The sequence below is a fragment of the Taudactylus pleione genome, unplaced genomic scaffold, assembly GCF_031769625.1.
Source record: "Taudactylus pleione unplaced genomic scaffold, aTauple2 ptg000886l, whole genome shotgun sequence".
In the NCBI taxonomy this organism is placed as follows: domain Eukaryota; kingdom Metazoa; phylum Chordata; class Amphibia; order Anura; family Myobatrachidae; genus Taudactylus; species Taudactylus pleione.
Window position 1 is genome coordinate 1 of NW_028285287.1, and position 57,530 is coordinate 57,530.

The 57,530-nt window shown below is 45.3% G+C and overlaps 1 protein-coding gene and 1 pseudogene across 1 annotated transcript; both read left to right on the plus strand.

Annotated features, from left to right (window-relative positions):
- The first annotated feature begins 4,432 nt into the window (after positions 1 to 4,432).
- BLTP2 (bridge-like lipid transfer protein family member 2) lies at positions 4,433 to 52,284 on the plus strand. The gene is made up of 11 exons (XM_088459011.1): positions 4,433 to 4,550; positions 6,079 to 6,234; positions 7,417 to 7,538; positions 20,701 to 20,881; positions 21,294 to 21,380; positions 21,586 to 21,696; positions 42,245 to 42,380; positions 42,763 to 42,893; positions 50,291 to 50,392; positions 50,624 to 50,758; positions 50,928 to 52,284. The coding sequence occupies exons 1-11, from the start codon at positions 4,497 to 4,499 to the stop codon at positions 51,102 to 51,104; spliced, it is 1,392 nt and encodes a 463-aa protein (XP_088315137.1). The 5' UTR covers positions 4,433 to 4,496; the 3' UTR covers positions 51,105 to 52,284.
- LOC148474154 (U6 spliceosomal RNA) lies at positions 12,663 to 12,763 on the plus strand (annotated as a pseudogene).
- Positions 52,285 to 57,530: the final 5,246 nt, after the last annotated feature.

The following is a 57,530-nucleotide window of genomic DNA, read 5'->3' on the forward strand; positions in this document are numbered from 1 at the left end:
CTAGTAACGCCCTCTATAACATTCTAACAGTTTATTCATGAAATAAAACATTTTGTTGCTTGTAGGTTCTGCGATCCATAACTTGAGTTTGGCATGATGCGATCTCTCCACCGATAACACCGGAAATGCTGTAAAAAAGGGTACGCATCAGAACAAAATCAAAACACAACTTGCTTATCATGTATAATACCTTAGTTATCAAAATACCTTTATTTCTCAGCATTTAAACTAACTAAACCAACCTAAATCATACATTTTGATGCTTATTGAACCTTATGTGTGAATATGAAATGTGTGAGTATTCGGGGTTTGAATATAAAGAACATATTCATGTGTGTATGAAGATGGGTGCATTTGATTCTAACATTTTAGCAGCGTGACATGCTGGGGCCCAGATAGTTTCTACATGTCTTTCTGGACAGCAGGCCCCCCCCCCCCCAGCTTTCCTGTGTTCAAAGGATTCCTCCCGGTCTCTTGTGTGAAAAATGCAAATGTATTTACCACCTCAAGCTGTGGAGTTTGGCGCCATCCTGTCCTAGGATTCAGGACAAATCCAATTGTGTAGATCAATGCCTGGATTTATATTACAATTTGCCACAACTATAACTTTATCTGCATCCAGGGATTCCCCAATTTGTATGTAAAAAATACCAATTGTCTATTCTTCTTTACTTTTTACTCAGAAAGCTTGTTTTTTCCAGTTGTCCTTGGTAGATTAACAAAAAAACCATTGCCATCTGTTCTTAGCTCCTGAGTTATAACTTGAATTGGACGCTGGCCACAAAAATGGCGTCTTGCGATCTCATTTTCCAAAATGGAGTCTTGCGGCCACTCGCAAGATGGCGTCGCCGCGATTACATTTTTAAACTGAAACTAGTCCTCAGCCAATTATTCAGCTTCAACATGGTTTTTGGGAGATTATTAGTTTTTTGAGCCACATAGTGGCTTTTATTTGTACCCCTTGTTTTGTCTGTATTTTCTGCAGGCTTAGGATTCTTAGGGTGGAGATTGGGCATTTATTGTAATCGCAATCAGGCATTTAGCTAGCGTTCCACTCCCAAGTACACCACAAAAATCTAAGGATCGATTTAGCAGTATACCACTTTGTAAATCGAAGCTTTATGGACTAATAAACAAATACTCACATTAGTTCAGCAGTTTTATACTTTAAAAAACAGGAGTTAATTGTAAGTGCATACATTCCGCCTCTTTGAGACTTCCCATGGCCTGTTGTTCTATTGCAGATTGGCAATTGTTAAAAACACAATTTCTCTTTTGACCGTGGGTGACACTGGGTATAGTTAATGCTGCAGGAGTCTGGGCACTAAATAATTAAAGATTGACAGCACATGCCCCCTCTCCCCCATACTCCACCCCCTGCCCTGAACTGCCAGTTTCTTTAAGTGCCATAAGGTGCTGAGCACCTTTTTTTTTAGCTGCTACTGCAGCTGTGATTTTTATTTTAAACATTTTTCTGGGGGGCTGGCGGTGCCACTGCGGACTCAGTGCTTGCGCCAGCAGTCCCATACGGCAGAACTCTAGCGCAGCAATCAAGTTGCTCCAGCCGATCCCCAGAGCACACAGGAAGACAGATGCCGCGGCCGGAGAAGGGGCTCAGGCAAATGGGCCACCAGTACTGTGGGGGAGCCATTTTATTTTCAGCCACCGAGGAACGATCCGCCAAGGGGATGGGGGTGGGCCACTGACATCCCAGTCCGCCACTCCTTCACTGGACCACCATCAGAGTTAATGGGACTCTGTAAGAACGGTGGGAGTACCTGGAGGTCGGCCTGGGGAAAGGAGCTTTCTTCCGTTCTCTCCTTTTTCCCCTTTGGTGCACCCCCTTATAAAGGCAGTCCACTAAAGGCCCCCTCGCTTTCTTGTCACAGATGCCGGGCAGTCATCTTCAGCAATGCTCTGCTAAGCTGGCAATTTGAGAGAGTGCATCTCTTCCTCTCTACTGTATGTGTCAGATTATAGTTTCTGGGTCCTTTACCTCACCTAGCTAGGTGTTGCTGTAGTTTGGTACAGACCATTCCATTTTTTTCTGTGCACTCCTGAACTTTCTGAGCTTCTTGGCTTGATTTAGAGGTAGACAGATTTAGAACATCAGACGCAATCTACTTATTTTTTTGAATCTGCACATGCATTTCGATAGTTACAGGCCCATATTGGAATAGCATGGAAATGCATGCAGTTTCGGCAGGCATTTCTGGGTGGTGACTTGGAGGGTGGCTTTCGTCTGCGGGCGTGCAGGTATCGGACACTGCACACACGGCCATGTATCAAAGACATTCTGTCCAACCATAGGGTTGCTCTAATGTCCAATGGGTCAGTCGATGTCCGCTCGATTATGTGACTTTCAACAAAACCACAGCGGATTAAAGCGTCACTCCCTACTGAGGTGGCTACAGACCTCCCACTAGGAGGGCATCCCCATGGCCGTAGAGAGCCGACCAGGGCCCAATTACTATTGGGGGCTTGGCCTACTCAAAGGAGGGTTGGGCACACTGCCTTAAAAAAAACACTGTTTGTGCCGGGGAGGGGGGGCGCTGTTAGCCCTTTTGCCCAGCACAAAAGGGCTAACTGGGGGGGGGGGGGGTTGGGTGGTGCGCGATCAGCGTGTGCCTGTCACAGCAATGTAAGCACAGCATGCTGGGACGCAGTAAACATATGCACTATCTTCTGACCCTCTCTGCAATGTTACCGCCATCTCTGTCTGTGCCTGTCACCAATACATTACTGTGCCTGTCACAGCACCGTAAGCGCAGCGGAGCTCTGATTTTACCCATCAGACCCTGCCTTCTCTGTTCAAATTAGCCCCAGTAATACCAACTGAGGATCTTTGCTTAAATGCCACAGCCTACATGAGTTTTGTTGCGGACCATCGGCCTTATTCAGAGATGTACGATATTGCACAGCTGCAGTTAAATGGCTGTACAATATCGTACTACTAATTTACTAATGCGGCAGGAGGCATCTGGTGTAAATAGATGTATCATAACAGCATTGCAGATCCGAGTGCTGTGTCCTAAGATGCAGCATCGGATCCTCTGCGAGACCATCGGCAATCTGAGTAACCCTGAGTTTACTCAGATTGCCCCTCACAGCTCCGCAGCCAAAGCCAGGGAGTCTGCGTCGGAAGGCGCAGACCCTAGCCTGGGCACTCCCACAAAATTTGGTCTACATGCCTGTTTTCTGTAACAGAATCTGACCCGCCCCCAAACGGTCTCAGCCTATCACTTAGGCTGTGGCTTTGGGGAACTGCAAGAATTTTTTGCAGTAGAAGATCAGCACATGTGCAGTACAGATCCTGTGCATGTGCTGATCTTCTGACATCGGAGTAGTATGCAAACCATCGGGTTTGCGTACTGGTCTCAATCAGGCCCCATGTGCTACATTCCTTTATGGCCACAGACTCCTCATAGCTAGTTAAAGCAAAATGATGCACTAGGTAATAAAGCATCCTCAGCTCAAGATGACGTGAAAATGAATTCAGTGTACTCCAATTGCCTTGTTAGTCGCCAGTTCTCAGTTCTATAGAACATCTTTGGGGCTTGGTTGACTAGGAGATTTGAAACCTGAATATGCACTCGACAAATTTCAACATGGACTGTATTACCCAGTACTAGAAAAATGCAAACACAGTACAATAAGGTGCTTTTGGTCTTGCTAATTTGCTAGGGGAAAGTAGTTCAAATGGCATTCCATGCATTGAAGGGAATAGGAGGATTTTGTCAGGGCCGGCAATGTACATTTTCCAAGGAGATTACCAAATTCTAGAATTTCAAAACAGATTTCCGGTTGCACCAGACACCATGTATGCCCTAATATTTCGTTAGGATAAAGCCCACAAATATCATTCTCTCTCAACTTGGGAAAGTGGGGGTGCTACCACGGACACATTATTCTATCAAATACTGATAGAGGAAGGAAGAAATATCCATAGTGGTGCACTAGACAAGTCATAAAACATAACTTTTAATACATTTATACACATAATATCAAGAGACTAAAAAGCGAAAATATATTTAAAAAGAATTCGGTGTAGTGTATATGACTATTTAAAATTTGCATACGCTCCTAATCCACTAAGTGTCCTATTATAGATATTAAATATAGGTCAGCATATGTCTGTGTTTGTCAATATAGACAATATCACCATTTACATATTAATCTCACATACAGATAATGCACTAGGTGCTACGGTTAGTGTATGTATAATATGTCATAACATATTACTTGTGCACCACTATGGATATTTCTTCCTTCCTCTATCAGTATTTGATTACCAAATTCTGCCTGCCATCACTGTGCCAGCTGTACTACGGATATGTGACTAATAGAAGTGAGGAGTCTGTATGAATTGTGTGCATATGCTGTTGTAGGTGCATCATGAGGAATCTAAATGTTTCTTTTCTGTTGTAGCTGCTGCCGATACCTTTACTCTAAAACACCAACACCTGGAGATTTCTACCAACCCAGCACAATATGCAATGATCTTGGATATAGTCAACAACTTGCTGCTTCACGTGGAGCCAAAGCGCAAGGTTTGTGACCTTTTCTGTATATAGACCTTTTCTAAATTGTAAATCGACTGAGATCTTGACAAATATCCACTGGAACATTTAAGCATGGTCCTAGTCCTAATATTACATATTTGATAAACTATTAGGGTGCCCAGATGGTGCTTTTATAGTGGAGGCATTTAATGCACAGAGGAGAGGAGGGTAGCTTCGGCATGCATATTGTAGTTCCACTCCACCCTTAAATGGACAGCCATATAAAGTTCTTGGGTTAGATTTACTAAAGTGGTGATGTTGCCCATAGCAACCAATCAAATTCTGTCTATCATTTTCAAAAATGCAATGAAGAAATGATAGCTACAATCTGATTGGTTGCTATGGGCAACATCACCTCTTTTCTGTTTTAGAGGCTTTAGTAAATTACGCCCTGGAGCGAACCATTGAGGGGTATGTACGAAGACCAATAAGGATGCAGCAGTGAAAAAGTACCACTATTATTATTTTTTTATGTTTTGCTATAATGAAATACAAATTTTAAATAGCCTATAGTCATTTAACCTGGATGTGGGCCTTTTTCATGTTATATGCCAGCACTAATGTCATTTTGACATTTCAGGGGACACCTACCAGAACAATCTGTCTCGCTAGTAATTCTCCTAGGATTTATTTTTGCAGCCCTACATGTACCTGAATAGGCCAAGTGTGTACAGTAAGTGGCAGCTCAAGTATAAAATGGTAACGAGTGTGGTCAACAACCGGCAAATATCAGGGCATGCTCTGTGCGCCTAGTAGAATGCCAAGAGTGACAGACCTGATGGCTTGCCTGTGACACATGCTTTTAATGCCTCCTTTAACTCTTCCTTTCTAGCAAAAGATCTGAATGTGTAAAGTTCTGAGATGTGGAAGCATACTTCACACAATCATTATAAATGATTATTTCTAATATAATATTTTATGATCATTTAAATTATGGGGAAATAAGAATGAGGGCCCTGCTCAAAGGAGCTTACAGTGGGATAGGGAAGGTGAGGGTAACTATATGCTAGTGTGCAGATAGTGATGGTAATTGTATTCATTATTACAGCTGGAATTATTATTTGGTGGCATGAGGAAAAACGATCCAACAAGGGTGTAGCAGAGTCCTGCTAATGGGAGGAAGAAAAAAGGGGTCCGGGAGAAGAGCAAAGGTTAATGTTTGAAGAGTACTTACAGATGAGGGGTGGGGTTCTTATTTAGGGGGCTTTTTGGTTAGTACTGATCGTCAGGCGATGTAGGTATTATCAAATAAGTTTAGCTTTTATAATAGATTGGAGTGGAACTAATCAGAACAGTGGACAGCCACAGATGAGGTATTTGCAGTAGTCCAAGTAGCTATGAATAAAGCATACAGATATATTTCAGTTGTCTCAGGTGAGGAGTTGGCTATGATTGCACTTGCAGGAAGAACATGACATTGTGTTAATAGGCATAACAGATGGGCACAGAGATCTACTTTCAGGATAGACTATTGATGGACACTGTTTTCATGAACACATAATTTCATCATCCTTAGGAACACTGTGAGAAAAAACAGAGAGTGCGTTTCCAGTTGGAGATCTCCAGTAACCCTGAGGAGCAGCGAAGCAGCATCCTGCATCTCCAAGAAGCTGTCCGGCAACATGTCCTGCAGATACGACAGCTGGAGAAACAGATGTACTCTATCATGAAGGTATATTAATCATTTAAAAATGTAAAACTTTATTTTTAAAGTTGGGAACAAGACATTAATTTTCCTGTTATTAAGGAGAATTTGCAGTTTCTTTATTTACTTTTATACATTACATAGTACCTTCTACATTTTGCATATATTTATCAAAAATAAAAAAATGTTCTGCTGTGGTTTTGTTTCCATGAGACTGCTAGAAAAACTGTTCTAATTGGTTTGTGAGACCAGCTACATATTAAGCTATCCTCTCTTGTGAGTCCACGTAAAATATGAAATATGGCGCCTGGCTTGCAATCTAAGACCAGATGTTTTATAGGCCCTCTCCTGGCGGACAGGGCCACACAGTACTATGTGACTTAGAAACAAAATGCTTGTGCAGTGGAAGTTATGCAGGAGAAATAACCAGTATGATTAAAAATTTTATTTGGTCCTGAACTGATGTGGACATGGCTGGTTCTCACTTAACTTACTACCAACCATTTCAACTTTATATATACAATATATACATACACACTCTAGTGTTACAAGGGGACATTTATCAAATCTTGGAGATAATGTATCAACCAATCAGCTTCTGTCATTTTTTTTCAAACACAGCCTGTGAAATGACCGTTAGAAGGTGATTGGTTGGTACTTTAGCTCTCTCCACTGTATCTAGCTCAAGACTTTACATCTCCCACAAAATGATTTATATATGCTCTACTAGCATCCCAGATATCTGCAAGCCATGGAATGTAGTTAGCAAAAGCCTGACAACTGACTTAAGATAGGCTTTGAAATACCGACGTCTATCTTAATCCCGACGCCGGAACACAGAAGGACGGCTGCCCGAACTAGGTAAGTCCGGGGCATCCTTAGTGTTAGCCCTGGGGGGGGGGGGTTAGGTTACATAGCGGGGTTAGCGTTAGGTTGGGGGGGGGGGTAGGGTTAGGCACTGAGGGGGGAGGGTTAGGTTTAGGCACATGGGGGTGTTAGGTTTAGGCACTAATGGGGAGGGTCAGGCTACAAGAAGGGAGGGTTAGGGGAGAAGGGTGAGGATAAGTATATCGGGATACCAACCATTGGGATGCCACTGTCTGTATTGTGACAGGAGGCATCAGACAGCTGGCATTACATACCGATTCCCAAGCCATACCCATGCGATCCATCTTACATGAATGACATGTAGCAAACTTATTGTTTCAGCTGCTTCATGATGAGAGTAAGAACGAATCTTTGCATGAGCAACACATGAAACTTCAGGGACAGCTCTATCAGGAGAAGATGGATTTACAGCATAAAAGTGAAGAACTGAACATCCTCATTAGGTAATCTCTTGGAGCAGGGCACCATAAAACACTACCTCTGATACAGTGAACATATCATCTGACATGAAGTTAAATGGATTTATGTTGCATATTTAGAACAAAGTGCATAGAATATAAAAGTGTTGTAACATTAAAAGGGCTCCAAACACATTTAAATATGCTGGACCCTGACTGAATGCTTAAACATACAATTTTTACTTCGAAAACACCCATGTTTATTCCATTTTCATATTGGGGACACTAAAACCATGGATACAGAGAGCTCAGGCAGGAGTATAGCCACTGTAACAAGTTTGACGCTTTCCCCCTTCTATATCCCATAGCCGCCTTGGAATCTATTTTCTCCTTCATCCACTAGGGGACACTGGAGTTCAAGACAGTGGGGTATAGACGGTGGTAGAGCAGAGCCTGGCACTTTAAATAATTTAGAAGTGTGACAGGCTCCTCCCCCTCTATGCCCCATCAGCCCCAGTTTTTAGAATGTGCCCGAGAGAGCCGGTCGCACATCAGGCTGTCTCCAGCCTTTCTTATTTAGTTTTAGTTTTTATTAACAAGCATTGAGGACAGGCAGGCTGCTTACTGTGGCAGTCTGCCTGCTACTTGGGAGCCGCCGGGAAAGGCACCACACGGCTACTGCAGCCTGTGTCCGGTGACCTAGAGGAGGGGGCACACACCTGGAGTCATCGGACTCTGCGAGGACCCGCCACTGCTGACACCGGCATGTGTCCGGGTTCCTCGCCGCCCCCTCAGCCCAGCATCCCGGCCGCAGCAGTTGTAAGTATAACCACTGCTCCTGATAGCAGGAGCAGTGGATGCATAGCTGGGCTCAGTGACATAATGTCACTGTTAGGAGACCCGACCATCCCCCCCGCACGCACCTGAGTCCCTTATCGGGTAACAGAAGGTGCTAAGTGGGCCCGAAGAACGCGCTGCAGGGCTGTCGCGACTTAATGGCTCCTTCCAGCACCCGCCGCTGCTCTCAGCAGGCAGTGTCCGGGTCTAGGGCTTATCCATAGTCGGCCAGTTACTAATGTAACGCTGACAGGACATCGCGGTCCCGGCTAGCGGGGGTGGAGCTTATTACCAGCGGCCATAGCATCAGCCGCCTATTCCGAATGGCGCGACCTGCTTATCTAGCGGCGCCATTTGTAGTCGGGCTCTCCCTCCTGCCATATTAAGACCTCGCTACAGAAGGTACATGTGTAGCGCTGGGGTAGGCGCGCTGAACGCCTGCCACATGCGGACGCCTACCATTTCCTCTATCAGGCTGCCTGTCCTGTGCAGCCGGCCAGTCCTGGACAAGGAGTTTATTAAGAGAGACCCACCACGGCTTACAGTTGTCAGTGTCCGGGTCTCTGATTATAGGGAGTGGCGCGATGGCAGCGTTTAGATCCCCGTTGCACCGCTCACCCTCCCACCCTGTGCACCCGCTATGCAAGGCTTCTGGATTTACTCTCCGGTTAAGTGCACTCCAACTGGGCTGTGTGCACTATAACAGGCGGGCTAGGGTATCTCCAGCTTAGGAGGTAGGCAGGCACAAGTGTGTCCCATCAGGGAGAGATTACACACAGCAAGGTGTCCCTATGCTACAGCTTGTTTTGCAGCACATGGAAGCATCCACAGTAGAAGAACTACAGGTACCAGCATAGCATGTACGCCGCAAGGGAGGAAGCACAAGCACTGCCTTGGCTATTTAGCAGCTCTCCTCAGAGCAGGCTTCCCTGTTATCCCTAGTCTATAGTAACAGGCTAATAGTACCAGCGCAAGGCTCGGATCCTGCCGCTGCCCTTTCTGTGTGGAGTTTGTATGTTCTCCCTGTGCTGTCAGCACTGCCTTAGCTATCAGCATCTCTCCTCATCTAAATATCAGGAGGAGACGCCGCGTCCCGCAGCTCCTGGCTGGGCTGAGCAGGCTTCCCTGTTAGCTACTGCATAGCATAGAGCTAATAGCCTTACGTTATACAATGCAGCGCTGTATGACGTCACGCTGCTACCACAGCAGCACAACTTCAGTGCTCCCGTGAGTTAGCCCCTCTCCTGTCTTGCAGGAGAAACGTTGGTTTATGCGCAGTGTTGCGTCAGGAGCCTTGATGGCTCCCCGTATTCCCGGCACTGACCGGACCTTCAACTACTCCGCTTATACGATTAAGGGGGCTAGCAGCACTGAGAAGTGTAGCAGTTTGCGCACACACAGCGTGGTATTCATGATCAAACAGCGTTCCCTGCTTCCCTTTTAAGGACAGTAGTTATTACTGCACACAAGCAGTATAGCTCAGGCACTACCTGCAGCAGGAAGTGCTTTAGCGCGGGTCCCTTATGCCTACCACACTGCGAGTGCTTCAGCAAGGGTTGCCTGTCCTTGTATGACAGGAGTTTAGTACTAGCTACAGTGGATAGCTGGTTGCTAGCGGTAGACTAGCCCTATCCTGCTTTTCCACTATGACACCGTGTTAAGCGGTTCTGAAAGGGGCCAGTTGTTCAGCCTATGTATCACGGCTAGAAGCGATGTGCCGACATTACTTCCAGGACCGGTGCACAAACGCAGTCCTGCCAATTGCAGCGCCGCTTGGTTTACCCAGTCAGGCTCCCCTTCGTTCTGTAACATAGGGCGCCTAGATTAATCTAAGGGCCTGTTATGTATCATAGCCTCATGGTGTATTAGCTCCACTGTTATGGTGCTGCTGCCAGAACTTATGGTCATAGCATACCCTTCACCCAAGGTTAGCACATTTTTGCGTCCCATCCCCAGGCTTATGCCTCACATTGGCTTCCCATGCATATGTGGATACCATTTTAGGCTGGTCTTAAAACCTTTCTCCCCAGTTTTCTGTGCTTACCTTATAAAAAGATGCACCTATGCATACCTTCTATCATGTGTTCCCTTTGGCAGCACATACAGGAAGAGGTTAGTGACGCGCAGCTGGTGTGGTTGTTGGCGTTGCTGCCTCACAGCGCTGGGGTCTTCCTGTTGATTCCCACTTCAAAAATTGGTTCATCTGGTGTTAAGATGGCTCATCTGAAAAAGCGAGTACGCCAGTAACAGAAGGGTCCCAGGATCGAAACCAGTCTGGGACAGCACACTGCTAAAATATCCTGCCCCTACGCCGTAGCAGAATGACGGCCACCCGCGGCACATGAGCAGTCTATGTATGTATATTGTATTTTATACTAGCCCTGCTGTATAACACACATGCTGGAGTGATTTTGTCCTTGGGCTCAATTCCTTCCATGGCTTCAATTATTGCTCATGTTCTAATTTTAAAATGTTACGTCACCTACTAAATTTGTATGTAGGTAAGCGTATCCATTTGTGGATATCGCTTCTTTCCTTACCGTAGGAGCAGCGGTAGGATCTGTTCTTATCAATTTATGTCTAATACCTAGCATATTGATAGAAGGAGGCTGCGATTGGAGGCTGGACTCTCCTGATGCGGTAGTTTGTATAATGACTACGCTTTACACTATCTCTCCCTGGGGATTGGGTTGTGTGTGCATATACATATATATATTTCTCCTTCATCCACTAGGGGACACTGGAGTTCAAGACAGTGGGGTATAGACGGTGGTAGAGTAGAGCCTTGGCACTTTAAATAATTTAGAAGTGTGACTGGCTCCTCCCCCTCTATGCCCCATCAGCCCCAGTTTAGAAAATGTGCCCGAGAGAGCCAGTAGCACATCAGGCTGTCTCCAGCCTTTTCATATATTTTGTATCTTTAATTTTTTATACACACGAGGACAGGCAGATTGCTAGCTGTGGCAGTCTGCCTGCTACGGGGGAGCCGCCGGGAAGGCACCGCCACGGCTACTGCAGCCTGTGTCCGGTGACCCTATGGAGGGGGCACACATCATGGAGTCATCGGACCCTGCAAGGACCCGCCACAGCTGACACCGGCTCGTGTCCGGGTTTCCTTGCTGCCCCCTCAGCCCAGCATCCCGGCCGCAGCAGCCTGTAAGTATACCACTGCTCCTGGTTAAGCAGGAGCAGTGGAGACATAGCTGGGCTCAGTGACCTGCCACGGCTGTCACTGTTAGGAGAGACCCGACATCCTCCCCCCGCATCCCCCGCTCCTCCTTTCACCGAGTCCCTTCTCGTGGTACTGGGAACTCAGTAGCGGTGTTAAGGGGGCAGACAGCGGGGGCGGTGCTCATAATCGGCGGCCATAGCTCAGCCTGCCGCCCATAGCAGCTGGAGTTTGGCGCGTCCTGCACACCAGCGGCGACATCAGTATTCGGGCTCTCCGCGGGCTCTGAAGCGCGGCTCTCAGCTGTCAGTACACTCCATGCTGGCTTTTCCTCCTCCGGGAGTTGTATTATAAAAGCTACAACGCTGCTGGGGTACTTATATTATACAGTGTCACAGCAGCGGCTGCCTCACACACGCTTGGTTCCCTCCTCGATACTCTGAGAGAGAGAGAGACTGCTGCACCCCGCGCTCCCATAGCAGGGAATTGCAGAGCGTGCACAGCGCGGCTCCCCGCCCTCGTTTTTCTATTACAGTGGAAAGCCGCGTCCTTCTGCTCCTAGGAAGGCAGTGCAGTATGGGGAGCTTCAATGCTAGACGCTGTGCTAAAAGGAGGAGGGCTGCCACATATAGTCTAGAATGGCTTTCAGCCGGCGCGCACCGTCACGTCCCTGCGGGTCCTTCATTTAATTTTATGTTGGGTATGCATATGTCTATGCCTGCTCTCCTCACCACTCTGTTACAATTATAGCCACTACAGTGCTTCTCAAAGTACCATAGGAGCGCTCACATTTTGAGTATAGATACAGCTACACCACTGTGAACTGGAAGCTGACAGGGGAGATACAATAATCAGTAATATGGCAGCACATAGAATATTACAAATCTACCCTACTCGGGAATGAGACGGTGCTCACTGCAGCAACACGTGCTGTTTTTGTCTCCCAGTGTACATTAGTTAAGTATATGCACTAAAGCTTATGTTCTACAACCCGGTAGAATCCCGGTTGTGATAGCGCTACAGTAACATAGTTGGCGCTGTGGTTAGCCTTGCTAGCTCCATACTCTGTGGGATTGAACACCAACTTGTTTGCTATTTATATGTCGCAGGCTGGCATGGTGGAAAAACACGTGCCCTAATCCTGTGTATGGTGAAACCTCAAAGTGCTTGCTTCGGCAGCACATATACTAAAATTGGAACGATACAGATTACATGGTCCCTGCGCAAGGATGACATGCAAATTCGTGAAGTGTTCCATATTCAAACGTAGCAGAAAGATCCTGCCCCTATGCCGTAGCTGACAGCCGTCCACACGTGGCACATGGTGGTCTCCCTGCGTGGAGGTAAGCCGTGTGTGTGTGTATATATAACTGCTTTACAGAATTGTATGTTATATATGTCGGTGCATATATATTATATATAAATATATGTATAAAATAGGTATAGCTACAATGCCACAGTCTTTAGGTGTACCTATAATTCCAAAATTAATTATAACAGGCTAGCCATGGACCCGGTTAGTACCCAGAGGGGATGTCACCTGGGACCAGGAGTTATAGGATATATATTTATTCTTTGGTGCTCGCTTCGGCAGCACGCCAAAAAATAAATAAATAAATAAATAAATAAAAATAAATAAAATTATTTGGAAAGCTGGATTCTAAAGTCCAGTATACAAATTATTAGGTGACTCTATAGATTAGAGTCCTGTTATAACACTTAAAGTGTGACTTCTAGTTCGGGACCCTATATATATATGTCCTGTGGCCTTCTGACCACACATGTATAAAATAATAATTATTTATTTTATTAACAGTTTCTTATATAGCGCAGCATATTCCGTTGCGCTTTACAATTGTAAACATTAATAAAACAAAACTGGGTAATAACAGACAGATATATAGGTAGGAAGGTCCTGCTCGCAAGCTTACAATCTATAGGGGTACTTGCATTAATGTTCCTGGGGCATTAGGTGTCTAGGTTCAGCTAATGATGTTCTAGGGAGGCATTCTGTCTCGCCACAATATCTAAGGCACCCCTTTTCGGTGGGGGCATATTATTTATAACTACACTCCAGTGGCGCACTTGACAGCGCCCGGTAAGTACTTCAAGAACCGATGCACAAAATATAAGACATTAAGTATGCAATATGTTAAGTTCTATGTCAGTTCTTATCACCTGGTGCAGGAGTCTGACAAGTAAACTTAATCTGTTGGGACTAACTCTTCCTTTCAGAGAGATTGACTTCCCATGCAACTATGTTTATGCAGTGTGTATGTGGCTGTCTATACTAATATATTTCCATCCTTTGAATATTTCCTAATAAGTGGGAAACCTGTTTCCACCCTAACTGAGGTTATGACTACAGATATATCCCTTCTTTTATTGGGATAACATACACATTCTATGTACAGGTACCCTTCTCGGTATAAATTCCGGTATCACAGAGTGACCAAGCTATTTCAGTAAGATGAGTCTTTGAAGCAGTGGGCCCTAGGTATATTTCCTATCAGAACATAGGAAATCCAGGTTCTATTCCAACCTTGGGGCTTATTTGGTTAATTTCCAACAGACTGCAGTTACTGCTCCTATGCCTGAAGGTAGGAGGGCTGCCCACAGATATAGACACGGTCAGGCCTGGGTTGTATTCTCTTGGTGGGCATCAAGTAAATCCTTGACCCTGTGGTTCAGTTATGTTGTTTGTTTCAAAATATCCCTATCGTTGTGACTTATAATGTCAGGGGTCGCTGGTGGTGATCCATCATCACATATGATATTCTATGTGCACCTTGACCGGTACAGGGATTCTGTCTCTTTGGCTAATACTTGCTGGTCCATTATAAGTGTTAATGTAAGGATAATTACAATAGCAGACTGTTTTTTGGGGGGTATGTTTTCTATATAGGTACATATCCCTAATGGAACTAGCATGTGGTCTTGTAGGACCTTCATATCTCCACTAACACTCTGCTAGTATTTACAGTATTTTCTACTGCAACATCTCCAGACTGACGTCCACGCTGTAGAACATTGGTTCTTAGTCCACCGAAGCTATTCTCTATACCTGACGAGGCTGGTTGCGGTGAGATGGAAAAGGTCAGTGTAATTCTGCATAGAGTCCAGAGGGTTTCTGGTCGCTCACAGGTAAGCGGGCTTACTCCACTACAGCTTCGGAAGATGCTCCTATTAATGCAACCTGACGTTACATAGCCGTTATTCTCCCTTTCGCACCCAAGCTGCTGTCCTAGCAGCCATCTGCTCTTTTTTTGGTAACCTGTTCCTATCAGTTGACCCTACACTTTAGAGCTTTCCTGACGTGTGGTTTCATAGTTCCAACATAGAGATTAGTGACAATATTCTACTAAAATCTGTTGGGGTTCTGGACAGTGGTGCATCTATGGGCTAGTGCACACCCTTACATTAAGATGTGACAGTCATTATTCCATGCAGGAGACCTGGTTGTTTTCCTGTTCACTATCTATTGATACTTTAATTACACTTTCAGGTACTTACGGGTACCTTCAGGGTTGTCCTAGTGCTCTCGCCTTGCCTTTGGGAGGCTTCCCCATATTGGTAGCTCGCTCTACCTGTATGGCTGTTGCATCCGTGATTTTTTAACTGCTAGGCTATCCCGGTTGTTTTCCGACTATGTTCGTGCCAACAGCTGTACTGACTATGCACTTCCATCACGTTGGAAGTTGTTGTTTGGGGTTTGTTACTATGGTTTTCTTTTCAGCTGCAGGGTTCCAGTTGCTGTTTTATCCCTGTTTACAGAATGGGTTATACCGAGGTTTAAACCTCTGAAAGGAGTTGTATTCTCTCGACGCCACATCTGCCTCATGCCCAGTGGGATCTCCACCAGTTGGAGACTTTTATGATTTTACCCTTCCACTGGTTGACAACCCTGTAATTAGTGGGACCTTCAGAATGATCTGGATTGACTGTTCGGCCGTGGCTTTGCCTCAATGTATACTCTTGTTAGAGAAGTCTGTGGACAGCTCAGCTCTGTATCTGTAGATTAGTATCATTATACATATATCTATATGATTTTGCTTTTGTCCGGCACTGCGGAGATTCTGATGTCTGAGACTGTTGCATCCTTCTGTTTCAGACTCTGTTACGGGTTTCTCAAGTTTGTTCTCGTGTTACTGCCCTTCTCCTATTTTTGGGACTCTCTGCTACCAACGGCCCTGGTTGGTCTGTTTTCAGCTGAGATTACGGTGTTCTGTCTGCTGACAGATTCTTGTCTGCTGTTGTCCACTAGATTGCTGTTTTGTTCCATTCGACATACGTTGTATGTGGGGAAATTCTGTGGCTGTTTAGCGAGGAGTTTTGATTGTCTCCTCTGCTCTACGTCGCTTGTCCCCTCAGCCCTTACTTTTCACTTGGGCCTCCGGTTCTTGGCGGTCGCCGTTTCGGTTGCCCGCTGGGTCGGCATGTTCTCAGCGCTTCCCACCCGGGAGGTTGGCTTTGGGACGTCCCCACTGTCTTGAACTCCAGTGTCCCCTAGTGGATGAAGGAGAAAACAGGATTTTGGTACTTACCGATAAATCCCTTTCTCCGATTCCACAGGGGACACTGGACGCCCACCCAGCGCTGCGTTCCTGCCGTTTTGTTTGGTTTATTATATGGTTGTGTGACTGCATGGGTTACCTGCAGTGGGTTCCACTGTGCTCCTTCAGTCGGTCTTGTTACTTTCTGTGGATTCTCCTTCTCCTCGTTTCCTGTTGTCCTCTGTCTCCTCTCGGGCTCAGTTTCTTAAACTGGGGCTGATGGGGCATAGAGGGGGAGGAGCCAGTCACACTTCTAAATTATTTAAAGTGCCAAGGCTCTACTCTACCACCGTCTATACCCCACTGTCTTGAACTCCAGTGTCCCCTGTGGAATCGGAGAAAGGGATTTATCGGTAAGTACCAAAATCCTGTTTTGTGTATATGGGTAGAATGCCTATACTTCCACAATCATTAGGTTTACCTATAATCCACACAAGGGAAGCCGCCTGGGATTACCAGAAGCTGTAGGCTATATCCCTACATATTAATATTATAGGGTGGCTCTATAAACTAGTCATGTGCTGCAGCTTACATGGTGATAGTCACAATTCTCTAAGGCATTGCTTCTAGTATGGATCCTAGACATGTCACATGTATATAAAGTTATGTACTTCCACCCTCCTGGAGTTCTAGTTCCATTCCTGCCAGTTTATACGGCACCCCGTTTCGGGGGACCTATTATCATTACAGTGATGCACTGGGTAGTAAACTTGTAAGCCGCCCATTTCTTGTATGAATATTTCCTAATAATTGGGAAACAAAAACCTGTGTTTTGTTTAAACTACTGGGGTTATCACTATTGATATCTCCCTTCTTTACTTGGGATAACCAACTCGTTCTATGTCTAAGTACAGGTACTCTTCTCAGTATCTATTCCGGTACTACATATTATTGTAGCATATCTCAATAAAATGGGTCTAAAGTGCCCTTAGGTACAATTCATATCTGGAAGGCCTAGGGCCACTTGCCGATATAGGCAGGGTCAGACCTGAGTTATATTAGACTGGTGGGCATAAGACGCACTTCACCGATAGAAATATTTATGCAAGGATACTTAAACTAGCAGACCGTTTTTGGGGTTGTATGTATAATCTAACACGGCTATACAGATACACGTCTCTAATGGAACAGGCTCAGGTATAGAGTCCTGTTCTACGACCTTCTTGTCTCGACTAAAATTTTGCTAGTTTCCACAGTGTTTTCTACTGCACATCTCCAGACTGAAGTCTGTGCTGTAGAGCAATTGGTCTTAGCCCACTGAAGCTACTCTCTATACCTAATGTGGTGGGTTGCTGTGTGATGGTAAAGGTCAGTGACATTCTACATAGCGTCCAGAGGGATTCTGGTCGCTCAAAGGTAAGAGCTTACTAATGCCTCGGATGATGCTCCTAATTCATGCAACCTGACATACATAGCTTTATTCTCCCTTACGCACCCTAGCTGCTGTCCTAGCAGCCATCCGCTCTTTTAATCAGTTGGCTACACTTTAGAGTTTTCCTGGAGTGTGGGTGGTGCATAATTACAACACTGGATTGGCGACACTATTCTACTAGAACCTGTTAAGGTTCTGGACCGAAGCACACCTATAGGCTATTGCACATCTTTACATAAGTGTGATCCGCGCAGGGGACCTGGTTGGGTTCCTGTTCAGTATCTGTTGATATTTTTATCACACTCACATGGTTGCCCTAGTGCTCTGGCCTTGTTGTATGGGATGCTTCCCTATATTGATAGCTCTCCCTGGGTGGCTGTTGCATTCGTGCTGTTTTACTGTTAGATTCCTGGTTGTTTTCATACTATGTTCGGGCCAGCAGTTGGTACTGACTACGCACTTACATCATGTTGGAAGTTGTCTGTTATTTCCTTTTAACGGCAGCATTTCAGTTCCTGTTTTATCCCTGTTTTCAAAATGGGTTGTACTTCCGTCTGACCCTCTGAAAGGTATTGTAGTCTCAATCCTCTCTCTCTCTCTCTCTTTCGCCTCGGTCTCACGCCCAGTGGGATCTCCACTCGTTGGAGTCTTCTATGGTCTAGCCCTTCCACTGGTTAACAACTTTGTTGTAGTTGGACCTCAAGGATGGTTCGGGGCGACTGTTCAGTCTTGTCTTTTGCCTCCCTGCATACTCTTGTTGGGAGTCTGTGGACAGGATCAGCTCTATCTGTAGTTTGGTATTGTTATACTTTTATATATACGATTATGTCCAGCAGTGCTGGGATTCTGCTGTCTGCGGCTGCTGCAGCTGCCTGTTTAGACTCTAGTAAGGTTCTCGAGTTTGTGCTCGTTTACTGCCCTTCTCCTATAGATTCTTGTTGGGGCTCTCTGCCACCAACAGTCCGGTTTGGTCTATTTCAGCTGAGATTACAGATTCTGACGTTTCCCACCTGTGTTTGTTCTCTCAACAGCTGTTCTGTTCCTTTTGACTTGCACTGTAAGTTGTGGAATTTTCTGTGACTGTTTAGTGAGGAGTAGTGTTTGTCTCCTGTGCTACGACACTTGTTCCTCAGCTTCCGCTGGGCCTCAGGTTCTTGGCGGTCCCTGTTTCGGTTTGGCCAAGGGATCAGCAAGTTCTCCGCGCTCCCACCCGGGAGGTTGGCTTTGGGACGTCCCCACTGTCTTGAACTCCAGTGTCCACTAGTGGATGAAGGAGAAAACAGGATTTTGGTACTTACCGATAAATCCCTTTCTCCGATTCCACAGGGGACACTGGACGCCCGCCCAGCGCTGCGTACCTGCCGTTTTGTTTGGTTTCTATAGTTGTGTGACTGCAGGGTTCCCTGCAGTGGGTTCCTCTGTTCTACTTCAGTCGGTCTTGTTCCGTTCTGTGGTCTTCTCCTTTTCCTCTTTTTTTTTTTTTCCTGTTGTCCTCCGTCTCCTCTCGGGCTCAGTTCTTAAACTGGGGCTGATGGGGCATAGAGGGGGAGGAGCCTGTCACACTTCTAAATTATTTAAAGTGCCAGGCTCTGCTCTACCACCGTCTATACCCCACTGTCTTGAACTCCAGTGTCCCCTGTGGAATCGGAGAAAGGGATTTATCGGTAAGTACCAAAATCCTGTTTTTTTCTATTTATCCATTGAGCACACAGCAGAGAATCTAGCACCATTACATTAATGAGGGATGGAAATAGCCACCCGCAGAGGCTCAAAAACCTCAAAAGGTGATGGTACCGCATCAGCACTCCTGAAAACTAAATCCATGAACATTTTGGACCATCCCAACAAAAATGAAACGACCCTGGCTGAGATGGCATCTCTACAACCAGCATTACAGCACCAATGAGTGATAGGCGTGAGGCCTTACAATAAGTCGGCAAAACGTGCCCACTCCTGAGAGGCACAAAAGTAAAACTGATCCTCTGATTGGAGCGCTCCTACTTCTCTTCTGGTGTCAGTTGTTCATTCCCAATTCTGATGCCTGGATGAGAGGAATCCTAGATTGGTGCTGCATCTTAGATATCCTGATGTGCCTACCCAGATGGTTTTTCCCACAGACATTACAATACAACTGGCTCTAAGGAAGACCAATCAGTTTTTAGACTCCTCAGGAGTGTTCATTCAAGTCCTGGAGGAGCAGAAAGTTTTGCGATTCTGTTCATAGGTCTTGCTCCAAAAACCAGACTGTACCTTTTTGTACCAGGAATCCTTAAACACCCAGCTTCGATTTTAGAAGGAGTATCTGTAATTGGTCATAAACAACTTAGGGCCTGATTCAGCAAGGCTCGCAATTGCAAAGCTGCACGCAGGTCCACTCCCTGCTGCTTTTGCAATCCCAGCACTGCGACTGAGTTTGCAGGCTGGGATCACCAACACGACCATCTGTGGTCGATGGTCGCGATGGTGACTGTGCCAGATGGGTGGCCAGCTGAGTAAGCCACAGCTTACTTAGGCTGGTTGGCTTGCGAGCTTAGCATGACCCATTCTGCACACTCGCAGACGGGGTCCTGCAACGCGCAGATTCACGATAATCAGGAATCTGCTTTCAGCATCTGGCCCATAGAACAACACAAGTTCATTGTCTCAATTGACATCAGCGATGTGCACTTACATATATCAGTCTCTGAAGGCCATAAATGCCTCAGCAGATTCACAGTCTAGTCTTTTTATTCTAAATTGTGGGCTTGAACTTTCAGCAAGGCTTCAATGCCAAGGGTATTCACAGTGACTACGGCAGTTATGGAAAATCTTCTCAGGTCCAGGGAGTAACCATCACTCTTTATCTTGACAGCCTCTTAAGGCATAACCCCAGGAGTATGAGCTAGAGACAGCCACAAAGCTTAGGGCCCCATTAGCACATAAAGTACAAGAAATTCAAATCAAGATAGGACGAGCCCAGAGAATGAGTTTTCTAGCACTGCTGTTCAACACCAGATAGTAGAATGTATGTTTGCCGAAAGATAACAAAGTTTCTATGGGTTCTGTTTTGCATCAGGATCTTATGGGAGATTGCAATGCAATTTGCACGATTGCACTGAGGGAAATCACAGATAAAGCTCATAGACATGGAACAATTAATTTAAACACCATGTATTGCAATAACTTGACTTCACAATTTAGGAAATCACTTACCAGGCAGGACATTTTAGTGTATAGAAAATACTCACAATTTTGTATATTTACCATGTAACTGAAATACATTGTCATTTATTTCAGATGCTTCAAAGATTTTCAGCTGCAAAGAGCAAACAAGATGGAGTTGCGCAAACAACCAGAAGATGTGAGCGTTGTTCGTCGTACTGAGTTTTACTTTGCGCAGGCACGGTGGCGGCTGACTGAACAGGATGGACAGCTTGGCATTGCAGAACTAGAACTACAAAGATTTCTGTACAGCAAGGTGGGAACAGAGTTGGATTTATAAATAAGGGTGTAGCACACAAAGCTGCATTACCATCTTTAGTGACCAAGTATTCCTTATAGAAACATTTTATTCACAGCTTTAAAATGGCTGCATAATGTTTATGTGAGCAGGAGGATCAATGGCTGCAATTGTGATTGTGGCTTCTCATTGGTCGTCATGCCCCTGCTAAACATCACCAAGCCCTGGTTCTCAGCCACGACTGTGAGATCAGAGCTCGAGGAATATATACTGCACAGAGCAGATTTGCAGGGGAGTAGGTGTACTGTATTGCTCTTTCTATATGGCATTGCAATTTTTAAATAAAGTAACAGATTAATGATGTTTGAGGGGTATAGCAATTATTTAGCAATTATTTAAAAGCAATAAATTGTCTTCCCTTACTCCATAGGTGAATAAGTCTGACGACACTGCTGAACATCTGTTAGAGCTGGGTTGGTTTACCATGAACAACCTGCTTCCCAATGCCATTTACAAGGTAAGGAAGTATTACATTTTGAAGCAAGATTTTGGATCAGAGATTAAACTTTGTCCGGATTCTGCCTTTCAGATCATTCTTTACTTTGAAGGGGTCTAGCCATCTTCCTTGGCAGTAGGAAAACCACATATGTTGTATTATGTTTGACCGCTTCAGTAACTTTCTTTGTGTCTACTACAACAATTTGTCTTTTTATCTTCCACAGGTGGCTTTGAGACCACAGAGTCCGGGTCAGTCTGGCAGACAACTCACACTGAGACTGTATAGCAAAGTTCGTCCACCTGTAGGAGGCATCTCCATCAAAGAGCACTTTGAAGTACGGTCTTTGTTGCTTTTCTTTATCTTCTATTTTAAAAAAAAAAAACAGAGCCAATACCATTTTTGTAAATATCTGTAATCCATAAATTCCCCTTGTTATGTGTGTTAGAGAGTTAAAGTTTTGTGTATTTATGTAGTATGCTTTCACTTCATGTTGTTAAACAATGAGACCACATGGTGTATTACTAATAACTGTGCACCCTCTTCAAAAAGGGATGACCATATTGTGAAAAAAGTGTATATATAGGTATAGTAAAGTATAGAGGGGTTGGGTACAGGATCCCGACGCCGACATCCCAACAGGGTTAGGATACCGACACATACTGGTAAGTACCCTACCCCTAACCCTCCATCCCTGCAGCCTAAACCTAACCCTCCACACACCCCCCACAGCCTAACCCTCCTCCTAGTGCCTAGCCTTAACCCTCCCCCTAACGCCAATACTTACTGTTGGGATGCCGGCGCCGGTATTCTGGCTGGTGTCGGGATTCCAGCGCCGGAATTCTGAGCGCCAGTATCCTGATAACCGGGATGCTAACTACCTCCCATATAGAGATAGATAGGTAGTGTATGTTTGTGTGTATCCATATGTCTCCTCCTTCTCTACCTTCCACCAAACAACTGGACTCCATTTTTAAAATGAAAAACAAAAAAGTAAAACCAGAACAACAGAGTGAAAAAAGAGGGGGAAGGCAGTGTCTCTGCGGTGGATTCAGAGAAACAGATATATCATGCCAAAAAAATGCTCTCCCTCTTTCGTCCAATCTGGGAAGCACTGACGCTGGGACATGAGGGAGGGGCCGAGGAGTAGGCACTAAAAATAATTGACGGACTGAAACTCCCCCTCCCTTATATACACACCCCTTTCTCTAGTTCTCCAGTTATTTTTTTTAGTGCCAGCAGGAACAGGCACAAAGAAGTATAGGGTTTTGTTTGTCTCTAACCTAAATTTTTTACCCTAAAGGAATCTTAGAGCCTGAATCCCCTTATGGGATCAATGCTGGAGGAGTGGGAATTAGGAGCAGTACTGGTAGCCAGTATCTGCTCACCCTCTGCTGCATCCCGCTCCGAGCCCCTGAAGAGGGTCACCAGGCACCCACGGGCGTGCTTGGATCCTAGGATATTAATAAAAGTCCCCCATAGGAGCCGTTTTCCCGGAGGCTGCAGCTGTGACCGGCTGCCACAGTTTACTTGGACAGTAAAGCTGGCCAAACATTTAAAGATTATCTGTCCAACCAGCCAACTAGTTGATTGGTTGGAATTAAAATCTGGTAAGATATGAAAGCAAATGACAATCAGCAATTTGCTCCCAAACGCCGGAAAATGGACAAAAACTGTTGTTTGAACAAATTGTTTAGTTCAAACATTTAACAAACTTGTGTGAATGACCATTTTCATCTGTTTTCTGGCATTTAGGAGCAAATTGCTGTTCAACCTTTACTCCCATACGTTACCAGATTTTCATTCCAACCAATCAACTAGTTGGCTGGTTGGACAGATAATCTTTAGATGTGTGGCCAGCTTTATGCTAGGCAGCTAGACGGCAAACTAAGTGCTTGGGCAGGGTCTAGTTCGCTCTGTGAGCTCCGGTTTCCCTAAAGGGGGCACAGGAGGCACTGTAAAGAGACTGTCTGGAGAATTCTAGGTGCTGTAGTTTAAAAAAAAAAAAAAAAAAAACGTGCTTACCTGGATAACAGAGGCACCATCTGGTGGATGTCTTTTGCCCACACTCCCAGAAAGTCTGTGGGAGGTCCTTCCAGGTCAGGTGATTTCCTGCTGTTTCCGGGAGGACTGATTGAAAAAGTGAAGAAATTTGCTGCTGCTCTGGAGTCTGGAGGCTGGGGAGTGTGGTATAGTACAAACTGAAAAGTGAAATTGTTTTTCTTTTTGCCTTTTAAAATGGCTAGAGTAGTTAGTTTAGTTTTTTTGTCTGTTTCTTTGTTTCACTAGATAAGTTAATTATATTTCTTTTGTTTTATTTAAAAATAAAAAAAAATAAAACATTTTTTTCCTCTCTCACACACTATACAGACTGGGGCTGTAGGTTTTTTTTTTTTTTGTTCTGTGTGAGTTGCAGTTGGTGGTAACAGTAGGTCTGCAAAGGGGTACCAACCTCCCAAGCATAATCAGGGTGCTGTATTACATTATACATGTTTTAAATGTGCTGCCAAGCTTCCTCAGGGGAGTAGGATGCAGAGAGCCCTGTGTGTAGACTGTGAGGTTGAGGCGCCCGTGCTATGCTCATCTGTGGACGCTCCGTCAGAGGAGGTGTTACCGGTATGGGCAAAGGCTATGGCTCAGGGCCTGATTCAGACCCGCTCGCGAGCGCTGAGCGCTCGCAAGCGGGTCGATGTTGGCCAAGTGCTCATGCGCACGACGGAGGCGGCTCCGTCGTGCGCATGCGCGAGACCCGAATAACGACGGCCAAGCCGTCGCTGTGGGTCTCGCACCAAAGGGGGCGTGGTGTCGATGGTGATTGACAGCACGCCCCCTTTAGTGGGCATGCCGGGGCGTGGCTGCCCAGACGGAGGCGTTCCCATGGGAGCGCCTACCGTCTGGGTCCGGCCCCTCTGACATCACGATGTCAGTGGGAGTGATTTTGGCTCTGATAGAGCCAAAATCACTCCAGGGCTTGCGGCCACGAGACCCTACCGCAGGGTCTCGTCGCAAGCCCGATGGTCTTGACCATCGCGACCATCATCAAGGACGCTCCCATAAGCTGTGGGTGGTAACCCACAGCTATGCGAGCGTCCAAGAGGCCGCTCCATTTTTAGATGGGAGGGCCCTGATTCAGAGCGAGCGCTCTGGTCAGAGCGTCCGGCTCTGAATCAGGCCCTCAGTCCATTGCAGATCTGACTAAGGAGCTACGAGAGGTTCGTGGCCAAGCTAATGTTAGTGCATCAGCCTCTATACCTATGCAGCGGGTTCCACCATCTCACTTTCCTTCCCTTGAGTTTAGTTAGCACCCCAGTGAATAGAGAGATGGATAGACTTTCCAGGGTCTGCTCTTCTTTAGAGGCAGTCTTGGGCTCAGCTAGTGCTAGTGCTTATAAGCGACAGCCTGCCCAGACTCTGCAATTCTTGGGGGAAGGGGAGGATTCAGAAAAAGGATCTTCTGCTGAGGATGGGGAGGTATTAGGGATAGACCGTTCTTATTTGGAAAATAGTTCTCCAGATAGTTTGGGTGTTACTGAGCTTATCGAGGCCTTTCGCCCGACTTTGAAACTTGAAGACGAGGAGCCTTATGATGAAGTGGCTTCTGCAGCGTTATTTAAGAGAAGAAAAAAACGTTTTGAATTTTCCTTCTTTTATGCATATTTCTGATGTGCTGGGGAAATCCTGGGCTAAGCCAGATAAACATGTTAAGCTTCCAGCAGGATTTAGGTTTACTTATCCTTTTGCTGCATGTGAGGTACCTCCAGCAGTGGATGCACCGATTGCCCATTTAGCAAAGACTACGGGTCTTCCGATGGCTACTGCAGCCACAATGAAGGATGCGACGAACCTTAAGTGTGAGCATCTGCTCAAATCCTTGTTTTCTTTAACAGGTACTACCCTGCGTCCGGTGTTGGCAGGGGCCTGGGCTTCCAAGGCCATAACAGCCTGGTCTGACGAATTAGCAGAAGCTATTCAGTCAGGTGCAGATTCTTTGGATATCCTTACCCTGGTGGACAACCTGAAACAGACTTCAAATTATGTGAGTCATGCGTCTTTAGACACTATTTCTCTTCTGGCAGCTATATCAACCTTATCTGTTTCGACCAGAAGAACGTTGTGGTTACGTTCTTGGCAAGCGGATAGCGATTCCAAGAAACTTTTGGAGGGAGTTCCCTTTACAGGTCAATCTCTGTTTGGTCTAGAGCTGGAATGAATTATAGGTCAGACTACTGGTGGAAAAAGCCAGTTTCTTCCAGTTCTTACTTCACGCTTTAGGTTTTGGCCCTATCGGTACTGTGGTAGGTTCCAGTCTCTGCCTCCCCAGAGGTATGACAGGAGGTCAGAAAGCGGGTCAGTTCAGAGGGCGTATGGCCATGCGGTCGCGTCGCCCGGGTTCCCGTAGGGGTGACAGATCCTTCCAATGACTCTGGTCAGGAGAAATTCCAGCCCATTGGTATAGGTGGGTCGTCTTCTCTCTTTCACGGAGGCCTGGTTTCAGTCAACCACAGACCTTTGGGTCAGAGGAGTTCTCTCCAGAGGTTACATATTGGATCTGGAGGGACCACGTCCACATCGCTATTTTGTAACCCCTCTTCCTCGGGATCAGCTCAGAAGAGGGGCATTAAGCGGGGCAATTCTCTCCCTTTTAGCTTCAGGGGTAGTGGTCCCTGTTCTGATACATCATCAGGGGCTAGGTTTTTATTCAAATTTGTTTCTGGTAAAAACAAAAGCTAAATGGTTCTTTTCTCCTTCATCCACTAGGGGACACTGGAGTTCAAGACAGTGGGGTATAGACGGTAGTAGAGTAGAGCCTGGCACTTCAAATAATTTAGAAGTGTGACTGGCTCCTCCCCCTCTATGCCCCATCAGCCCCAGTTTTTAGAATGTGCCCGAGAGAGCCGTTCGCACATCAGGCTGTCTCCAGCCTTTCCATAATTTAAACGAGCATTGAGGACAGGCAGGCTGCTTGCTGTGGCAGTCTGCCTGCTACGTGGGAGCCGCCGGTAGGGCACCACACGGCTACTGCAGCCTGTGTCCGGTGACCCTGAGGAGGGGGCACAATCATGGAGTCATCGGACCCTGCGTGGATCCGCCACTGCTGACATCGGCATGTGTCCGGGTTCCTCGCCGCCCCCTCAGCCCAGCATCCCGGCCGCAGCAGCCTGTAAGTATAACCACTGCTCCTGATTAGCAGGAGCAGTGGTTGTAAAAAGCTGGGCTCAGTGACAATTGCGCTGTCACTGTTAGGAGAGACCCAACCCTCCCCCCTGCACCACTTCTCCCTGACCTCCGAAGTTAGGCATCCCGGTGAGAACACCAGAGCAAGCGGGGGGCGTAGGTTTATTGGCGCGTCATGCATACTAGCGGCGCCATCTGTGGTCGGGCTCTCCCTCAACTGCCGCGTGCACACGGCTGTCAGGGGCTGCCATAATAGCGCTCCCCTAGTAAAGAGCTTTTAAGCAGCGCAGTTCTCTAGCACCGGCGCTGGCTTTCGGGGGGTCTGTAAGGCGGGCTGCCTAAATGAAGTCCCGCAGTATACAGCCTCTATTGCAGCTCCTTACAGAGCAGCCAAAGGTCGGCACTAGTGCCGGGGCTCCGTTCCCGGCAGTGAAGGGGCGGGGCTTAGGTCCGACGGCCATTGCAGCGCCCTAGAGAGCAACAGGCGCCGCCCTTCTCCACCTATTTGCCGTAGTGGCCGCACGCTTCAGCGCATGAGATGCAGGGAGAGGTCTGGGCCCCTGAAGTGGCTGCTCCGCGGGAGGCTCAGTGATGATTGCAGCGCGGACCAGTGCCTGCCAGATCACCCCCGCTTCCCTCTTAAGGGCAGTGGTAAACACCTGTGTACACACAGTTTAGTTAGTTTACACCTGCTGCAGTCCAGCTATTTGCTGCACCCACCCACACACAGTTGCGCATGCTAAGTAATTCAGAGGGTGCACTATAACTCCGCTTGTGCAGTTCTGTTGGGGGGCGGTGCTAGTCAGGTGGAATATATATTTATGCTACACAGTTCGGCCACTATCAGGCTTCCCGCTTCAAAGGGAAAGCTTTATACAGCCTCCGATTCAGCAGAGCCCGCCGCAGCTGAACCTGGCTGTGTTCGGATCCCCCGACCCTCCCAGAGTCAGTGGGGCCAGCCGCAACTGAACCCCGCTGGGTCCAGGTCTCCTGCCCTGCCCAGCACCTTAGCTGCATATTGCTTACCTCTCTTGTTTAGTAGAGGAGGTGTTACTTAACGGGGTTGTGACATGTGGTGCTGCCGCACTCACTCTGGTAACTATGCACAGCTCTCCTATTATAAGAGGAGACACCGTGGCCCCCACCCCCTTTTGCTCACAAGAACAGCCTGTGCAACCATAGTGTACAGCTGGCAAGTCCCAGTAGGGCTTTCCTTTAGTTATATAAGGAAAGGGACCTGTGTTTGGTGTGGCCTGCATTCCAGCGACGCCATAGTTTTCCGGTCTCCTCTCACATGGAGGCGAGTTCTGCGTTGTAGCTAGTGGCTCTGGGTAATTGTATTCTACATGAACACGCCCGATCTCGTCTGATAGTACTTGGATCCAAATGCACATGAAAGCTTTGTGCGGACTGGACATTTCCCGCCGTTTTGCAGCGCTGGGTATTAACCCCTGTCAGGCTTTCACTTGGTTCTATAGCAAGGGACGCCTAGCTTAATCTAATTGCCTGACTTCCGAACTTGCTCTCCGGTTAGCGCGCACTCCGCGCCCGGAATGAGCCTGAATAGCAAATAGCTAATGCAGTGGACTGGTGAGCAATACACAGTGGGTTCTAGTCCCATCTATGAAATATTTATCATAGTCTGTGAAGGCTACCTCATGGTGCACTAGTTACCCTGCCTAAATGAACATGCATATACGCTAAATTATAGGCTGGTTTTAAAAACTTCCAGTTCTCACCAGCCTTCTGTGCTTCCCTTAAAAGGTATGCATATGTGCATCTATATAGATTTATATCTTATGTGCTCCCTTGGCAGCACACACAAGGTTAAGTTAGTGACGCACTGCCAGGGAGATGGTTACCGGTAACAGATACCAGTCTGGGACAGCGCGCTACAAAAATATCCTGCCCAAACGCTGTAGCAGAATGATGGCCACACACGGCACATGAGCCGTAAGGCACATGTATGTGTATATATATTTGTAATTTATACTAAGCCCTGCCTTAGAACATATACATGTCTGGAGTGAATGTTGTCCTGGGGCTCAGTTCCTTCCATGGCTCTAATATGATTCATGTTTTAGTTTAAAAAAAAAAAAAAAAAATTGTCTCCTACTAATCTTGTATGTAGGTACGCATATGTGGATATCACTTTTTATCCTTACCATAAGAACAAGGGTAGGATCTGTTCTGATCAGTTTTATGTCTGATACCTAGCATGCTGCAACTAGAGGCTTGACTCTCCTGAAGCGGTAGTTGGTACAAAACTCCACTTTACACTATCTCTCCCTAGGGATTTGGTTGTGTTTTATTTATTTATATATATATATATATATATATATCTATCTATCTATCTATGTGTGTAGGATGCCTATACTTCCACAATCATTAGGTTACCTATAACTCCACGGTTGGGAAGCCGCCTGGGAATTACAGAAACTGTAGGCTTTATCAATACATATTAAATAGTGGCTCTATAAACTAGAGTCATGTTCTGCAGCTTACATAGTGATAGTCACAATTCCCTAAGGCATTGCTTCTAGTATGGACCCTATACATGACTGGGGCCTTCTTGTGTGTCCACACATGTATATAAAGATATGTGCTTACACCCTCCTGGGGTGTTAGTTCTGTTCCCGTCAGTCTTTATCTACGGCGCCCCTTTTCGGGGGACCGTATTATTATTATTATTTACAACTACACTCCAGTAGCGCACTTGGTAGCAAACATACACCAAGAATGCAGGACATATATATGGCATTCTGATCTCCTGGTGCAGGAGTCTGACAAGTAAACTTACTATGTTGGCACTAACTCTTCCTTTCAAAGAGATTGCCTTCTCATGCAATTATGTTTGTCGGTGTGTACGTGGGTATATATATTATACTATAACCATTCCTTGTATGAATATTTCCTAAGATATGTCCCTTCTTTACTTGGGATAACTAACACATCCTATGTCTATGTATAGGTACCCTTCTCAGTATCGATTCTGGTACTCCATATTATTGTCTTGTCGCATATCTCAATAAAAGGAGTCTCTAAAGGGCCCCTAGGTACATTTCTATCAGTACATAGAGAATCCAGGTTCTATTCCATCCTCAGGGCTTAATTAATTAAATTACATGAAGGCCTATGGCCACCCGCTGATATAGGCAGGGTCAGGCCTGGGTTGTATTAGATTGGTGGGCATAATATGCACTTCACCGTTATAAGTGTTAATGTAAGGATACTTACACTAGCAGACTGTTTTTGGGGTATATGTATAATCTCTATATGGATACACATCCCTAATGGAACATGCTCAGGTATAGAGTCCTGTTGTACGACCTTCTTGTCTCCACTAACGTTTTGCTAGTTTCTACAGTATTTTCTACTGCACATCTCCAGACTGAAGTCCGTGCTGTAGACATTGGTCTCAGCCCATTGAAGCTACTCTATACCTAACGTGGCAGGTTACTGTGTGATGGAAAAGGTCAGTGACATTCTACATAGCGTCCAGAAAGCTTCTGGTCGCTCACAGGTAAGAGCTTACTAATGGCTCGGAAGATGCTCCTATTTCATGCAACCTGACATACATAGCGTTCTTCTCCCTTCCGCACCCTAGCTGCTGTCCTAGCAGCCATCCACTATTTTAATCAGGTGGCTCTACACTTTAGAGTTTTCCTGGTGTGTGGGTGCATAGTTCCAACATTGAGATTAGTGACACTATTCTACTGAAATCTGTTGGGGTTATGGACTGAAGCGCATCTCTGGGCTAGTGCACATCTTTACATTACAGTGTGACAGTCACTATGTTCTATGCAGGGGGCCTGGTTGGTTGGTTTTCCTGTTCAGTATCTGTTGAGATTTTCAGCACACTGACAGATGCCTGACGGGTACCTTCATAGTTGTCCTAGTGCTCTAGCCTTGCTGTATGGGATGCTTCCCTATATTGGTAGCGCTCCCTGGGTGGCTATTGCATCCATGCTCTTTTACCGCTAGGATATCCTGGTTGTTTTTTTACTATGTTCGGGCCAGCAGTTGCTACTGACCACGCACTTCCATCATGTTGGAAGTTGTTTGGAGTTTGTGGCTGTGGTTTTCTTTTCAGCTGCAGGGTTTCAGTGACTGTTTTCTCCCTCTGTTCTCAGAATGGGTTGTTCTGCTGTCTGACCCTCTGAAAGGAATTGTATTCTCAATCCTCTCGAATCCGCCTCATGTCCAGTGGGATCTCTACTCGTTGGAGACTTCTATGGTCTAACCCTTCCGCTGGTTAACAACCTTGTAATAGTTGGACATCTAGGATGGTTCAGGGTGACTGTTCGGTCTTGCCTTTTGCCTCCCTGCATACTCTTTGTTGGAGTTTGTGGACAGGATCAGCTCTGTATCTGTAGATTGGTATCGTTATACTTCCATCTATATGATTTAAGTCCAGCAGTGCTGGGATTCTGCTATCTGCGACTGTTGCAGCTTCCTGTTTTCTCGAGTTTTGTCTCGTGTTCCTGCCCTTCTCCTATGGATTCTGGTTGGGGTTCTCTGCTCCCTGCGCTCTGGCTTGGTCTGTTTCAGCTGAGCTTGCAGTGTTCTGATGCCTCTCATCTGCGGGTGTTCTCTGGCTAGTCGTTTTTTTTTTCCACTCGATTTACGCAGTAGGTTTTGGAATTTCTGTGACTGTTCAGCAAGGAGTTCTCATTGTCTCCTGGCTCTACGGCACTTGATCCTCAGCTCTTGCCTTTCCATTGGGCCTCCGTTTCTGGGCGGTCCCGGCTTCGGTTTGGCAGAAGGGTCAACAAGTTCTCCGCGCTTCCCACCCGGGAGGTTGGCTTTGGGACGTCCCCACTGTCTTGAACTCCAGTGTCCCCTAGTGGATGAAGGAGAAAACAGGATTTTGGTACTTACCGATAAATCCCTTTCTCCGATTCCACAGGGGACACTGGACGCCCGCCCAGCGCTGCGTACTTGCCGTTTTGTTTGGTCCTTATATGGTTGTGTGACTGCATGTGTTCCCTGCAGTGGGTTCCTGTGTTCTCCTTCAGTCGGTCTTGTTCCGTTCTGTGGTCTTCTCCTTCTCCTCATATTCCTTTTGTCCTCCGTCTCCTCTCGGGCTCAGTTCTTAAACTGGGGCTGATGGGGCATAGAGGGGGAGGAGCCAGTCACACTTCTAAATTATTTAAAGTGCCAGGCTCTACTCTACCACCGTCTATACCCCACTGTCTTGAACTCCAGTGTCCCCTGTAGAATCGGAGAAAGGGATTTATCGGTAAGTACCAAAATCCTGTTTTCGCCCCATTTTGAATTTAAAAAGCCTCAACCTGCACATAAGGTTGAGGAGGTTCAGAATGGAGTCATTTTGTTCAGTAATTGCCTCTATATTAGTAGGAGAATTTCTTGCGTCTTCAGATATAAAGGATACGTATCTCCATGTACCTATTTGGGAACGAGACCACGAACTGCTGCAGTTTGCAGTAGGCCCCTGGCACTTTCAGTTTTGGGCTCTGCCCTTCGGGGCTTTCCTCTGCACCAAGGGTGTTTACAAAAATTATGGCACCTATGGTAGCTTTTCTGCATCGCCTGGGAATACGATAATTCCCTATTTAGATGACTTGCTAATAAAGGCATCTTCAGAGGAACTCTTGAAGGATCACTTGCAGATTGTCATGACAACTCTGGAACTTCACAGTTGGGTTCTCAATCTACCCAAATCCAAATTGGTTCCAACACAGAAATTGGTGTTTTTGGGCCTTCTGTTTGACACTCTGTCTCAGCAGGTTTTTTTTGCCCGAGCACAAGATCAGGGAGTTGCGGTCCCTGGTGCACATTCTTGTCTCTACACAGGGTGTCCGTGCTATGCTGCATGCAGCTATTGGGAAAGATGGTGGCCGCGTTCAAAGCAGTTCCGTTTACATGCTTCCATTCCAGGCCCCTTCAGCATTTCATTCTTCAGTGCTGGAGGAGGTGGTGGGATCAATGTCTAGATCAACATTTCTTTTCCCCTGTCTGTTCAGGTGCGCCAATCCCTGGGTTAGTGGCTCTGCACTCGCAACCTGTCCAGAGGTTGCCAATTCTCCTCCTGGGAATGGACGCTTGTAGCTACAGATGCCAGTCTCCAGGGATGGGGTGCAGTAGTTCTAGGGTCCCAGTTCCAGGGGGTTTGGTCTCTGGAAGAGAAGATGTTGTCAATCAATGTGCTAGAGCTGCGAGCTTTCTTTCGTGTTCTGGTTCAGGCACAGGATCTACTCAGAGACAGACCCTTACAGATACAGTCAGACAATGCTTCGGCGGTGGCATATATCAACAGACAGGGAGGAACCAGGTGTCCTTTGGCTATGGCAGAGACCACCCAGATTATGATGTGGGCAGAGAGATTTATTCCAGCCATATCGATCATTTTTATCCCAGGGATGAACAACTGGGAAGCCGACTTTCTCATTCGGCACAGGGTTCACCCAGGGAAATGGTTCCTGCATCAGCACATATTCAACATGATTGTGGAGGAATGGGGTCTGCCAGATATAGATCTCATGGCTTCCAGGTTGAACAGGATGCTTCCGAGTTATGGGGCACGATCCAGAGACCCACAAGCAACTCTGGTGGGATATCCTAACAGCCAAGTGGTCCTTCCACTTCGGGTACCTTTTTCCGCCAATTCCCATGCTCCCATATGTAATCAAGAGGATCAAGCGAGAAAAAGCTCATGTTCTTCTAATAGCGCCACACTGGCCACGGAGGTCGTGGTACTCGAATTATCTGTCTATGATGGCCAACCATCCGTGGAGACTTTCACTAAGTGAAGAGCCATTCCTCCATCCCAATTTACCTCAATTGGCTTTAACAGCGTGGCACTTGAGACCAGTCTTTTGAGGTCCCAAGGGTTTTCTTCAGCCGTTATCCAGTCTGTTACAAACTCGTAAGTCATCCACTTCTATGATTTATTATAGGGTGTGGAAAGCTTAAAGCCAATGGTGTGAAACTGGGAAAGTTTCTGCTTCCCAGTTTCGCTTGCTGCATTTACTTTCTTTTTTACAAGATGGATTGGCCAAAGGCCTATCTTCCTTGAGGGGTCAGGTGTCTACCTTCAGATAAAAGCAGTCTAGCGCTGAAATAGGTATATATGAAACACAGTGGTTTTATAAAAGGACCGCAGGAATGCAGCTTCAAATATCACGACAGGCTATACTCTACCTGTCAATAAGATCAACAACTAATACTAATAGAACAATGAAGCGCAATCAAATATTTATTGATAAAAATGTATAATGATAAAAATATCACAATGGGAAAAATATATACAATTATGTCTCCCCTAAACAAAGGCTATCTTTAGGTCAAAAAATGGATACTATTAAAACAAAAAATATGTTCAAAAAAAAAATATATATATATGTGACAATAGAACTTGTTTAGTACATAAAATACAGACACATGCAAGATCAAATATTGAGTCCAATTAATCCGGAATTATTGAAATAAGATATTTGAAAATGTCTGTGGATGCGGATAATAGACCAAAATATCTGAAGTATAAACACCTTAATTAGTTTGTTGCAATAAACTGTAAGATAACGAATATCTGTGAATTGTCTCAATGTAGCGAGTTCTTAGTAACGCTATCTTTGCTTAAGTCCCATATGAATCAATACATATATATTATAAACATATTCCTCCAGGAAGATAGGATACTGCAGAATCAGTCCATATAACAAAGGTGTATTGTTTAACAACACGTGGTGCACTCACGTTTGTAACGAATACCGGGTTTTCCTCTCTGTTATCCGAAGGTAAGTAACTTGTATTTTTTTTTTTTTCTCCAGCAGCAATTGCCGATGAGATTGTCAGGTGGACTTAACCTGTATAGGTGCCAGGTATAGCCCCTCTATCCTCCAGAGACCTGCGCACCTGTGGTCTCCAAGACGGCAATGTATCAGACATCTGTAAGTCTGTATTCTCCACAACGGCAATAACGGAGGTCGGGTTATATAAGCCGGCACAGCAACGGACAGTGTGATCACACGGGCAGTAAATGACTTGCTGCCGTCTATAGACATTGCCGTCTTGGAGACCACAGGTGCGCAGGTCTCTGGAGGATAGAGGGGCTATACCTGGCACCTATACAGGTTAAGTCCACCTGACAATCTCATCGGCAATTGCTGCTGGAGAAAAAAAAAATACAAGTTACTTACCTCCAGATAACAGAGAGGAAAACCCGGTATTCGTTACAAACGTGAGTGCACCACGTGTTGTTAAACAATACACCTTTGTTATATGGACTGATTCTGCAGTATCCTATCTTCCTGGAGGAATATGTTTATAATATATATGTATTGATTCATATGGGACTTAAGCAAAGATAGCGTTACTAAGAACTCGCTACATTGAGACAATTCACAGATATTCGTTATCTTACAGTTTACAAACGAATTAAGGTGTTTATACTTCAGATATTTTGGTCTATTTTATTATCCGCATCCACAGACATTTTCAAATATCGTATTTCAATAATTCCGTATTAATTGGACTCAATATTTGATCTTGCATGTGTCTGTATTTTATGTACTAAACAAGTTCTATTGTCACATATATATATATATTTTTTTGAACATATTTTTTGTTTTAATAGTATCCATTTTTTGACCTAAAGATAGCCTTTGTTTAGGGGAGACATAATTGTATATAGTTTTCCCATTGTGATATTTTTATCATTATACATTTTTATCAATAAATATTTGATTGCGCTTCATTGTTTTATTAGTATTAGGTGTCTACCTTGACTATATTTTTTCAGAGACGTCTGGCATCCATACCAGACGTCAGAACTTTCATGCAAGCAGTGTTTCATGTCCAGCCACCTTGTGTTTCACCAGTCCCGCCTTGGACCTTAATTTAGTTTTGGTTGCTCTTCAGCGGGCTCCTTTTGAGCCACTTTAGAAGGTGGAATTAAGGTGGTTAACTTGGAAAGTAGCTATTGTTTTGGCAATCTCCTCAGCTCGCAGAGCTACGGAGTTGGCGGCTTTGTCAGCTAGCTTTCCTCTTTTGATTTTTCATAAGTAACGAGCTGTTCTCCTCACTCGGCCATCCTTTATTCCTAAGGTGATTTCAAAATTCACCTAAATCAGGAGATTTTGGTTCCAGTACTGCATTCACCTGATCCAGAGAGTCCTGTCCGGTTTCTGGATGCGGTACGAGCACTCAGAATATATGTGGATAGGACTTCTGCCTTGCGTAAGACAGACAGACTGTTAGTACTTTATGACATACATAAAAGAGGCTGGCCAGCTTCTAAGCAGTCTATTGCTCGTTGGATTACTTCCACTATCAGGCAGGCCTATATAGCCTTGGGTGGGTCAGTACCTGATACTATTCGCGCACATTCGACTCGTGAGTACTTCACGGGCAGCTTGGCAGGGTGCCTCGATTGAGCAGTTGTGCAGGGTGGCCACCTGGTCCTCAGTGCACACATTTACCAAATTTAATCGATTCCACACCGTCACGGACTGAGGAACTTGGAGTTGTGTACCCGAACTGGGGTGTTGGATAGAGACACCTGGATCAGTAGGTGGTTTGAAACTGGACGGTTTAATATAGTTTCTGCTCATAGAGTTGTAATAAAAGAAGACTGGTATAAGAAGAAATTCTAGAGTCCTCTGAGCAGAGAGAACGCAACTAGAAGGTGCTGAATAAGACTGTAGACTTGGAACTTAAATGAACTTGATCTCCAGACTGGAGTAACGTGGTTTGAACTTGAAGAATTTGGAATTTGACTCTGGACTGGAGTATCGTGGATTGAACTGAAGAACTCTGGATTTGACTCTGGACTGGAGTATCATGGATTGAACTGAAGAACTTGGAATTTGCTTGTTGTGCTGGGAAGCATAGGTTTCACACCGGGAGCTCAGGAACTTAGGTCATGCTGCAGCAGTGGTCATTGTTGTACTGGCAACCAGCATGTGTTACAGGGAGGTCTTCTATAGCACCAGGCTGAAACGGATTGGCTGAGGCAACTTGGGACTGCTGCTGACTGGATGCACGAGTATCACCTGACCTGGCCCAAGATGGCTGCGCCCAAGTCTCGGGAAGCTCGAATGCTGGCGAGCCGCGCGCACATGGTTCTGCTGCAGAGGGACACAGGCAACAACGGGAATGCTGCAGACAATTCTTCAGTGGAGACCCCGCATCAGAAATCACCGGAGAAACAGGCTGATGGCACAGCAGGCCGCGACGGTACAGATGTACAGGAAGGTACAGGAGTCTGGAGCGGAGGTCTCTGGCACGGTTTGTGATACCACATTTGTGGCTAAAGATGCAAGTTTTGCTCGCAAAATTATTGCATACAGCATTGCATGTGCGTAATCCCCCTCCCTCTTAAGGTTTGCTTGGGGAAGTCCCAGCATCAGTGCTTCCCAGATTGGATGAAAGAGGAAACAAGATTCTGGGTTACTCACCGTAGAATCAATTCCTCTGAGTCCATCTGGGAGTTCCCTCCCTGATGTGTGTCATGGATTCTTATGTTCATCTCTTATTCTTTTCTTTTGGCTTTGCTAGTCAGATAACTGGAGAGCTAGAGAAAGGGGAGGGTATATAAGGGAGGGGGAGTTTCAGTCAGTCAATTATTTTTAGTGCCTACTCCTCGGGCCCTCCCTCATATCCCAGCGTCAGTGATCTTGTTTTTCTAGTACTTCCTGTCCGGGAGACACTGTTATACCTTGTTGACGTTTGAAAGCAGCTCCTAATGAAGGGTACTCTCAGACAAATCTGGGCTCAAAACTTTAAGCTACAAATACATTAAATTTAGAATTAAAAGAAGAGCTTTGCAAAAGTAGGAACTGAAGGCCAGGTGGCTGCCTTGAATAACTGTTAAGCTGGGTACACCCATAGTGACCTGCCAATGCAACTCCCAACAGTGTAGATGAACAATATATCATGTGGTTGGTACACACTGGACAACCACCTGATATATAGTTCACCGGCACTATTGACCTTGCCGGTGTTGGCAGCTGGGTCACTCCATCGTCTGTGCATGCAGGCCAATGGAACGACCCTGATGAACATCTTGTGGGAGCACGCAAAGTGCCAAAAGTGCATAGTGACAAAGTGGCTGAAACGACGGCCCGATCCGCGGGATCGGACAACATATAGTCTAGTGCAGAGGCTCCTAAACGCTGTTCTCAAGGCTCAAATTAACTGAGGTACTAATTAAGTCACCTGTGCTCAACCATGGATATCTTGGGGAGCATTGAGGACCGCGTTTGGAAACCTCTGGTCTAGTATGTACCTGGCTTTACACTCTGCCACGCTGACCAAGAGGTGTTCATCAATCTGAATGAGCCAAGAATTGGACCTCTTTCCAAAGCATAGGCTTGTCAGATTGTAATCGTGATCCATCCTGCCAATCTCTCTTATGCATTGTAAAGGACCAGAAGACTGTCTGTCTGTTTTCTGTATAGGAGCTGATAATTATAGATACTTATAGCCTGAATCACATCAAGAATAAAAGAAAATCGCCAAAGCCCGAGGCAAGGTACTGCCCAGAGTAAGGGTAACCATAACCTGATCTGAAAAGAATCTGAAAACAACCTTCAGCTGGTACAAGTGTCTGGTATGCAGGACAGCTCTGTTCTGATTAAAAAAAAATAATTACGGGACTTCCAGTGGGCGGGGCATCTAGCATGGCCGCATTTTACCTGAGCTCCTGAGGTCTTAAGTGGAATCTATCTTGATCTTACTCTTTATTTACCTTGAGAGAGCTCATTTCTACTCCACAGCTTTCCCTAATTGTAGGGGAGTGTGAAGAAACCTGCTTAGACCTCAGGGTTTGTTATCCACCGGAGTCTGGCTATCAAATTGGACGGCCTGCATGACTGCCAGCATCCTGTTGGCGTGAAAATACAGTGCGTGTGCTACACTGCTTCTGCTGGGGTGTAATCTACTGCCTCACACTAGTGTGCCTGCCGTGATGCCTTTCCCTGATTCTCCTGCATGTGAGGGAGAGCTGTGAGGCCAGTTAGAAGTCTTGTTATCCCTCCTCTACCACCTTCCCTCTCAGCCTCTGCGGAGCTTACCTACTGGTGGATTGGACGCTCTGGATGCCAGGCTGCTGTGTGATTCAACCTGCAAACTGGGTTCTGGAATCTCCGGGTTGTGACTGCTGTCCTGCTGCTGTACTTGCTCCCTGTATGCAAGATCCCCATTGCTTCCTGTGCACGGCATCTGCTCCTTTCTCTGCCCAACGGCAGCTGCTTGGACTGTTTTACTTAATCTGTCACTGTGTACTGCACGGGTTCTGCACTCATCTCTGACTGGATCTTTCTGACTGGAGCCTGCACACCCATCTGGTAGTGCCAGCTTTCCTGTGGTGGGTGCAGATTTCAGCTTTTGCCATTACCTCACTTCTGGTGCCTGCACGGAGGGCTATTGCTGACAGCTGATCACCTCCTGCTGCCCATCATCCGTCTACAGCAAGGGATAGTTCTTGCAGACCTGTGTCAGCTTCTCCTGTCAGAGACTCGCTATTTGAAGTATTCCTCCCCATCCCAAAGTATTTATCTGCCCCCATATCCATAACCTTTCCCTACCCTCCTCCTGTGTTCTCCCCTTTCCCCCTTCTCACATGCTATCACTGCACTGCATCTCCGTCCTACTGCTGATCAGTGCTGACTAATTGGATAATTATCCCATGTATTGTGTCACTGTTTGGACTTAATTTAATGTTATATTTTCATTCCCATAGTGTGTCAGGACAAAATTTGTACTTTTCAATCCCATTGTTTTGTAAAATCTGCATTACCTAGTTTTACGTGTGTGATTCTTATATTGCATGCTGTAATACTGCCACCTAGTGTTGCACATTAATAATACATCTAGTGTTATATTTTTCTGATTTACTTGGTCAGTGTAATTCATTCTGTGTATCAATATGTCAATGTTTGATACTACATTGATCGCTAAAACACTGACGACTGAGTTACTAAAGCGATTACTACCCGAATTGGATAAACGATTTGACCGTTTAATGTCTTCTTTTGACCACCTTCTTACCCCTTTATCTGACCATCAAGGCTGCCATGATACACAGGAACAGGGGGTAGATAATTCCAAGGTTTCATTTGTTCCTCAACATGACCCAGACCTGGCATTTGCTAGATATGCAGCTGAAGATACTGACAAAGGCACTGACCTACAGTCACCGCTCACTGCTCATCTTGTTATTGCAGAATTTGTGGAGGAGTCCACTTGTGTCCTTGGGCAGACTCTGTTTAACCCATTCCTCTCGGTATTAACCCAAGCATCAGCCCTTAACTGGAGGTCAGAAACATTGCAGGAGGACAAGAGCCATTTATTACCAACTAGGGGTGAGGGGGGACATAGAAGTACTGGTCTTGTCCAAGCCCAATTTTTGAAATACACCGCTAACATTATGACTAGGTACCTGCCCAAACAACAGTGGTACCTACTTATTGCAGAACACAGGCTTTTTATCTCCTTTTAATTACACGCTGTCCACTGTTTACTTAATATCCCCTTGACTAGACTATTGGCTTGGATCTTGGTTCTGTCTGAAGTTATGTGCACTTACTGCTAATTTACAAATTAATGTGGTACTCACCTATCCACAGAACATAGGTTTTATTATCTCTTGAGCCTTTCTAGTTATACACCCTTAAATTATTATTTTATCTTCCCTAAACTCGACGATTAGCGTGGATTTGTTTAATGTTATGTATAACTACTGCTGATTTATTTGTTCAAGTAGTAGCTGTTTAGTACGGAAATATATATATATATATATTTTTTTTATTATGCATAGCCCCTTTACTCATGCCCATCCAAATAATCCCCTTGTCATGTCTTCCTGTTTAGAATTTGAAGACATTAAGCACTTTCATTTTTATGTGAGTTTATCTAAACATGTAGTCCGCCATTACACACGGTAACAAGGGGTGGATTATTCTAAAGTGTCTCCTGCTCCTTAGTCTGACCCAGATGTAGCACTTGATACTGACGAAGTTTAGTGTTTGCTTAAGATTTGCCTGACCCTCGCTGGTCTTCACACCAGAGACGGTGATGTTTATTTGGTTTAGGAAAATTAGATAAAGTGGTTGGAACATAGGCATTTTGTTGCATTCACATTAATATTATGATTGAGGATAGTTCTTCTATGATTTTCACAATAGTCACCTGTTTCAGATGTCATCGCAAATGTTACTGTACATATCTATATTATGTTAATATTTTTTCTGTATCCTCTAATCTCTGACATTAATATCTTTTTCTTATAATTAAACCATAATGTCATGTTCCAATAAAGAGAAAAAAAAAAGTATAAAAAAAAAAAAAAACTGACAATGCATGATGCTGGTGTTATTGATCAACGCAAATTCTGCGCACACTTACTGGTAAGGGCAGCTTTAGCAACTCCCCAGTATCTGTGTCCTTTATATGATGTAGGAGAGAACTAGATTTTTGTACTTATTTAAACCTTATATCTGAATCCATTGGGGGATACCATCCACCCACCCTTTACATTCTGGTTGCCCTATAAACATATTTCGTAAAGTGCCAAGATGGACTCTGTACCCGAGCATCAGTGTCCCTCAACTAATTCACCGAAAAGGATTTCACGGAAAGTACAAAAATTCTGTCTTTACACAGTGATTTACCGTTAAAAACAAAAGTGTACATGTATTCCTTATGTGCTCCAGTCAACATGTCGACATTCAGAATGCCGACAATCAAAATGTCAACACCAGAATGTCGATATGTTATGACTGTCGACAATCAGGATGCTGACATGTTTAGAATGTTGACATATAACACGTCGACATCTTCAAATTGTTGACATTGTGTAAATGTCAACAATAACAATGTTGGCAAATACAATTAGGGTTAGGTTGCAATTAGGATCAGGCTGCAATTATGTTGAGAGTTTTCTTTGGTTAGAGTTAAGGCTCATATGCACTAGACCATGTGCTGTATGAAAGATATTGGGTGTACACACTGAACGATATCGTTGAGTGACGTCATCCTGCCACATCACTGAACAGGACCTTTCTGATGATATCGTCAGATTGGCCTGCATGTTTGAATGACAGCTAACATCGTTAACGGACCGCGGGAGCGTGCATCGTTGGTCGTTTGGTGCATACACACTGGACTATATGAACAGTATAGCGTTGAACGATATCATTAACGTTCATATTGTTCACTTTTATCGTCTAGTGTGTATGCCCCATTAGGTTTAGGCTAAAATACTGTCGACGTTCACAATGTCGACAGTATGACATTGGCAATATTCTGCTTGTTGACATATAATACCCAATCCATTCCCCATAAGCACAAAGGAAGACCCTGCTCATTAATAGTAGAATAAAAGAGGAAAAGTGGGAGCGGTGGAAAGTGTAGTTGCTGGAGTAACTGCAGCTGATGTAATGGACAGGAAGCTGAGAAGGAACCAGGCTAAGAAAAGGGAAGCTGCAATGGCTGCTTAAAAGTTTAGAAGCTTCAGTTAATGTAATGGTGTGAGAACAGGTGCAACTGCATTAATATGTATGAATGAGAGTTGAAAAGCTCCAGGTCCAGATATGTGTATAGTGTGCATTGATGCTGATTGTGCATTCTGCTGCTGATATTTCTCAGTTTCTCTAAGAGCTTCTAATGTAAAAATAGAAAAAAGTGTGACTTTACTGTATGGTTTTACCCAACGACGATAAAGAGATGCTCATCTCTTCTTGCAGGTGAATGTGGTTCCTCTCACCATCCAGATCACACATCAGTTCTTCCACAGGATGATGGGATTCTTCTTTCCTGGGCGTAATGTGGAGGAGGAAGAGGTTGGGGATGAAGAGGATAAATCCAAACTTGTTACAACAGGTGAGCCCCCGGATGTCCTGAAAGTGTATATACCATCTATCCTATTAAGAATTTTTTTTGTATAATATGTGACTTACTGGCAACTATAATAGCTAATCACCGTAAAACAGACAGCAAGGGGTACATTTACTAAAGTGAGAGTGTTTAAAAGTGGAGATGTTGTCCATAGCAACCAATCAGATTCTAGCTATTATCTTCTAGAAGGTGCTAGTCAAATGTTAAGTAGACTCTGATTGGTTGCTATGGGCAACATCTCACTTCTAAAATATCTCACTTTAGTTAATTTACCCCCAAGTATCTCCACGGAAGGGCACATGGGCTTTTACTCTTGTACTTGAATAACGAGCTGCATAAATCTTATTGCTCTTACTCATTGTCCCAGGGATGCCAGTGGTAAAACCCAGGCAGCTTATTGTGGCAGAGGACACTGTATCACTTGGCCCAGGCAAAGGAGTTGGACAAGGTTTAAATCGGACAACAGGGGTCAGGCGATCTTTTCGAAAAGCACCAGAGGTACGTTTCAGGGACCTCGCTACTTATATACCAAATATGTTTAAAGCGCACGTGTAACTTGCACACACTGCTGGTAGCCATATTGTATGTTTAACGTATAGTCCTGAAAGTACAGTGTCTCGATTCATTAGGAATGAGCCACCTTCCCCAATATTTGTAGTTGATGGGTGAACTTTAATATTGTGTTACCTAGTTTAACAGTATATTAATCCTTTTTACTGTGCGATCACTCCCTTCTAGTATGCCCATGTAAAAGATCACTTTTGTAGTGATAAGACTGTCATTTAATTATGTATTTTTTCTTCGGGTCCATAGAGTCCACAGAAAATACCTTGGGGTATGAGGTTGGAGTGATCCAGGCACCAAACAGTTAACAAGCTCTCAGCACCCAGGATGCACTGGGTCCTCCTCCATATACACCCTGGCTACAAGCAGTTAGTTTTTTGTTTGGTGCGAGAAGGCACCTTGCTGACAGTGGGACTGTGGCAGCAGTCCCAAACAAGTTGTTTTGTTTTTTTTCTTCTGAGCAACGGTGAGTGCTGACTGAGGGGAGAACCTAAAGTAGCTAAGGGTCCAGATAGACGCCGTGTCTTCCAGCGCCGCAACACCAGTGACGGAGCTGGGGTTTTCGGCAGGCTTAGCTGGCCCAGGACTGCAACCGGAAACATCGGGGATGCAGGTAAGGTGGTTCCCCATGGCCGCTGATGCACGGAACCATGTGGCAGTCCGTGCCTCCGGCGGTGGAGACTCGCCAGGGGACGCTGTTGTGAGGAGCCATGTGCAAACTATCTCCAACACTATACCATCGGGACATGAGGGATCCTGACAGCCAGGGGCTTGATGGCGGCGGCCATGTCAGTGTGCCAGGTGCTTCCATACAGCAAAGGGCAGGTACGCTTTCCCCTGGCGGCCCCTCCCCCGACCCAGACGCTGGTCAGATTCGAGTTTCCGCATCCTGGTTGCTCCTCCCAGCCTCCCTCTATATGAGTCCGCCAGAGACTACTCTCAGGTACTCAAGGTGGCTGTGTGCTCATGAGGTTGTGTCAGTCTCCCTGTATGCCTGTCCTGCGGTGATCAGGTCATACAGAGCTCCATATCCTACCTGGGCTATTGGTAGTTGACTACAGAGCTTAGTGTGTTTATATATATATATATATATATATATATATACACACACATATACACATATCTATCTCAGTTGTATATCTGTGTGCATTGCATGTGACTTATGACATCTGCTGTGTGTTATGCTGCCTTTTTTATTTCTGAATAACTGTCAGTCCTATCACTGCTGTTTCTCCTCATTAACCCTCTACTACAGGTGTGTGTGGGATATATTGGGTGTGAAACACTGTCACATTTATACTCCGACTTTGTATAACTTTATTGTTAAGTCCAAAGAGACTGAAAGACAGGTGGCTGCTGCTCCTGTGCTGGTGTCATGTATGGCCTGCAAAGCGGGGTTATCCCCACAGGATTTCATACAAGATGGATTATGTGGTCACTGTTTTAAAGGGTCACCACATCAGTCAAACCTACCAGCTTCTGGAAAGGAATCTCCTTGGCGCAGGTTGCAGACAGGTTGGCGGTCCCTGGGCCGGCCCCAATGATGGGATACCCTCAGCAGCTGCAACCTACTATGTATATCCCCCCTATGCATCCGTCCTGGATGGACATGTATGCTCACTCGGGTCAGAATGTGGCTTCGTCCTCAGCAGCTTTCCAGCAACTGCAGCAAGCAGCTAGGCCAGTGTAGCCAAAAACCAGGATGCCGTCGGCCTCACACATCATCCACCCATCAGATTTTGGTACATCTTCTGTTGAGTGTGGGGATACTAAACATAGACGATGAGGAGCCGGTACAAAGAAAGGCTCCATTATTCAAACGCCAGAAAGTTGTGAAAGCCGAATTTCCCAAGTCTGAGCACCTTTCGGAACTTATGGGGGATGCATGGAGTTCTCCAGATAGGAAATTCCATATTACAAGAAAGGTTGAGGCCTTATACCCCTTTGCATTGGATGAGTGCAACAAATGGGAAGTTCTGCCGTCAGTAGACGCACATGTGGCACATCTGGTTAGGCGTGCCACATTGCCTATACCATCTGCATCTCTTAAATGTTCCACAGATAGGAGACTTGAAGCCTGTCACAAGGCAGGAGCTGGTACTCGCCCGGCCTTGGCTACGGCCTGGGTTTCCAAAGCCATTGAGGAATGGATGAAGGCACTGGAAGATACTCTTCCAGAAGCTTCCAAGGAACAGCAGATAATTATCTCCTATGTTAAGGAGGCAGCGTCCTATTTGAGAGAGGCAGCATTGGATGCTGGTATATTATCCTCTAAAGCATCAGCTGTCTCAGTGGTGGCTCGGAGAGCCCTTTGGTTAAGAGACAGGAAAGCAGATGCAGGCTCTAAGAAAGCCCTGGAATCCCTTCCGTTTACAGGAGGCATTTTGTTTGGCACAGAATTAGACAAGATTGTTGCTATGGTGGCAGCCTCTAAAACGGCTGGTCTACCTTCAGCATCTACTACTAGACCTAAGCAGTCGTCCTTTCGGGCCTTTCAGCCACAAGGAAAAGCAAAAGGTCAATCTTCCTCTAGAACCAGTTCTCGCAGGAAACCACAGTCTAAGTCCTGGCCAAACAGACGTCCGGCTTCCAGGTTTGAAGATAAACCTGCAGCCTGATGAGATGGGCCTCCCCCTGGGGGATCCCAGGGAAGGAGGCCGACTTCTTCGATTTTCAGACACCTGGCATCTCACAACAGATGCCTGGGTTCGGGAGGTGGACTCCCAGGAGTACGCCCTGACTCTCTGGAGAAGTCCCCCGCAAAGGTTTTTCTGCACAACTCCGGCAGCGGATTCTGTGAAAGCCTTGGCCATCCATCAGGCTATATACTCCCTGCTGTTGTCAGGGGTAATAATCCCGGTTCCAGTGAATCAACTCGGAAATGGATATTATTCCAACCTCTTCTTTATTCAGAAACCCAGTGGGTCTCACCGGCCTATTCTAAACCCGAAGGGACTCATTACATTTATCCGAGTACCCAGGTTTCTTATGTAAAGCCTTCGGTCGATTGTGTTGACAATGGAACCGGGGGATTTCATGGTGTCTTTCTATATTCAAGATGCATATCTATATGTACCAATTATACCGTCCCACCAACGGTTTTTGTGGTTCGCAGTGCTGCATAGCTATTTCCAATTTCAGGCACTGCCTTTTGGTTTATCAACAGCCCCTCGGATGTTTACCAAAATCATGGCAGTAATGAAGGCCTGCCTCAGGCGAAAGGGGGTCAGGATACTGCCATACCTGATTGATCTCCTACTATTGGCACAATCGCCACAAGAGTTGCAGCATCATCTCAGACTGACAATTGCCTATTTACACAGACATGGATGGATCATAAATTGGAAGAAGTCATCGCTTCTGCCAGTACAGCAGATGGTGCAGTTAGGGGCACACTTGGATTATCTGGCACAGAGGCTATATCTGCCAGAAGACAAGATAGCAGCCCTTCAGCTGCGGATACGCAGGCTTCTTCACAGCTGGTCAGTATCTGTTCATGCAGCAATGTAGGTTTTGGGGTCCATGGTGTCCACCTTCGACATGGTGGAATATGCCCAGTTCCACTCCAGACCATTGCAGCGGTTAATTCTCTCGCACTGGAACAGGGAGTACCACTCAATAAAGTCAGACGATCCGTCTCTCGCCGGAAGTGCGACTGTCTCTGTCATGGTGGTTGCAGACGTACAGTCTCAATAAGGGTCGCCCATTCTGGATTCCGGATTGGATACTCCTTACGACCGATGCCAGCCTCCGCGGATGGGGCGCAGTGACAGGTCGACACACATTTCAAGGAAAATGGACGACTAGGGAAAGTCTCCTGTCCATAAACATCCTGGAACTAAGGGCAGTATTCAGAGCGCAGGAAATGCTAAAGGGTAGGCCGGTCCAGGTACAATCCGACAATGCCACCGCGGTAGCCTACCTCAATCATCAGGGAGGCACGTGTAGCCAGGCTGCCATGGCGGAAGTATCAAACATTCTGGTTCGGCGATATCGGATGTGTTCATACCAGGAGTCCTCAATTGGGAAGCAGACTTCCTAAGTCAGCAGGATATAAATGCTGGAGAGTGTGCTCTTCATCCACAGGTATTTCAGAGCCTGGTGGACAGATGGGGTCTTCCAGACGTAGACCTTATGGCCTCAAATCACAACCACAGGGTCCCCAGGTACGGGTCCAGAACCAGGATTCATGCAGCTGAGTTTGTGGAACCTCTGGCAGTAAGGTGGAACTTCAGACTGGCGTATCTGTTTTCTCTTCCAAGGTTCATCAGGAAGGTCAAGCAGGAAGGCTGCACAGTAATACTGATAGCTCCTGCTTGGCCCAGACGCCATTGGTTCACCGACCTACAGAGTCCATAGACACTCCGTGGCCTCTTCCTCTAAGGCCGGACCTGTTAATACAGGTTCCCTGCCTGTATCCGGACCTTCCTCGTCTGTCTTTGATGGCGTGGCTCTTGAGACCTCCATCTTAAAAGCAAAAGGTTTTTCCAATTCTGTAATTCAGACAATGCTGAGGGCATGGAAACCTTCCTCTGCCCGCATTTATTATAGGATTTGGCATTCGTATATCCAGAAAATGTGACCCTAAGGTGTTTAGGGTCTCTCGAGTGCTTTCTTTTCTTCAGGCTGGGTTAGATCGGGGTCTCCATCTGGCCACCCTGAGAGTTCAGGCATCTGCACTTTCAGTTTGGTTTCAGCGAAGGATCGCACCATTGCCTGATGTTTAGAATATTTTTTCAGGTGTTCTGAGGGTTCAGCCTCCCTTTGTCCCCCCGGTAGCTCCGTGGTATTTGACGTTGGTTCTCAGGGTATTACAGGCTCCCCCATTCGAACCCCTGAAATTAGTAGACCTAAACTGCGACAGCGAAGACCGTTTTTCTTCTGGCTATCTCTGATTTGGCAGCCCTTTCTTTTTCGCTCTCCTTTTATTTTTGAATAATATTTTTATTATTATTACACAATTTAAACAGAGAATACATTTCTCAATATAATTTGCAATTGTAACAATTCTATGACATAATAATATAGAAGAGACTAAAATGTATGTCATACAATAAAAGACAGATTCTCCACTTATTAGTCAGCATCTCAGAAAAATACGTAGAACACAACATGAACCATATAGTGACTGTATTGTACAAAAACCCTCCTGTACTACAAAATTAGCTTTAAACAATATGATTTACCCACAGAATGGTGGATGACCTTTCTCAAGTATCTCTGTATTATACCACGTGCTCATAATTACTATTTTACTTTTATATTTTCTTTAATAGGTGGCGGTAAAATACTGATATAAGGAAGCCATATCTCAAATAATTGTTTTGCTCTATTTTCAGTATCAAGCGAGCTTTCCACCCAGTCCATCTGATAAAGATACATTAATCTTGGTAACATAAGCGTTAAGGGAACAGAATTAGGATCGATCCACTGTAAAAGGATAGTTTTTTTTTTTTGCTGTTCCCGCAACTCTAGCTAATAGTAAGCGTTTTCCTTTTGATATTCTCGGTTGAGTCTCGGTGGAATAATGATTCCATAGCGCCCAGGCTATCGATATCTCAAAAGAGATATTTAATAAATTATTTATGTAAGACTGTACTTCTCTCCAAAATATCTGAACAATCTCACAGGACCACAAGCAATGTACTATGTCAGCGTTGGGTGTTGAGCATTTAAAACAATTAGAGTTATCTGATATTCCTGTTAAATGTCTAAGTTTTGGTGTATAGTACGCACTATGCAGTATTTTGTAATGCATTTCAGCATATGAAGAAGATACCAATTGTTTATTTAGTGTAGTACAAGATGTAATGACATATTGAAGTGTTAAATCTGGAAACGTATCCTTCCATTTGGCCAAACCTGTATCAATCTTAGCAAGATCCAGCCTTCTCCGTACATAATCATAAAGTAATGAAGTAGACCACGGCCTTCCCATCCCACTCCTCACCACAGCATCCAAAGCATTAACTTTATCCAATTGATCGAGATGCGACAATGTTTTCAAAATATAACTTCTTACTTATGCTCTCCTTGTTTGATATTTCATCAGGATAGAGCTGTTCTTTGTACTAGGGCGGGGTACCTTCCTAAGGTGGTATCCCGGTTTCATGTAAATTAAGAAATTGAGGTTCCGGCTTTGCAAGCTTCAGGCCTCTCGGCAGGTGAAGCATCACTGGATGTTTTCCGTGCACTACGTATCTATGTAGATCGCACCAACTCCATTAGAAAGTCAGATTCTCTATTTGTGTTGTATTGCTGTCATAAGCGAGGCTGGCCAGCTAACAAACAGATTTTGGCCAGATGGTTGCTTATGACAATGTCTCAAGCATACACACAAGCTGGTCTTGTTGTTCCAAACAGCACATTCTACTCAATCTTTGGGACCATCGTGGGCAGTTCGTCGTGGTGCATTTTACACATTTGCCTCTCAGGATGCTTCCTTTGGGCGTAGGATTCTCCTTTCTACTGAAACACAGGAGCATACCCACCCTTAAAGGGAACTGCTTTGGGACAACCCCAAGGTATTTTCTGTGGATCCTATGGACCCCGAAGAAGAAAATAAGAGTTATGGTATAATATACCTTTTAACTCTTATTTTTATTTTTTTTCTTCGAGGTCCATAGGGTCCACAGAGCACCCACCCTAATGCACCTGGTATTATTGGGTAATCTCTTCTTTTGTATTTTCCATGATTCCCTCTTCTTAAGAGAGAGTGTTTCTGGAGTACAAGGGTTCTTCCTTCTTATCTTTTTCCCTTGTCTTGCTTGGGCTTGAAAACAAACTAACTGCCTGTAGCCAGGGGCGGGGTGTATATGGAGGAGGACCCAGTGAATCCTGGGAGCTGAGAGCTTGTTAATTGTTTGGTGCCTGGATCACTCCAACCACGTAACCCAAGGTATTTTCTGTGGACCCTATGGACCTCAAAGAAAAAGTTAACAAAGGTATGTTATACCATAGCTCTTATTTTTCGACAAGGGGAAGTCATTGTTAAATGTACTGATATTGTATTTTCCTCTTTATGGACTCCGTAGCTGTTCTCTACTATTTCCAGATTGGAAGAATATGCAATACTTAGCAAAGACTGATGCCTACCTCTTATTGAAACTTGATGACTTGGCACAATAAGGGGTTCCCACATATGCCCTATTACGATGTGGTCAACAAAAAATAGACCGGCTACTACAGTGTATGACTTGTGATTACTTACCCACCATGTCTCTGGATGGGGTACAGTGGGTGGGGATTATGTGTACAGGCAAAAGTTCAAATCCTGCCTTTTACTGATCAGCACTATCTTCTGCCTCATGGGTGTTCTGTTCTTCTCACAGCATCCTGTGGATGATCTGGACAAGATGAAAGAGCGAGCTGCCATGAACAATTCATTTATCTACATCAAAATTCCACAGGTGCCTCTCTGTGTCAGCTACAAGGTACATACAGTGGAACGGACTCCTCTTACTTCTAAATGATGAATTGCACTTTATGCTCTTTTATAGGTCTATATGTAAGTATGTATATGTGTGTGTAGACCACATAGACAAACTCTTTACCTTTTAAGTGCCTTTTAGCATGTCTAGAATGTCTCTATTGAAGTACTGGTTTGACTGTATATTTGTACAGTTTACAATTAAAACTCTCTTATCTGAATTTTGGACATGCAGGGTGAGAAAAACAGTGTGGATTGGGGAGACCTGACTCTGGTGTTGCCATGTCTGGAGTATCACAACAACACCTGGACGTGGCTGGACTTTGCAATGGCTGTGAAGAGAGACAGTCGCAAGGCACTGGTTGCACAGGTGAGACAAGCGGTTGCTCTGCAATTATTACTGTATAATTTCCTGTTTGTTCTATCAGCCAAAGACTCCCAATGATCCACTACAACATTATTTGTCCACTATGAATCACCGGATATCTATATAGGTGTTATTGCATTATTTTGACAATAATATTTTCTTTGCCGTGCAGGTGATTAAAGAGAAGCTTCGTCTCAAGCCAGCTGCAGGTGCAGAAACAAAAGGCAAGAGTGAGGCAAAGACTGACATGAATCAGCAGGAGGAGGATGAGAAAGCACGGCTGCTGATCGGTCTCAGCATGGGTGATAAAAACCCCGGCAAGAAGTCCATATTCGGGAGGAGAAAATAAAATGTCAGGAGAAATATATGGCTCTGTAGTTCAGAGAGTTGCTTGATGTAAATGATGCTCTTCTAGAGTACATGTCAGTGACATGACTGTGAGGTTAATGATGTCGGTGTTGTCCTTTCGTAAGGCATAGAGTCATACCAATGTGGAGCATTATTTCTCTCCATGAAGATGGTGATACGATAACAAGGAGAACCGTGCACATCGCTACATCCCCCTCACTTGTCTCTTTCCTGTCCGTGGGATGTACTGGAAGTCAATCTCACATTTCTGCCAGGTGGTATAATCAGAAAGTACATTCAATGAATGTTTTATTGGTGGGTAAAAATCCCAAGACAAAGTTAGATGTGAGTCACACATGATGCAGTACAGCCTTTTCATGTGCCTGAGGCTGGCACCAGTGATGGTGTATTAAATAGGAACCCATGTGGCATGGGAGAGTCAGAGCTTTACTGTAAAGTCCATGGACTCTGTGTTATAGCATTACATTTACCAAAGTTAATTGTAACAGAGTTGGAGGAAGCCATGCTTATCTGTGTATGTGTAAGACACCAGTGTAACATCAACCTACTGAACTACAGCAAAAACTGACTGGGACTTATGTAAAACACAGCGCAGTGCTGTAACCTAGCAGTGCTGTAACCTATAATAACCAATCAAATGTTAGCTTCTATTATAGAACGGTTATTGAAAACAGTTATATTCTGACTGGTTTCTATTGGTCACAGCTCATTTCACATTGCACCATGTTGTTAAATAAGCCCATCTGAGCTGTGGACAAGTGGCAACTCTGAGATAATCAATAGTTTCACCGTTCCTGCCTGACAAGTATCCTATGTGGTTCAGCAATAAGAGCCTAGTTAATGCTGCAACTATGACATTGATGAGAACATAACCATCTCATTCAGCAGCTAGTTGGGACCTGATATAGGAGGCAGTAACTCCCTCTTTAACCCCTTTGCTAACATTTTGTTGGCTCTTTTGCTTCACTATCAATTGCTGCCCGCAGGATTTACATATGTTGCTGATCTTACTAGTTGCAAAAATCTGTGATCAAAGGTTAATGAACATTACATGAAAACCGCTTCCTGATAATAAAGTAAATATTTATTTTTCAAGAGATTAATTTGTAATTCTAATAATTGAAATGTCATTGTTCTGTTGCCTTTGCCCCCTTCGTGCATTCTATTGTTATTAATACAGGTAGAGGTTGTACATATCCGGAGTAAACCTCTACCAGGCAGATGGGGATGGATTTCACTTAACTTTGTCATAATGCATTTGATGATTATGGTGTAAGAGCATTTACAGAGGTGGTGATTACGTTTTTATAAATGTATATATACATATTTATATGCATTGGGACGGGACTGGGTGCAGTTGTTGCTGCTATATAGGTGTATAAACTCCTGCTCTCATCTACAGACATTTGCACTTTTTGGTACAGATTGCTCTTCACCAACAATTATTAAAATCATATTGTTACTTTTAACAGAAATGTGTGTTTTGTGTCTACTTCAGCCAACCTTACATAAGTATTGTGATGCAGCTCGATATTTTGGTTATTTCTCGATCATCCACTAAGGGGACACTGGACTTCAAGACAGTGGGGTATAGACGGTGGTAGAGTAGAGCCTGGCACTTTAAAAAATCTAGAAGTGTGACTGGGTCCTCCCCCTCTATGCCCCATCAGCCCCAGTTTTTAGAATGTGCCCGAGAGAACCGGAAGCACATCAGGCTGTCTCCAGCCTTTTTAATATAATGTTTTTTTATTTTTTTAGAGCTTTTTATTTAAAGCATTGAGGACAGGCAGACTGTTTACTGTGGCAGTCTGCCTGCTACGTGGCAGCCGCCGGGAGGGCACCACCACGGCTACTGCAGCCTGTGTCTGGTGACCCTGAGGGGGGGCTTTTAACAGAGTCATCGGACTCCATGAGGACCCACCACAACTGAAACCGGTTCGTATCCGGGTTTCCTCATTTGCCCCCCAGCCCAGCAACCCGGCCGCAGCAGTTTGTAAGTATATCCCACCACTCCTGACTAGCTGGAGTGGTGGGCCAAAACGCTGGGCTTAGGAACAGCGCGTGCTGCGCGGCTGTCACACACAGCTCCTTCCAACCTGCCACGTGGTGGTGTCAGAGCTGCTGACGAGACCCGCCGCTGCACTCGGCAGTCAGCGTCAGGGTCTCTGGCTTATTCCTAGCCATCCCCTCCTAAGTTAAGGAGGGGATGGAGAGCGGCCCCTGCAACATCAGAAGCGCGGTGATGCCGCGGCGGTCACTGAGGACGCCTGCTCCTCCCTCCCTCTATATAGGATTAGTAATGCTGGTCGGTGTGAGTAGATCACACAGTAATGACAGACGCCTCACTGCTGCACATTAAACATTACAGCACTGACAGGCGAGGTCCCGCCATCTGCCATAAGCAGTGTAAGGTGCCGGCTTCAGGAAGACAGACGAGTCCCTCTACATGAGGCAGCGCGGTTCTTGGCCCCTGCGCAGAATAGGCTGCCCTTGTTGACAACAAGGGCTCAGCCTTATAAATGTGTTACGCTGGCGAGGCTTCTGCCGATGACTCCCCGTACCCTGCTCTCAAGGGGGGGGGGGGGGGGCGAAAGGTTGTCCAGGTCTACCTTACATACGCCCAGCTCACTTTTTACTATAAGTGGGCAGAGGTGAGCCTTACAGTGCACAGGTGCGTGTTTATAAGCCGGTATTATGGAAAGGGTGCGTCATGCATGTTAGCGGCGCCATCTATAGGCGGGCTCGTGCTCTCAGATGAGAGTAGCGCGGTTCTAGCAGTGCTCGCTTCAGCAGATAGGTTAGCTCTATAGCAAAAGGGCTTTAATGTTATAACCAACCAGCAGCTCTCCTCTAATCTACAACGGAGGAGACGCCGCGACCCTATGCTTTTCAGTGGCTGGGAAACGGAGCGGTGTCATACCACAGCCCCCGGACGGGCACTTAGTATTTCAGCCACTAACGTGTAGCAGCCTGCCTTTGGGGGTGTTTTCCTGTTAGCGCAGCAGCGCAGACATTCTCTGCATTAGTCCTCTTGCGAAGGGGCCCCCGTACGGAGTGCTGTGCGGACCAGCCACCTCCATGAGGGGAAGCACAGGCAGTGTAATGGTTATCTTTACTGCCTCACAGCACTGAGGTTATAGGTTCAGTTCCCACCACGGCCCGAACTGTGTGGAGTTTGTATATTCTCCCTGTACTTGCATGGGTTTCCTCCTGGTGCTCCGGTTTCCTCCCACACTCCAGCGGCTGTCTCCCGTTTTCCCTCTTTCGGGCTGCCCTAACAGCAGGGATATTAGCGTAGGTCTCCTACGCGACACCCTCCTACGCTGGGAATGCTGCAGCGCAAAAGGTAGGGGATGCCTGTCACTGTATGACAGGAGTAGTGGTAGCTATAGTAGATAGCAGGTTGCTAGCAGTATGGGAACTAGCCCAATCCCCTTTTTTCACTATAACACCGCATTATGCGGTTATGGAAGTAAATGACGGGTATTACCCCCTATCAGGCTTCCCCTTGGTTATATACAAAGGGTGCATAGCTTAATCTAATTGCTTGTGAAGGCTACCTCAGGGTGCACTAGCTACCCTGCCTAAATGAACATGGTTATAGTCACTGTTCTGGTGCTGCTGCCAGAATTTATGGTTATAGCATACCCTTAACCCAGGGTTAGCAGATTATTGCGTCCCATACCCAGGTTTATGCCTCACATTGACTCACCTTATAGAGGGGCAGTACTCTTACCATGCATATATGTGGCAGCACATATACTAAATTATAGGCTGGTATTTAAAAACATCTAGTTCTCACCAGCCTTCTGTGTTTACCTTAGAAGGTATGCATATGTGCATCTATATAGATTATATTTTAGGTGCTCCCTTCGGCAGCACATACAAGAGGAAATTAGTTACTGCCGGTGTGGGGGTTGGCATTACTGCCTCACAGCACGGAGGATGTCTTTTTGATTCCCGCTTTAAAAAAGCGGGTGCATCTGGAGCTCCAATGGCACACCTGATAAGGCGAGTACACCAGTAACAGAAGAGTCCCAGGATAGTCTGGGACAGCACGCTGCTAAAATATCCTGCTTCCTATGCTGTAGCAGAATGACGACCACATGCGGCACATGAGCAGTTCCCCTGCGTGGAGGTAAGCCACATGTATGTATGTATGTATGTATTTGTATTTTATACTAAGCCCTGGTTTAGAATATATACATGTCTGGAGTGAATTTTGTCCTGGGGCTCAATTCCTTCCATGGCTCTACTATTGCTCATGTTCTATTTTCAAAATATTATCATCACCTACTAATCTTGTCTGTAGGTATTCATGTTTGGAGATGTGTGTGTGTGTGTGTGTGTGTGTGTGTGTGTGTGTGTGTATATCGCTTCTATCCTTACCATAAAGGCAGAGGTAGGATCTGTTATCAGTTTTATGTCTGGTCCCTAGCATATTTTAAAAGAAAGGTTCTGCGATTGGAGGCTGGACTCTCCTGATGCGGTAGTTAATACAATAACTCCACTTTACACCATCTGTCCCTAAGGTTTTGTATGTGTGTGTATACCTATATTCCATGGATGGGAAGCCGCCTGGGATTACCAAAAGCTGTCAACTTTATATATATATATATATATATATATATATATAATGTATATATAATATATATATATATTAATGGTGGCTCTATAGACTAAAGTCATGTTCTGAAGCTTACATAGGGATAGTCGCAATTCCCTAAGGCATTCCTTCTATTACGAACCCTATACATGACCGCGGCCTTCTTGTATGTACATATATATATATATTATATGTACTTTAATCCTCCTGGGGTTATAGTTCTGTTCTTGTCAGTCCCTATCTATGACACCCCCCTTTAAGGTGATCTATGATTATTTTCAACTTTGCGCTTGGTAGCAAATGTATAAGACACTAAGAAGGCGGGATATATATATGTGTATATAGCATGCTGATCTCCTGGGGCAGGACATATATAGATATGGCATGCTGATCTCCCGGTGCAGGAGTCTGACAAGTAAACTTGCTTTGCAGGCACTACTCTTCCTTTCAAAGAGATTGCCTACTCATGCAACAATGTTGTCTGTGTGTACGTGTGTGTATGTATATATATATATATATAATATATATATATATATATATATATACTGATATCTTCCCATTCCTTGTATGAATATTTTCTAATAATTGGAAAAACCTGGTTTTTAACCCTATTGGGGTTATCACTACAGATGTATCCCTTCTTTCCTGGGGATAACTAATGCACTCTATGTACAGGTACCCTTCTCAGTATAGATTTCGGTACTCCATATTATTGTCTTGTCACATATCTCAATAACATGATTCTCTAAAGGGCCCCTAGGTACACTCTATCTGTACATAGAGCATCCAGGTTCTATTCCGTCCTCAGGGCTTCATTTGTTAAATTACATGAAGGCCTAGGGCCACCCGCCGATATAGGCAGGGTCAGGCCTGGATTGTATTAGATTTGTGGGCGTAATACGCACTTCCCCATTATAAGTGTTAATGTACTGATACTTACACGAGCAGACCGTTTTGTGTTATATGTAAAGTTTCTATATGGTTACACATCCCTAATATAACAAACTCAGGTACAGAGTACTGTTGTACAACCTTCTTGTCTCCACTAACATTTTGCTAGTTTATACAGTGTTTTCTACTGCAACATCTCCAGACTGAAGTCTGTGCTGTAGAGCATTGAGTCTTAGCCCACTGAAGCTACTCCCTATACCTGATGGGGCAGGTTGCTGTGAGATGGAAAAGGTCAGTGACATTCTACATAACGTCCAGTGGGCTTCTGGAAGCTCACAGGTAAGCGGGCTTACCCCACTAATGCCCAACCTGACATTGCATAGCCGTTATTCTCCCTTATGCACCCTAGTGGTGGTCCTAGCAGCCATCCGCTCTGTTAATCAGTTGGCTCTACACTTTAGAGCTTCCCTGGTGCATAGTTTCAACATTGAGATTAGTGACACTATTCTACTAGAATCTGTTGACGGGTACCTGACTGGTACTTTCAGGATTGCCTAGTGCTCTAGCCTTGCTGTATGGAATGCTTCCCTATATTGGTAGCTCTCCCTGGGTGGCTGTTGCATACGTGCTCTTTAACTGCTAGGGTATCCTGGGTGTTTCAGAATATGCTCAGGCCAGCACTTGGTACTGACTACGCACTTCCATCATGTTGGAAGTTGTCTGTTGGTTTGGAGTTTGTGGCTGTGATTTTCTTTTCAGCTGCAGGTATTCAGAGTTTTCTACTCTGTTTTCGGAATGGGTTGTTCTGCTGTCTGACCCTCTGAGGGTATTGTAATCTTAATCCTCTCGAAGCTGCCTCGGCCTCATCTCCAGTGTGATCTCCACTCGTGGGAGACTTCTATGGTCTCT

What these genes read in the sequence shown, in the direction of transcription:
- BLTP2 (XM_088459011.1), top strand. Translation starts at nt 4,497, where the DNA reads ATGATCTTGGATATAGTCAACAACTTGCTGCTTCACGTGGAGCCAAAG. An exon ending in ACGTGGAGCCAAAGCGCAAG is followed by an intron (nt 4,551 to 6,078) that starts GTTTGTGACCTT and finishes CATCATCCTTAG; the next exon opens with GAACACTGTGAGAAAAAACA. An exon ending in AGATGTACTCTATCATGAAG is followed by an intron (nt 6,235 to 7,416) that starts GTATATTAATCA and finishes TTATTGTTTCAG; the next exon opens with CTGCTTCATGATGAGAGTAA.